Raw genomic sequence first — 72089 nt, 5'->3', positions numbered from 1 at the left:
ATTTAGTACACGACACATTTACATTTAGTACATGGCACATTTACATTTAGTACATGACACATTTACATTTAGTATATGACACATTTGTATTTAGTACATGACACATTTACATTTAGTACACGACACATTTACATTTAGTATATGACACATTTGTATTTAGTACATGACACATTTACATTTAGTACATGATACATTGCATTTAGTACATGACACATTTACATTTAGTACACGACCCATTTACATTTAGTACATGGCACATTTATATTTAGTACATGGCACATTTACATTTAGTACATGACACATTTACATTTAGTGCATGACACATTTACATTTAGTACACGACACATTTACATTTAGTACATGACACATTGCATTCAGTACATGACACATTTACATTTAGTACATGACACATTTACATTTAGTACATGACACATTTATATTTAGTACACGACACATTTACATTTAGTACATGACACATTGCATTTAGTATATGACACATTTACATTTAGTACACGACACATTTATATTTAGTACATGACACATTTACATTTAGTACATGGCACATTTATATTTAGTACATGACACATTTACATTTAGTACATGACACATTTACATTTAGTACGTGACACATTACATTTAGTATATGACACATTTACATTTAGTACACGACACATTTACATTTAGTACACGACACAATTACATTTAGCACATGACACATTTGCATTTAGTACATGACACATTTGCATTTAGTACATGACACATTTACATTTAGTACATGTCACAATTACATTTAGTACATGACACATTTGCATTTAGTACATGACACATTTACATTTAGTACATGACACATTTACATTTAGTACACGACACATTTGCATTTAGTATGTGACATATTTACATTTAGTACATGGCACATTTACATTTAGTACATGACATATTTACATTTAGTACACGACACATTTGCATTTAGTACATGGCACATTTATATTTAGTACATGACACACTTACATTTAGTACACGACACATTTACATTTAGTACATGGCACATTTATATTTAGTACATGGCACATTTACATTTAGTGCATGACACATTTGCATTTAGTACATGACACATTTACATTTAGTACATGACACATTGCATTTAGTACATGACACATTTACATTTAGTACATGACACATTTACATTTAGTAAACGACACATTTATATTTAGTACATGACACATTTACATTTAGTACATGACACATTGCATTTAGTACATGACACATTTACATTTAGTACACGACACATTTATATTTAGTACATGACACATTTACATTTAGTACATGACACATTTACATTTAGTACACGGCACATTTATATTTAGTACATGACACATTTACATTTAGTACACGACACATTTACATTTAGTACGTGACACATTTACATTTAGTATATGACACATTTACATTTAGTACACGACACATTTACATTTAGTACACGACACAATTACATTTAGCACATGACACATTTGCATTTAGTACATGACACATTTGCATTTAGTACATGACACATTTACATTTAGTACACGTCACAATTACATTTAGTACATGACACATTTGCATTTAGTACATGACACATTTACATTTAGTACACGACACATTTACATTAGTACATGGCACATTTATATTTAGTACATGGCACATTTACATTTAGTACATGACACATTTACATTTAGTGCATGACACATTTACATTTAGTACACGACACATTTACATTTAGTACATGGCACATTTACATTTAGTACATGACACATTTACATTTAGTATATGACACATTTGTATTTAGTACATGACACATTTACATTTAGTACACGACACATTTACATTTAGTATATGACACATTTGTATTTAGTACATGACACATTTACATTTAGTACATGATACATTGCATTTAGTACATGACACATTTACATTTAGTACACGACCCATTTACATTTAGTACATGGCACATTTATATTTAGTACATGGCACATTTACATTTAGTACATGACACATTTACATTTAGTGCATGACACATTTACATTTAGTACACGACACATTTACATTTAGTACATGACACATTGCATTCAGTACATGACACATTTACATTTAGTACATGACACATTTACATTTAGTACATGACACATTTATATTTAGTACACGACACATTTACATTTAGTACATGACACATTGCATTTAGTATATGACACATTTACATTTAGTACACGACACATTTATATTTAGTACATGACACATTTACATTTAGTACATGGCACATTTATATTTAGTACATGACACATTTACATTTAGTACATGACACATTTACATTTAGTACGTGACACATTACATTTAGTATATGACACATTTACATTTAGTACACGACACATTTACATTTAGTACACGACACAATTACATTTAGCACATGACACATTTGCATTTAGTACATGACACATTTGCATTTAGTACATGACACATTTACATTTAGTACATGTCACAATTACATTTAGTACATGACACATTTGCATTTAGTACATGACACATTTACATTTAGTACATGACACATTTACATTTAGTACACGACACATTTGCATTTAGTATGTGACATATTTACATTTAGTACATGGCACATTTACATTTAGTACATGACATATTTACATTTAGTACACGACACATTTGCATTTAGTACATGGCACATTTATATTTAGTACATGACACATTTACATTTAGTACATGACACATTTACATTTAGTACACGACACATTTACATTTAGTACACGACACATTTACATTTAGTACACAACACATTTACATTTAGTATATGACACATTTATATTTAGTACACGACACATTTACATTTAGTACATGACACATTTGCATTTAGTAAATGGCACATTTACATTTAGTACATGACACATTTACATTTAGTACATGACACATTTACATTTAGTGCATGACACATTTACATTTAGTACACGACACATTTACATTTAGTACATGACACATTGCATTTAGTACATGACACATTGCATTTAGTACATGACACATTTACATTTAGTACACGGCACATTTATATTTAGTACACAACACATTTACATTTAGTACATGACACATTGCATTTAGTACATGACACATTTACATTTAGTACATGACACATTTACTACATCATTTAATGAGTCGTTTATGCAATTTTATACCATCAGTATCCCACAGATTCCTGAAGAAGCCCCAACTTGAAGGAGTGAAACGTTGCAGTAAGAAGTCAGGAATGTTGATGTGCATCCTTTCACTGTATATGTTTAATGTACACTGATAAAAAATTAATTCATGAAAACATTTTTCAATTTCTCTTCTATATTTATTTTATATTCATTCATTCATTTTTATATTATCCCCGTAGCGTTGTGGACAAAATGATGGCCAGTTTATGACTGCCTAGATCTCTTTGAGAACGAGGGACTAACGAGATTTGTTTTGTCCCACATGTTGACGGGAGAAAATTTAACGCTATTGGAGGGAGGGCAAATATCGCGGCTTTCTCGCTCTCAACGAGACCTCGGCTGTCTCGATCTCAACGAGACTTCGGCGGCCATTTACATCTAAGATCTTACTGAAAGATCCTAGATTTGTAAAGGATATTTTCACATAATATACTTCATTCAATATAGTTCATTCTATCAGTGTTAGTTGTGTTTTGTCCACAACAGCGGATGCGTCCATTAAATCGATCCTTCAAACCACCATGATCCTTAATATATAGTTCATAGAGAGACTGTATTTAAACCACGTGTTTTGTACGAGTATGATAAATTTCAGGCATTCCCGGGATATTCTGCAAGTATACAGACTCCTTTCCTCTTAAATGTCTACTTGTTTCCACGTAAAACGACCAATTCGATGAAGTAGTTCCTATGAACATTGTTGAACCTGAGAACAAAAATATGTCGAAATTTAACAAAAAACTATTGCACTATATGAACCTAATTTCTCTCCCAGAACATGAACTGCCCCCCCCCCCGTGAAGGGTTGCTACCACAGTAAATATATAGATATGCGCTATTGTTTTGACTCCCATTTTCACGGTCGAGTCGTTTTTTTTGTCCTACCCAATTAAAACTGTCTCGGCCATTTTAGCAAAATTTAGGCCATTTTTTTCGGAACGCAAAATTTTAGCGCCGGAAGCGCCCTCAACGTCGATCTTGTTTGGTCAAGTGTTTAACTGGCTGTAGAACATTTTCATCCACCAGATGAGTACCACCCTGGCCCTGGTATCATTCTAAAATGCACTTCTATAAAGCAACACAGATCAGGTCCACAGTCAGAGATACAGAATCTAAACACAGTGTCTAGGCAGAAAAAAAGAGCGACCTCTATGGAGTCAAGCGCTTATACGCTTTGTGAAACAATGAAACCATTATGAAGAAGACCCAATCAGAACACCATTCTCCAAAAGTGAAGTCCATTTTAGGAACCGTGTACTTGAGTCATAATCTTAATGAATGCAATATGGAGAAACACATGTAATTTTGAATGTTGTTTGTATGCTACTGCATGTTAATAAATACATTTGATTCTAGTTCATCATGAGTAATCACGTTGTTCTTACAGAATACAACTGTGAGTTTTCGTCCCATATTATGATGAAATACTTTATTGATATGCACAATGAAAATCATGAATATTATTGTTTTCATTTTCAAGTTAACTTGAACGAATAAGTATATATATAATAATTTTAGTTTACGATGAATCATAATCATTTGGTCCCCAATCCTCGGGGGCGGAGCTACGTCACGGACGTTCTACGTTGCTAAGACGCGCACCACTGTACCACGTATTTCTAAGGGCTTTGTGCGCGCTGCTGTGGAACGCCGGTAGAGCCGGTGAAAACTCGAGAAAACAACACAAACTCAACTTTGAAGTAATCCTGAACAACCAAATTCATTTATGTTACACACGTAGGGCTAATCTTGTTACACCGTTCAGGGGACTCTCATCAACCATCGCAAAGTACCGTTTTCTGCGAGTTTTTGGTCTTTGTTTTCACCGCGAGGGTTGCCAGGCGGTAGAAAATTCCCGGATGTCCGTCCCCGAGGATACTTACGTTCTGCAATTTCTTGTTCAAGTAGTGATAGCACATACAGTTCTTCTTTGTAGTGAGATACGGTGTGATATGAGTCAAGTAGATTATCTAATGTGATGACTTTCGGTAACGATTGTCGTAACGAAGCGAAGATGGCCTAAATAAACAGAAGAAAATATTCAGTATATGATAGCATAAAACGCGCCTCGTCCGTCACGCAGCGCGCCACAGTCGTCATACACCGCGCCACGTCCGTCGCGCAGCTCGCCCCGTTCGTCGCGCAGCGCGTCACAGTCGTCGCGCGGTCCGCCATAGCTATCCGGCAGTGCGCCATAACTGTCACACAGCGCGAGTTCGAATATCATACACACGCGTTGTACATGTCGCATGGGACCCATATTGAACATGACGTAATGCAACGACTGGCGCCAAGCAATAACATAGTTTCAAAATAGATAAATACTAGTACTTGGACATTGACTTTATGGAAGTGTTAACAATTTCGAAACAATGGTATCAATTTACCTGGCTGTAAGGCGGCGCGGCTACATATAAACAACCTATGTCCTGTGCTTCAAGATAGGATTTGAGACTGTCCACGATCTGATCTAGCACACTAGCCAACTCTCTGAGTTTTCGCCGATGTAAAGACTGGCATATGTCCTTAGTTGATTCCAGCCCGCATCTAGTGTAAATTGTGCAATAAATCAATGTGTATATATATTTTTAAACAAAGAACCCCTTCGACAAAACAATGGATCACGGGAAGCTTATATTATATTATAGGTGTCTGATGCAACTTCAAGTAAATAAATAAATAAACAAACAAACAAACAAACAAACAAATAAATAAATTTACTTTTCCCCGGTCCGGTTTCTCCAGTGCAGTGCCGCGTAGCGCCCTCCGCAAAGATTGCCTGTCACTTCGGATGCCATGTGTTGAATATAGGACGCCCTCACAAGGTGACTTGCAATCTGGGTAGACTTCACGGCATCTGATTCCTGGAGTAGGGGCTTGACGGCTGGAAAGTAGACCAAGCAATCGGCGCTCTCGTTCTCGATCACCATTCTTTCCCGTTCTCCCTGTGAGTACGATAACACCGTGTTAATTTTCGGTAGAACCAGACCGGTATCGTTGAAGAAACTCTCCACGAATTTATCGTACAAATACACTGTCTCATTCCGGTAATATTTTTGGACTTCTTTATTATAGTTGTCTATGGATTCCACGGTTCTTTTGATAACCGGTGGAACGATTATCATACTCTCGGAAATCTTGTCCCCGCAGTGTTCCTTATATTGGTCCAAGTCACATAGATTCACGGCCTCGGTGAGCTTCTGAACGTCAAAAGTCTCGTTGAGACTTCGCCCTTTTGTGATACCGTCCTGTACTTTGTGGTCATGGAACGGCGGCACGACAAGACATCGCCCATGGAGGGTGGCGAACACCATTGCTCTACGAAACGCGTTGTAGATCCCATTCGGTCCCGATTGAAACGCTATTAAAGGTAACGCAAAGCGATGATTGCCACTTTTAAATCCCGCCGAATGTTTTGAAGACCGTTTACTATTTTCAAGTATAGGCGAAATGCGAATTGTTGGTTCATTTGTAGTTATTGTGTCTTCATTATTACGTTCCTCGTGCTTCGTGGTGAAATGTTCTATCGCCACCTGTAAATAAGTAAAATCGTTTTTACAAGGCAAAATAAAAAACAATCTGAGTAATATCGTGCAGTAAACCGGTTGTTCCGGTCGCGTGAACAAATGTTTGATGAAATGCACATGCTTTTTAAAGCGGGAGAGTCGTCACATCCGCATGCGTCAGATGGCCATAGCGTGTCATTATTTACAAACAAGCGTCTACCCATGAGCCTTTGCGTTTTTAGCGTGTGTTGTTATCGCCGCTTGGAACTCCCTGGCGTGCGCAGGTGTCGACCCTCCCGCTTTAGGTCATTGGTACGTTCTAGCAATTTAAAGTGAACGCACATTTATATAGTTCATTTATTTCATCAAATGAATACAATTTACAGCACGCGGCCAATATATGAAATTTATACAAATGCACCGCGACGAAGTCAGAAAGCAACAAACTCGTTACAATGCCATCTTGCGGTTGCTTCCAGCTGCGTCATCCTTCAAGTCTATTAGCGCACGGGAAAAACATACACCGGAATGCACCCAGGCCAAGGAAAGAAATTAAATTTCAATTTAGTTCCATGGTATGACTCTGTTTTTTCATTTGACTAACACCATGACATTGCAATTATCAATATTTTAAATTGGTTGACAGTTGTTATAGTTTTCTGACGACTCAACTATACTAATTATATAATTTATGTAAATCCTGTTTGTAAAATTTTAGTTTATTATATTTCAAAACTGTTATTGCTTTTACTTACATAGTGAGCTAAACAAATTCGAGCTGGAACATTGTTCATGTCAAATATTACTTTAAATCTCAACCAAATCAATTACATAGGTAACTTTGAACGTATCTTTCCTGTGAGTAGCGCCCTCTTGAGACGAAGTTCTTCTGTGACGTCAAAATAACGTAAAATGGCTGAAAGAAACGTAGCTCCCAGAGACGACTGTGTTTGGTTCTTTACTCGTTCGTCATTTTGAATGTACTCTGATTTTTTATTGACGTATGACTACAGATCAAAACAATGTAGATCCTGTGAACGGGTTTCTGTACACCCATTTACGTCACAGAACCGCCCGCCACTAGAGGGCGCAAATTACAGGAACGGTGTATTTGTATATACTATAATTGGTTTTCCGCGGACACAGACAATATCATGAAGCGCTATCGTGCTCAACATAAATTGTGCGACACAATTTACCACACATAAACAAAAACAATCACGCTGGTGGCGATATTCACCCACGCGCGCGTCGCCTCAGTCTTGTCGAGTGTATACACATCACAGTAAAAAGGGAATGACGACATAAATACTTACGTCGTTGTAGTCTTGGTTGTCTGTTTTTGAAATCAACATAGACGGCATCCACTCAAACGTGTAGCATTGTAACACCAATACCAATATTACCATGCAGGATATACGAATAAGGCAATTACGCCTGGTCCACCTGAAAACCTTAAAAAAACATCCGCTTATGTGAGAGTGAGATTACGAGATAAATAAGGAAATAGTTTCGCCATTGCGGTGTTTCCTCAAATGTTGCCTATTTTGGGCATATTGCAAAAGTCAACAACGTCATCCAAATTAATACTAGTTAAATACACGTGTAAACTCGAGGAAGGAACGTAGTAATACGTGTTCACACGAAAAGTAGAAATTTATGTTTGTTTCGCGAGTTTTCGGGATCAATATGAGCTTCATCGTTTCGGCGCTTGTTGTGATTACCTATTGTCTTTAATTGTGCTATGCAATATACGTCACGTTGTCCATTCTTACGATACCAATTTATGCACAAATTTTGTAATATTGTCTCGCGCAGTCATCTGGCGTACAAATTCATGACAAGTATATTCGGAAACCATAAAAATACTATGAAGTATTTGTAACCGAAGTCCTCATCCAGTCCCAGAAGCCAATCAGCGATGGCCCTAGATTTTGGGTGATGATTTCGGGTTTCAAATAGCCCCTTGAAAGTGTTCTCGGTTCTCGGTTATGTGTCGTTGTTATCGTCGCTTATGGCTCAATTGGAGCGCCTGTGCAGGTGACGACTCCCCCGCTTTAAACATGTGCACTTGAAGTACCCCAGTCGTTACATGACGTCGATATGGGTCCCATGCAACATAGTACAACGCGTGTAAAATATATTGTTTGTTTACATGCACTACCAACACGCGTGACGTTTGTGGGTCTATAACGAATTAATTACTTCACGTCAAATGGTTATATTCAATACATTTCCAGAAGATATAGGTCAAACTTAATAACTCGAATTCATCAAAAAACAAACATTTGAACATCGCCAACCATTTTGACTGTTGAATATAACAATTTAATGCCAATTTAAACGTTCGCTATAGACTATGATTTGAATCAGACACGAACACACGCTAGAGTGTGACGTGTTATAACTGATTAAGCTATGTGCATTGAAATATATAACGGCCAATATATCGGTATATATTGGGAAGGGCGCCTCCACGTAACAAAACTAGTACATTACCTTATACATAGCGGTGTCACTATACGTATAAACACAGCGATGCCATCGTCCGTCGACGTTCAACTCAATATAATCATAATCATGTACGAATCGCCGTCAGTTTATAGCAGCGTACGGATTCCTTCGAAACTGAAATCGTCAGCGGTCTGCATGCATAAAATATGAAACACATTCATAGCGCATAGGGGCAGCATGACGCCAGGGTCAAAGGTCAAACAGATTAAATCATTATGTATGATATATATATTATATATATTTTAATGTATAAGGACACTTATTTATATTTATAAAAATATAGGTACAATATTTTTATCGTATTTGTTTAGTTTTTGGCCTCACAAAACTATAAGAAACACTACGAGGTCACGCAGACACTGAATTTAATGTCATTTGTTTTTTGAAACCAGTTATTCAAAGAGATATCGTGCTTTTATTTCAATGTTGTTTAATTAAATATGTTAAAAATAACCACGTCTTTTAATGGAGACGGATTTGATATATTTAACTGAAAACACATGTTACCAGTGCCAATATGGGTAAGACAGCTTAACTTTTGGGGATAATTAATCAATGCTGAGTTAATGATTACTGTTCGATTTCAACCGTTTTGGAAACGGGCGGTCAGACGTTCCGTTTGATTACCCTGGGGGAAAGCTGCTGATTTTCGAAAACTTCTTCTTTTATTTGGAAGGGATGAATGTAGTCTATACCACAAAATGCATATTGTAAAATGACTAATTTTCACAGAGTTTAAATTTCACTGATTTACCATTTCAGACATATTCAGTGTGTTTTAAATTCACGGTTTTATTATTTAGATAATGTGTTTTATGCTCAATTTTACAAATTCACTGGGTTTTAATTTAGCGGATTTTCCATTCAGCAAAATTAAATCCCAGTGAATAATTAACCCTTTTACAGTATTTGTTTTATTTGTCAAAACAAACGAAAAATACACCAGCCGTGCTATAAACATTGGGAATAATGTACCTTATTTGCATGTATTTAATAAAAATATGCATTCTCTCAATATTATTAATATGTGTGTTATTTGTATGCAGTATGTCGCATAAGCATAAATATGGCATCGATGTTTACGGCGGCCCCGAAGAGCACCGTCCTTCAAAAACGATCCTCCGAGTCGCGAGAATGAAATATTGTGAATAAAAAATTCTTTTTAAAAAAATTTCTGCGAAAATAAATAATTGTAATATACATCTATTTTATGAAAACAAGGCGTTTTCCGGTTATATACTTGATCAAGTAAACAGTGTAGTGCGAGTGAATCGGGGAGTAAATGAGTGTGCGTTTATGGAAATATTGGAGATTTGGAGACCTGTTGAACTAGGTATTGTTGACAAAGAGGGCGCCATTCAATGTTTAACTGGTTTGCCCAACTCGGGAAATGTGTTCCAATCACAAAGAGGGACAGGCTTTGCACGTTACTTTCATCCATGTTTATTCATACGTATAATTTGGTCTCTTTATTTTGGTGAGTTGGGTAATAGAGAATATTATTTTTGTTTCGACAATTGTGGGAGTGGGAGTAATTCGCGAGCACGTAGAACTTTCTATATTATTTGTATCCGTGATAGCCGTTCATGAATACGCCCAGTTACTTGATTAAGGAATATATATTGTAAAATGTATGTTTTACTGTAACACTACGATAAACAATTTTCCGTTCTCGAGATATATGGTCTCATATAATCAAAGATGGCGACTTTGACTGTTGCGCAGATCAACGAGTACAAACTGAGATGCTACCAAGCTTTAATTATGTATTTTTAGGTGATTGGAAGGTATCGAAAGAGTCGCCAGCGGTATTCAGTGGAAGTCGCGCCCAGGCCAAACCTCATACTTGTGATTTCCATTAGAAGAGCACATTGGATTGTGGGAAAATCGATGTTTATCAACACAAATGGCGCACATGCGTATTTTTCTGCATAAAAGAAGAAAGGAAAGATTACACAATGACGAAAACGTACTTCTCTGTATAAAAGTTCATTCAATTCGTAACCTGATGTGTGTGAAATGTCCACTAGACATGGGTAAAACAAAATTACTTAAGATTTGAGGACAACTTGACATGAGTGTAATCTTGTTTTTTTATGGACCAATATGATTACTAAGATTTGTATTACATAGTATTGCCCTATTGACAGTAATTACACGACTTCATTGCATGGAACTGCCATGATATAATGAATGAATGATAATACAACCCCAGAGACATTGTGGATACATTTGTGTAATAAATTCATTATGCATGATGCGTGTATGTGTGTGAATACAATAATTAGACAATTTTCGGATAACGAGGAATAGCAGTGCACCTCAACTCACAAATATTGACAGATAATCACTTTCTTTTTTCCTGCAATAATGCCGCACCCACAACAAATCTTTTATGTTAACGAACGCTTTCCTTGACGTACATTCGTGATGTATTTCATTTCTAAACACACGACAAATAAACACTGAGCTCGGATTATGGTAGATCTCAAAATTTCACTGCTTTACTTACGTGGTTTTCTTTGGTAGAATGTGACGTACATTAACGAACGATCGCTTACAAATTCTCTTTACCTGTCCGTAATTACATTTTATTGGTTTTGTAATTTAGACTCTAGTTCATGTACAATATTCTAATGGATGTCGACATGCATATATTGCGAAAAAACAAACAAACAAACACATGTTGTAGAGTACGCCACGCCATTATCCGCCCGACCAACCGAACTAGATTTGAAGGGCGGTAGTCGTCGCACCACATATGAGCGAGATATGGGGATCTCAAATACCAGGTAAACAAAGATGGCAACTTTGACCATTGCGCAGATCAACGAGTACTAACTGAGACGCTTCCAAGCTTTAATTAGGTATTTTTAAGTGATTGGAAGATTCTCTAAAACAGACCGGAAACGGAAACGAGACAAAAAAAAAAGATTTTTCAAGTTAGCATGGGATAAATAACGTTGCTAAGTATTATCGTCAGGGAAAGCTATTGTTTAAGCTAGTCTGTGATTGGTTGTTGGCAATGTTTTGGGGATTTTGACCAGTTTGTAACGTAGGCTTGTCTTAGAGATATCAATAGCAGTATTCAGTGCAAGTCGCGCCCAGGTCAAACCTCATACTTGTGATCTCCATTAGAAGAGCGCAATGGATTGTGGGAAAATCAATGTTCATCAACACAAATGTCGCACATGCGCAGCGGGACGACCACCGCGCTTTAAACCATTTATTGTGACTATTCAATTTATTGAATTGGCAATTTTTGCCAATTTTGGAAAACTTAAAAAAAAATATACCGATACTTAGGGATATTGATAACACAAAGAATCGAATCGGCGTTAAGCTTTAGAACATATGGCGTCTATTGGTTTGATATTTGGATGGCATGCCCGGAACTCGTTGGATATACACCGTCTTCCTGCCTTGGAGTTGTCTGCTAGTCTCCACGTACAAAGACCAATTCGATGAAGTCGTTCCGATAAACAAAGCAGCACCTGTAAATATGGGGTCGTCACGGTTACGAGAAATATCAATTGAAGACAACGTGTGCAGAAGATTGACATTTCAAACCCGAACTGCGTTACTTTGCTGTGATTTCTGGTGATTTGTTTTGAATTCCAAAAAAGTTTATCATATGAACAAAGCCTTTGAAAAACTAATGCAAATCAGTTATAAATATAAATTTAGTTTGTACTTGCTCAATTCGAGCGTCTCCATGACGTGACGTCACTTGATACAAACACTAGCGAATATGGAAGAATATTCACTTCTAAGAGAGTTCCACATGATTATCAAATTGCTTGCGAACAGAAAGACAGTGCTGTAGTACATATATGTCGTATGTACAGGGGCAAATTGTAATGAAAATGGAAATTATGATAACGGTTGCAGCGCTTTGTGGTAACTGTCAGAATGTCATTGATGCGTTTTGTAATTGAAGGTTCTAAACGGCAAGCGATGTTATTTGGTAACAGGTATAAGATCTCTCTAGGGAAAATTAACATATACGGGATACTTGTTACGGCTTTCAAACGTATTTGTTTTTGAGTACAAATATGTTAATAAATGATGTTTTATTTTGTTTAGTATTTACATTTACTGTATGTGAATCGTTAATATATTAATTAAGTGACGAAGCAAGCATTTCATTTACTAGTAAGAGATTATTAACATATCTGATGGTACTTTGTGTTCAATTTAGTGTAGCAAGTAAGACTTGGGTATATTTGAGTTATATTATTCATTTATGGTACTAATACTAGTAAGCCACTGTATAAAACAAGTAAACAATCAAACTGTACACCGTGTCCTGTATATGCTTAGATATATAGACAAAATGACGTGAATAATTATATGACGACGGAAAATTTGTATGTAATTACATTTAATACTTAATATTTCATATTTACAGGATCCTCTCGGGAAACATAATGTACAGTAGCTGTACACTCCATTGTGTGTTTTAATTACAAGATTGTCACGTTATGCATCATTGCAAAGAATCTCAACCGTTATTCAATTTATGTCTATACACCGTTGATATACACGAAAAGGGTATCATCATGTATGTGTAGGGGGTTCCCCATGGAAATATGTTTTTATTAAAGAAGCTATATACTGTGTGATACTATCATGAGACATCTTACTTGGAAGGTTTCTTTTTGAAATAGTCGACACCGCCAGCCAATATCCACTTATTTGCCATCACCTCATCACTAAACCTTCACACGAGCTGATCAGAATCGAATTAAGCTACTTAAACGTTCTAAAATCTCCTGTTCTAGGAGTTACAACGAGTAGAGGTGAGATGAAATACCATGCGAGATTTATTTACATATTATTGATTTCTTAGTCCTGAAACTCACCACTTGAACACACGTATATATCAATGCTCATATACTAGTATTCACGGTGGTTTGGTCATATATGAATTTTACATACAAGCCTATCAGAATCAATTATCTTAAATCACTTACGTTCTGCAATTTCCTGTTCTAGCAGTGACAATACGTAGAGGTCGTTCTTGTATTCTTCCACTTGTGGGAAGTTGTCAATAACGTCTTCAATGGAGAACACATGTTGAAATGATTGTCGGAATGATTTTAAAATGTCCTGAGAAATATAAATTGTTATAGTTTATATCATATTAATTATGTTATTGAGGATTTGGTTTCGACAAAGTGAGCGTAGTATCATTATTTACCTGACTATATGATGGCGCTGCCACATATAAATATCGTATATTTTCACTTTTCAAGTAGGAAACCAAAGCGGATAGGATTATACCAGTCTTGTTTGACAACTCTTTCAGTTGTCGTAAATGGATAGATTTGCACATATCTTTTGTTATTGCAATGGAACATCTGGTAAGACAGAACACAACTGAGCGATCAGTCATACACAAACATATATTTTAAATTATATTATACCAGTATATTGATGGTGTTAATCAATTGATTTGATTGGTCCAAACACAAAATTTGCATATGCAATCCATGGTATATTGGCTGATAATGCACGGCTAAACCAAGTGGCCCTGGAACATGAATTGACTACAGGTTTAATACGGAAATACATAAAACCGGTATTATTTGATTTTTAGGGAAATATAGTGGTTGAATTTTGGAAGAATATTGAAAAAAATACTGAATTAAAAACATCTGAAAAGTTATATAACTATAATATTGCTTTTTGTTAATGGTGGGATCCAAGTTGTGAGCGTCGGTCGTTGGGTGATTGTCGTTCGCCACACAAACCTAAACCACCGTCCCTCAACACCGTGAGGAGCCTACACGAACGCCAGAACGCTATGTTCTCAGTGTTGTTACTTTGAGATGGATTGCGAACTTCCAACAAAGAAAACATGGTCTTTATTAAAGTACAAGATATAATTGAGGGATTTAATGACATAAAAATGCAAAAAACTATGAGTCACAGGCAAAAATGTATGCCACCAATAACAACCGGTGTCCGGTAGCGGCAGCTGACAAAATTGCAGTGCACCCGGGTAATTGCCATCTGTTTCAAAAAAAAAAAAACACGGGACAACGCAGGATTCGACGACGATATAAGTAGATTATAATTATGAAAATATATTATCTTTATATTACTTCGTTTTCCTAAATACTGTTATAAAAGTATTCAGGATATGACGTATTGTGACGTAGTACGCAGACAATCACCTCTAATTAAGCAATAACCCCCGCCGAAGGCGGGTATACCACGAGATATTGCACAATTCACGACATATATGCACGAGCCGCAGGCGAGTGCATATATGGAGTGAATTGTGCAATATCAAGTGGTATACCCAACTTCGGCGGGGGTTATTGCTATTATATTATACCAGTATATTGACAATTCGATAAAACTTGTAAAAAAAGAGTTTACTTTCATCTACTAAAAGATCATGATTATGGCCCTTGAACATGAATATTTATAAGAATAGTATGTAGTTGTACGCTGAATGCATACAAAAATTACATGCGCAACACAGTTCAAATTGAATACAAACTAATTTTTATTCCACATGAAAAAAAACATATCCACGTTGAATAGAGCAGCGTAAACACACAAATTAGCATAACAAAGGATGATCTTTCTGACCTTTTACTGACGCACAACGCGATTTGAAATACAGGGTCGTGTACAGTTTGGATCATTTAAACAACGGATTTTCCACGTTTTCATTCCGGTTTTTGTACAATTTGGACTGTAATTTGCCCATTGAATGTACAGTTGTGAAATAAACCGGTTTTGTGACTCATCATACTACTTGTAACTGTGGATATTTGACGTTCAGCGGTACGCGGCGGGACGCGGTGTATCATGTACGGCGACCGGCACAGCGACCTCAGTTCCAACATCTGACCTGGATATCTTTGGTATAACCAACGTTTTGTGACAGTATGACTGACAAGTTTTGTCGTTGTTCTGGGGTAAGTTTGATGGTGTAAGATCGGATTTTCGCATCGTTTTTGTGACACGTACATGATATGCCTTGTCTCAACTCCGGCCGAAAGACTTTGCACGCCGTCGCTCTAATACAGTGGTTGGTGTACACTCGGCACAAATCTGTAGCTTTCGAAATTACCTTCATCATCTCTTGTAATTTATTTACCCATAGTGAAGAATTACAATACCATATATCGTCGTCGAATCCTGCGTTGTCCCGTGTTTTTTTAAACAAATGGCAATTACCCGGGTGCACTGCAATTTTGTCAGCTGCCGCTACCGGACACCGGTTGTTATTGGTGGCATACATTTTTGCCTGTGACTCATAGTTTTTTGCATTTTTATGTCATTAAATCCCTCAATTATATCTTGTACTTAAAGATCATGTTTTCTTTGTTGGAAGTTCGCAATCCATCTCAAAGTAACAACACTGAGAACATAGCGTTCTGGCGTTCGTGTAGGCACCTCACGGTGTATAATATAATAATCTATATACAACTACAAAAATGTCGAGTTGGTAGAACAGTTTTTTAAAATTTATTCGGACCAATTTACTTATCTCTTCACCCATATCGAATCGCAGTTTCTTCGAAAATCCACGTTAATTTGAGATTATGGAAACCACATAATATAGATTTATATTACATTCGATGCTAACCTAACGATTGTCAACACATTAACAGAAAAAAAAAACGCTTTTCCTAACATATATCCAGTATTCCCTCGTGCGAAATTGGTCGAACTGCCAAAATGGTTTCAGTGATGACCTACGATGTGGTAGGTCATTCTTTTTTGGTCATTTGAATTTTCCTATATCAGATCGGTGATTTGAATTATATCTAGTGAGGATTTTCAAGTTAGTTTTCAGGAATTTTCTGCGGTTGACCTTTTTTAATTAGCTTCATTGATTGTTGGGGGTACCATTTGGTGTCTGTACGATCTTTGATAATACGTTGCTGCATCGTATTTCTTAAGAATACCAGAGAAGGAACGACGGAACGTCTCTGTGACGTAAATGATTGATGGAAGGCCAAGACACTCTTGGTAAGATAATTACTATTTTGTAAATGACGAACAACCACATAGCCAATCACAGTTGTTGTTTTCGCTTACATTGCTTTTATACCACTTTGACGTCACAGAAGCAGTTCGTCACTAGAGGGCGCAAGTAATGGGTAACGTGTGTTGTGTTGAGAGAGGCAACAGCTGTTTATAAATCAGATGGAGGCGCGTTTTAATAAGGCATACAGTCTAAATAATCCGGAAACTCCTGTGATATAAGCAGTATAGCGACACGACAATTGAAGCCATGGAATCACGGCATTCGGTCGTCGGCTGCTCACTCCAACACCACCAGCAATTAATACGTGAAAGACAATACACAGAATGCGCATGTGTACACCATCACAAACCTAATCTGGATTCTTCTTTCACGATAATTTGAGCCAATTGTGTCACAATGAAAGCGTAATTGAGATTGTCATGGACACATCGAGGTTCTGACAGTTATTAGTTCGTGTTGATCCAAAGCAGTGCGCATCATCCAGCGCCAAGCATCCACCTCCTTTTACTATAACAGAATCCATAGCGATGTTAAGTGTGTAGCCAACGACCGAATACAAATAGCGTCAATTCTGACAATGCCGGGGATCCAGAACTATTAAGATGTCAAACCTGCTGTCGCTCTATGTAGACAAACACGCGCCAACCACCGGTTTGATAACATATTCTTATTGATACAATATTCTACCGCCTGTACCTTTGATAAGCTTCCAACTGTTGTTTCAGTATATCACCAAATGAAACAAAATGTTCGTTTTAAACTGTCGAACCAAATTGATTTGCGCTGTACTAGTACTTTATTGCAAGTATGATTTGGATGTTTTCTGTACGTTAGGATTGACTAGACGTTATTAAAATAATAAGCTAACATGCGAAATGTTCACTCTCCCACACTGAGCATGAAACAACAAATTCATGTTTGTAAGTACTTTCCTTCCAATTCTGCATAAATTATTTACATCGATAAAAATCGTAGAACTCTGTCTTTTGACTAAACTATAACACTATTCTCATATTTATACCAAAAGTGTATACGAGAAATTTGTAATCATAAATGTAGTTCGGCGATGCAGTGAATATATCAATGTCACGTGATTGTTTATATATATATTATATATTCACACAAACAGATATCATCCACGTATGGTAATAAAGTGGATCGTTTATATAGAATAACCATAGCATTCTACATAAATTATCCACAAGCTTATCATCCACTGTTTTTGCGGATGTGGTTGCTAAGCTCCCAACATTTTATATGTTAAGTTTAATGAATTAATATAATTACAACGCTTAATATATCACTAATATCATTGTTATTCAGTCAAGACATACACCTAATTATAACGGACTACTAAGTTTTGCAATTTGGAATTGTATATTTTAATGGTTATAATTCAATTGTGAATCGAAACAATGTGATCCCAAAATGCAGATATTTGTTTAATGCAAAATAGAAATTTAATTATATTATGTTATTATTGATCAAAAGTTAAACACGTGTTGCTCTTAAATAGGATACACGGTCCTTAGAATACGTATTCGTTGTAGTGAAAGATAATGAAATATAACATTACAAGTAAACAGCATAGTGTGTCATATCATGTACCTTTCTCCGGTTTTATTTCTCCAGTGTAACACAGCGTATGGTTCTGTTAATAGCATATGTATTACTGTCATTGCAATGGTACGTATGTACGGAGCGTGTGTCAGATGGCTCTCCACTTCAAATATCTTGTCAGAGTCACCGATTGACGTCTTAACGGCAGGAAAATACACCACACATTTCATTTGTTCAGATCTATTCATTATTTCATTGCGAGTGTTTTGGGAATACGACAAAGTCATATTTGATCTTGGTAGCGCCAGTCCAGTTACGTCAAAAAAGTCATCGACAAATCGCTCTCGCAAGAATAGCGTTGGACTTATGTAATCCTTCTGTATTTCGCTATTGTAATTATCAATTAATTGTATACCGCTATCGACAGTAGGAGGAAATATAATCATATTCTTCAAGATTTCAGTGCCGCAGTTTCTTTTGAATTCATTCAAATCACACAAATCAACGACTTTTTCAATTCTCGCCACATCAAATGTTTCATTTAAACTTCTTCTTTCTATAACGTTGCTTTGTGGTTTATGTTGGCGGAATGGCGGAACTACAAGACACCGTTGACGAACACTGGCGAATACCATCGCCCTGCGCAATGCATTGTACACACCATTGGGACCAGACTGGTATGCAATTAACGGTAGAACATATCGAGTCACCTCCCGCCTTTCGTTCGATTCGCTGTGTTCCTGAATATCACTTTCATATACCGAATAATTCACTGTACTGTATTCTAATTCCATATTGTTATTTTCGTGGTTGGTATTAGTTCTGTCAGGTTGCAGCTATCAACAAATCAAAAAAGTGACCAGTTTTTATAATTTTTAGTTAATGTTTAATTGTCATCAATTTGCAATATATTTAAAGACATACTGTCTCTAATAATATGTAAAATACGAACATATAATTTATATTCTGTATTCCATTTAATGATTCTACTGACAGCTGACACATATTTGAGTTCATTTCATTGTAATAATGCATTTTAATCACGTTATATAATAACCTAAAATTACAATTTTATACTTACTTGGTAGAGTTCCTGTTGTCTTTTACTATATTTGTATGAAATCAGCTCAGAAAAATTCATAAATGCCCAAAATGTAGCTACCAGACAACTAGAAATGACCATGCAATTCGACCTTTTCCATCTGAAAAAAATCAATATGAAACACACACAGCAACACGCAGGGAAATATACATTAGGGGAATTATCTGAAAATAATTATAAACAAGGATTGCATACCACTAAAACAAAGAGAATAACCTTGTAATATAGCAGATTAGAAACAACAAATACCAATTACTTGTGCAACAAATACAAATAGGCAAGAATACTTCTCCCGAAATGAATATTATAAGTACCCATTACAGTAATTAAATTGTGACATTCTCTCCAAAATTTTTTTTTAGATGTGAACAAATTAGGTTACAATCTCGGGATTAGGAGAATTTTCTCTATTTTTGTCTGATGTGCATGAAAATAAAACGAACATTGGCAACCCATCGTCAAAAGGAACGCACAGTATGTTGTCGACTGTTCTAACATCGCACGGACATTATAAATTGTTCATTTTTGGGTTGTCAAAAATATCTCGGGTGAATGTCTACTGATCGAAATCTACATTTGTCGCCCGCTCTGGTGAATTACAATTACATGACGTACATAATCCTGCAATGTGTCATACGACAATCATTTTCGGCAACTAATCAACAATATCGCTGAAATTCCGAAAATCATTTAATTGAATAGTTCGTAATACAACGTACCTGTGCCACCTGTTCTTCATTGTCCTTGCTAAGCACTCATGTAACCTTCCTTAATTACATGTGTAGTGTGCTGACTGAGCATGCTCACAAAAAACCTTGACGTATATATGCAACGTGGCCTTATATTTTTTCTGACATATATACATATATATTATAATAACGCCTTTCATGTATAATTATGTTCTATTAATATAAAATTCAGTCAGGTGAAGATGTGATGTCAATGGTGAAAAATAGATTAATAATAATGACAACACACATGTTCACAATAACACACTTTTGCAAAATCAAAAAACATAATGATATCCATATACTCTTGACACAAAATCACAAGATTACTTACCGGACAAAAGTGCTAAATTTTCATGAAAGTTAGATATTCCATCACTGTTTACAAAAAACAGTGGCTGCAAATGATTTGGCACCAGGGAAGTATATTTTTCTAGATTCGTTGCCGTGGCAACAATTGAAATCTCTAAAAATCAGTCAGGCGAAGAGGTGATGTCAATGGTGAAAATGATAATAGATTAATAATACTGACAACACACATGTTCACAATAACACACTTTTTCAAAATCAAAATACATAATGATATCCATATACTCTTGACACAAAATCACAAGATTACTTACCGGACAAAAGTGCTAAATTTTCAAGAAAGTTAGATATTTCATCACTGTTTACAAAAAACAGTGGCTGCAAATGATTTGGCACCAGGGAAGTATATTTTTCTAGATTCGTTGCCGTGGCAACAATTGAAATCTCTAAAAATCAGTCAGGCGAAGAGGTGATGTCAATGGTGAAAATTAATAATACTGACAACACACATGTTCACAATCAAAATACACCATGATATCCATATAGTCTAGTGGCCTAAGGACACAAAGTCACAAGATCGTTGCTGACCGGACACAAATTTTCAGGAAAGTTAGATATTCTATTACTGTTTACAGAAAACAGCGGCTGCCGTGGCAACGATTGCAATCTCTAGAAATAATTGTAAATGCCATAATTGTGTTACTTTTTAAGGTAGAAAAATAATATTGATACCAACTTTATCAGTACAGATAGGGTGACACATTTCCAGCGTAAAATATGTTAATCAGTTTTCTATAACCAAAATAAAAATAAATATTATATTTTAGAACAAAATTTGTAATAAAGAACATATTTGTTAGCCTAAAATTAATAAATGTCAACAAATAATCTTTATTTTGGCAATCTTGTGAAATCAAAAATATTATCTTAACACTACTTTTTTTGTAATACATAAATTATTTTTCATGTACACGAAAATCCGTGATTCTCAAATATTGTTTGTTATTGAGAATAACGCAGTTCTTGACAATTATGTGAAATTGGGAAGCTGTAATTCTCAAACATTGTTTGTTATCAAGAACAACGCAGGTCTTGAGAATTATGTGATATTAGATGCTGCTTTACTAAACTATTTTGTGGTGAGTAAATGTTTATATTTTAGTAGATATTTCTATTAAATATATTCGGATTGAGATATATCTTTAGGCGTAAAAAGGTTGACTACACATGTTTGCCTACATGCTATTTGTGAATTAATTATTTTGTTCCTGTGAATTGTTTTTTTTATTCTTGTTGTTGCTAACTTTTTTGGATTCTTGGAGTTATAAATTTCCCATATATACATATACATATATATATATGTCAAATTATATATGGTTTGGTATGTTATACTAATTTATTTACCTCAATATTTGACTTTGTTTAACGAGTATGTATTAAATTCACACCTCTATTCATCTATTCTGGTTAGTGTTTTTGTAATATACAAATCATTAGTTTTGTTGCAGTGTTAACAAACATGTCGGAAATAATTGATTGGAAGTGTTGTGTTATTTGTCACAGTAAGAAAGCACCCGACGTTGTCCAGCCTTTAGCCGTATATACTGCATTTTTGAATAATGTTGACATATTTCGAAAATTAAATGCGTTACCTGTAGACATTGATTTTCATAAATATGGAACTTCACAGATTTTCTTAGCAAAACAAGACGTCATGGCTTAAATCCTGTCATCAGAAATTTAACAATGCTATGTTAAAAAGAACTGAAACGAATCCAAACAGAGAATACAGTGAATGTGATGGAGCATGTTTTTCTAAGCGCAGAGCAACGCCAATAAATATGCAGATTTGTATTTTTTGAGGCAGAGCTCGGATGTGACACTTAAACAAATGGCCACTGAGTTGGGTGATAAATTATCAAGCAGATATCTCATAGCTATAGAGGCGAAGTGTCATTTGACTGCATTTCAAAATATAGGAATAAGTAGCGCGGTTTCCAGCATGTGATGATTCTCACACTTTATCAAGGCTAGAAGTGAAAAAAAACAAAGCTCTAGCTTTTTTGGCTGATAGGTTATATAAAAATGCAGTAGAGATATTGGGCATATATGAACATCTGTACCAATAAAACTCGTATAAAGAACGAGATCCTGGAATATTTTAAGACCAGTGGAATCCAAGTACAGTGAGATGGGAAGAGAATAGTGTTATTATTCTCAGAAGGCATGCATAAAATGTTGCAAGATGCATTTTTGACACGCGATTACAAGTCAGAGATGGCAAATGTTGCAAAGGATTTACGCAAAGAAATGTTTTCAGGTAACTTTCCAATCGATTGCCGGGCAGAATCATTAGCTGATAGTTTTAAGGTTCTAATGTAAATGATTTTGTATGAACCAAACAACTGAATTGTCTGTTTTAACTCAAAGATAAAAACATTGAGCTACGAAAGAAGAAACAATGTACCCCTAAACGGGAGCCCCGCTTCATAAGTACTAGGGTTTGAACATTCACTCACTAACACGAAGTAAGCTTGTTGAAAAACTAAACCACTAGATATTTGCATCTCGTATCACAGATCATACATCCAGAAAACCAAATTGCCCATGCCATGTGCGAAAGCTTCAGTGAAATAAGGAAATCGTAACATATTTACAGATTTTTTGGGATTTTTGTTGTTACCTTGGCAACAAAAATGAAATATGGTGTCTTCTGTTAGTCAGATTTTTTGCAGCCACTATTTTTTTTTTGTATTTTGTATGACAGTATTTAGCTTTTCTGAAATGTTAACACTTTTGTTTACCAATCTGTAACGATTATGTTGCTAAGCTACCAGACATAACACAGGGATCACATGGGTTTATTAAAATGAACACATGACGTACTTATTCAGGATCCGTTCCGTACATACAATTTTACTAATTAACTAAAAGCAAATAGGCTCAGTGGATTAACATCACGATTAAATAACTCTTTCAGCTCGATGACAGATGATACATTAATTTATAATTATTAATTTTATAATTCCAAAGGAGAACAGTGTAAATTTCTCAACATAATTTAAATTTGTTGTAGTTTGAAATCACAGAACATTAAACTATTTATCTATATATGTTTTCATGTAATTTGCCATTCACAAAATTATTTGTTTTTCCTTAATTTTCAGTCACTAGGTCTGCCGAACTATTTTTTTCTGAAAAAATAAATAATTTAAAGAAAAATATTATAATAATTCAATACTCTTGTGGCATACTATCTGCAAAATATATGGCATTTGCGCCACAGTGCACACTGTACAATTGCCATCTCTACAAATTAAACAAATTTAAACTTTAAGTTGCTTTTGCCCACAATTTTTTTAAAAGTGATCATTATGCTCGGCGACATTCGCTGACTAACTATTTTATGCCATATAAAACGTACAAGCTCATGGCAACCTCAACACATATGCAACATAATTTTGTTCATATAAGATACGAAAACGAATAACATTACCTTATGCATTGTGATAAAGCGTGTGATGTTAAATACCGTTCTACACATTTAGAAGTCAGTCAGACAAAGGTGTCATGTCAATCATAGCATATAAACGCACGTTCATAATCAAATCACAGCATGCTACCGATAAATACAAGATTAAACACCCAGTCTATTGAATTGGTGTATTATTTTAGGGTCATTCGGTCATTCGAGGCAAATACGGTTTGTTGAGCATATTGAACTCGTGACATCAATATATTCACGACCTTCTTAAAGAGGAACCGCTCAATCCCATGGATTGCACCAAAGAATCATGGGACACTATTGTTTATGTTGTATACAATGTTAATCTATCTTTTGTTATCCATTGTTATTTTAATCCAGAAAGTAAATTTGTTGTGAGATTAGGCTTAACTGGAAGGTGCCCCTTTAAGTGACCTTGTGTCATAAGACGTATTAAAAGAGTGAAGCATTTTCTTAACCAGTTTAATATATCTAGTATTTCATCTTCTTTTCATCCACCAGGTTCGAAGGCAGTTTGCGTTCAGAACAATTTGTTCTCTTATATACGCAGAATTTATAGTAAACGAGAAATGTGTTTTCTGAATAATATTATAAATTTACTAAGTTATTGGAACCAAGTGACACCAATTATACAAATGTTGTGTTCACTACAAGATGCGGATACGAATAACATTACCTTGTACATTGCGATAAACTGTTAGATACCGTTCTACAAATTTATAATTCTGTCAGGCAAAGGTGTCTTGTTTATCATAGCATAATAAAATACACGTTCACAATTCAAATACAATAAGTAACGATAAATAAAGTTCACCAGGGGCTGTCAATTTTGAAGTTTGGAAAAACTTTAAGTTGGTTTAGCCCACGAAACATTCAAAAGTGAATATTATGATCGGAGACATTCGCTGAATAATTATTTTATGCTATATAAAACGTACAAGCTCATGGCAACATCCACACATATGCAACGTAGGCTAATTTTGTTCATATAAGACACGAAAACGAATAACATTACCTTATGCATTGTAATGAAGCGTGTAATGTAAAATACTGTTCTACAAATTTAGAAGTCAACCAGGCAAAGGTGTCATGTTAATCATAGCATATAAACACACGTTCACAATCAAATCACAGCATGCTACTGGTTAATAATAAAAGATTAGTCACCCGGGTCTATTGAATTGGTGTATTAATTTAGGGTCATTCGGTCATTCGAGGCAAATACAGTTTGTTTAACATATTGAACTCGTGACATCAAAATATGTACGACCTTCTTAAGTGACCTTGTGTCATAAGCATTTTCTTAACCAGTTTAATATATCTTGTATTTCATCTTCTTTTCATTCACCAGGCTCGAAGGCAGTTTGTATATGCACGATTATAGTAAACGATAAATGTGTTTTCTGACTAATATTATAAATTTACCAATTGACACCAATTATACATATGTTGTGTTCACTACAAGGTACGAATACGAATAACATTACCTTATACATTGCGATAAACTGTTAGATGCCGTTCTACAAATTTAGAATTCTGTCAGGCAAAGGTGTCTTGTTTATCATAGCATAATAAAATACACGTTCACAATTCAAATACAATAAATAACGTAAACTAAGGATTAGACATCCAGGTCTATTGAATTGATGTATTAATTTAGGGTATTATATGTTCAAGTGACCCTGTATCATTAGACTTATTATATCATAGAAGCATTTTCTTAATTTAATATATCTAATATTTGATATTCTTTTAATTCGCCAGACTTGAAAGCAATTTCAGAGAAATTTGTTCTCGTATATACCACGAATATAATAAGAGGGAAATGTGCAATGTTAAATCTAACTTGGCACGTTTTAGCCTGACTTTTTAAGTTATCACTGAAGAATTATGTTACCGTGACTCCTGGGTGATTACACACTGTAAACCTCACTGATGACGTGATAAGGAAAACATCAAATCACAGTATCACAGAGTTAATTTTATGTGATAGTGCTATTGTCGATGATATGATTCCAGTATTTGGTAGGCTTTGACGATACCCTGTAATACATTAGTAGTTTACGTCGTATTATACGTACGATAGGGAAGGGCGCTGTTCATCATGACGTCATAATGGGATTTGTGCAAAAACGATGACGTCACAATGGGGACCGTACATAAAGTATCATAAATGATGACGTCACAATGGGGATCTGTGCATAAATTAACATAAATGATCATACATGGCCGTGAAGGAGAATTTAGGTGATGATGACGTCACAAAGGGATTATGTGATTAAATTTGCAAAAATGAAATATGTTTAAATTCGAGGGAGTAATTCCAAATAAATGCGCAATACCAAAGAAGTACTTTGACGACCCGCAATCTTTGCTCTACTCGAAGCCATTTTTTTGATGTTTTTTCCTTGTACAACGTCACCTAGAATACCCTAACTGGCATCGAGCGCTGGTTCTGCCACGTCTTTCAGATAATAGAGGCCCGGCCCATTCCATATCTGTGTTGCACCAAAAAATACAGATCCTCGTCCAATCTGATTCATGTAGTAATTTCTATAAACCCCCACATGTGAAGTGTAAGGTCGATGTCTATTCATTTTTTGTTTTTCTTTACACTAGTGAAGGACGAGCTTTGCGAAAACTCAGCTTCACGATCACCTGTCCGCGTTGAAATGCCACCTTCAATGTTGACTATTCTCAAGTGAGGTACAGAGACGTCACCGACCATTTGGTATTTGACTATATTGCAATACACGTAGAGGGAATACAAATTTCTAACGTCGGCAAGATAGGAACTAGTGCATCTTTCGTTCATAATTGTTGTATTTGAGGAAAATCCTAACAGTTTGGCCAATCCACCCATCAAGATTACACAAGCTCCTTCTTCGACCGCTAAAGTCACCCTTTTTGACATCGAATTATATGTCATCACTATCTCATGTGGCAGACCTTTTTCTTGAATCACATCTAAAATCATTTCGTTCGATGGAGTTGTAGTAGCTTGGATTCAATTTCAGATTGGGTGAGGCATCATAAAAGATCCTATTTTCTTCATGTACGATGTTGTACCACGAATTTGGGTAGTGGATGTCGGCCAATGCTACTTCCCAATTTCCATCTAACAAAAGTGTAATTTGTAAACATGTTGTCTGGGAAAACATCGAGTGAGGCATTATTAGGGAGCGTCAAGAAGAAATCCTGCCCTGACATGATGGTCTTTGAAATGAATCGGGTTATTCTGTGTGTGAACTGTATTTATAAACATTGCAATCCGTTATACCCCCGCCACTTAATTTTTTTTACACGTGGTCTTTACGTTTTCTTTTACGAAGCACTTTCTCCACAACGTACAATGCATCATCGTCCTTTACGTTTTTCTGAAGTTCTTTCACCATTGTGATCTGAAATTTTGTAAACAGGTGATTGCGTGTTGAGGCATCCAACAATCGTGAATACCTCTTCAGTCTAATTTGGCAAGTATCGTGTTTGGTTTTTCTGATACTGACTCTGTCACCAGCATTGAGTTTATAAATCCTTTTCTTCTTCCTCCTCTTTTTCTCTGCCTTTAGATTACCATACATTATGTCTCATTATGTATACATTTTTCTGGTTCGTGTAGGTAACAAGTAAGTGTTTAGTATTTATTCTTCTGTGATGGGTGTTGTTGTAAGAACGTACCATATCGTTTAATACAGGCAGATTAGTCAACATGTTGTTCTTCGTGAAATATCTGAGGATAATCCCCTTGATGGTTGTTGAACCTCTCCACAACGCTGGCTTTATTCTCATTGCCTGTAGTAAAGAACTTAGTGTCTTTGCTCTTGAGGTAGCTTTCAAAGAGTCTGTTGGTGAATTCCGTTTCTCTGTCCATGGGAAATATGTCGAGGAGACGTCCTTCTCGAGTACGAGTATTTTTTAAAATGCCTCAACCAAACTCACCTCTATCTTGTCTTTCAAAGGTACGACAAAAGCATATTTCGGAAAAAAACGTTGATGCACGTCAATAAGGACTGGAATACCACTACTCCCTTCCTTTAAAGGACCGTCTAGAGGGTTTGTGCAGAGTATATGTATCCTGTTTACTACTTCCTCACGTCCGACATGGTTATATTTTTTCATATCTTTTTTTTACAGTAGCGGAAAGGAAATTCAACCCCCTAGAACTTCCTGGAATGTCCAGAACCCCTCGACATCGTAAAACAGTTCATCTAGGAACGTGCTCGTCTTCTTCGTCATTATTTATGGGTGTGGTTATTTCACAAGCACAGGGGCAGTGGATACGTTCGATAAATGAAGTCAAAGCGGGACAGCGTGGATCCATCACGAGCAACTGTACAAAAAGTTCTTTTTTCTGTCGGTGAGTGGGTGAATGTAACACAGGTGGTCGTACATCTGAAAAGACTTGCAGGTTTTGCAGTAAACCTCGTTACATTTGAGACCCATGACGACATTTGAGGAGTTTGTGACACTTTTCGCAACGTTGAACTAACTCACAGAGAGTTCTTTCCCCATTAAACGACTTTTGATATTGTTCGAAACATTCTTCGTTCTTGAAAAATCTGTGACAATTTCCGCACTCCTTACACACTATGTAACCACGCAGTCCCAAGGTCAAGTCTAGTGAAAATATGCAAATAAATGACATTTTATCCCATTCTATGGGTAGAGATCGTTTAGCCATGACGTCTTGAAGCTGTAAAATCATAGGTTTAAATAGGTTTGAACAAATTTGTGTTTTGACACAGGCTTGACATCCATCACTCAACACCTTAGGGAACGAGACATTCATTTTCCCATGGATCCAGGAACAGATGGGATCTGTTTATTTTACATCTGTGTGTGGTTTGCGTGAATATATTGTATCATGACGACCATCCAGAGCATTCCTCTGGATTCATGAACTGTTTATGAACAGAAGAAACTGTTTATTTTACGATAAGCATATGTGTGTGTATGTAGTGATTCTATAAATATATTTGGCTGGAAAAAATTGTAACATGATGTAAACGTACAGGCAGCGGAGAGGGAAATTTTAACACAAGGAGTGGGTATTGTGATTTATTTTATCACTGACGACCGTTCTTGCAACATGCCTTTAAACCAGCTGGAGTCATACCTAAATGATTTCTCCAATGCTCTAGTACAGGGAGATGGGACTCTGTCTCCAGCTTATGAACAGAGTATAGGCACTGGTGCATCATTGCCACAGGTAGGCGCTGATCATTCTAAAAATCTATCTCGACGTGTCAAAAGGTGTGAATCTCGCAAGACCGTGAATTTGCTTGCTAAATCAGCATCTTCTGACGGTAGTTTAACGCATCCAGAAGCTGGCGAATGTCCTCCAAAAGGTGAGAATATTTTCACCCAACTATTGTGTCCTGTCAAAAATATTTACGTTACCCTAAGCTCTTTTCGTGGGAAAAGCTATGTCCATGTTCGAAAGTATTATAATGAATTCCACACCAAGCATGGTGTATCATTAATGATGCGACAATTCAGAGAATTCAATAATATTTTACCACGGATCAATCGTCTCGTTAGGTATGTTCTTTTGATCTTTTTATTTGACTAAACAGTTGGGGGGTTTTGAATCTTATGACATTCAAACGATCTGTTGGGGTTACATTAAGCCAACTGCTAAAAACAATCTCATTCTTGGTTTTTGCGTGAACAATCACTTGTATATAAACACCTCATTACATGAACATAGTACACTTTTTCTGGTATATTTTTGAAGCGAAATAGATATATATAATAGATAACTGTAAGATCGTCGTCGCTGATTAGCTCCTAAAGTATGACGACCGTCTTTCCCTGCTGTTATATAGATTCGCCCAGAGTTGGCACGAATACGAAAGCCAAATGTTTAGTCAAAACCCAAGCAGTTAGCCAATTCGGTAGTGAGTTTGCAAATTGGCGCCTATATTTTTGAGACTTGCTGTAAATACATATCATATCTTCTAAAGGTGATTACCATTATTATGCGTGAAATTTTAGAACAAATTTCGTAAATATCATGTAAATATTTTCCGAGTATTTTACAGGCAGCAAGAAACCATTGGATAAGCTGAATATGAAGAAAAAATTTGTTGATTTCATCTGTACCCAGGTGTGTCGCATCATCCAAGCCAATTGTCTGAGTTGCGAGATCTCTCATGGCTCACAGAGACAGCACATTTGTTTATCTTATGGATTTTGTGATGACGACACCCAGGTAATGAGATTCGTCTATACATAGATCAGGTTTTGCACGAAATTGATGTTCGTAAAAATGCCATGTGTTATACCACATTTCAACACATCCACCCAGATATGGTTTAGTATCGTGTGAATTGACGTTATCAACACACGAAGTGGATTCTCAATCTGACATCATACAGCAGCATATATAGAATGATTTCTCCGGTGTTTCGTGTTTGTATCAATCATACTTCAGTGAAACGTAGGACTCCTAACCCTATTTCTTTTATTTCAATCTAGAAAAATATATACTCTATGTATTTCAACCAATTAAATTTGATTTTTCGCTTATTATTCTTATTGTTATTATGTTACTCGCTTTCAAAATCGAATACTCAATCGCGTTAGAAAAATGTATACTCTATGTATTATTCTTATATTACTCAGTTTTCAATCCATTTTGATTATTTACTAAAAAAAACTATATTCCATGTAACTGATCTTATTAGTTTTACTCTTCTTTTGTGTATTAAATCCCGTTATTTTGCAAAATGTCGTGTATTTGTTAGCGTAAGTAAGTCAATGGGTGTGTGTGTACGTGTATATGAGCGCCATCTACGATACATTCAGAAAAATCCTTCGGAATGTGACGTCAATGCACGTCCGATTTAGAAAAATATTTAATGGTAAATAAGCTAATTCATTCACGACGACCTCGTTAGTCCCTCGAATTAAAACATATTTCATTTATGCAAATTTATTCACATATCCCATTGTGACGTCATCATCACTTAAAATCTTCACGGCCATGTATGCTAATTTATGACGGATCCACATTGTGACGTCATCATTTATGCTAATTTACGCACGATTCCTATTGTGACGTCGTCGTTTTTGCACAAATTCCATTATGACGTTATGGTGAACAGTGCCCTCCCCTATCGTACCTATAATACGAACATTTCTACCAAAACAAATGTCAACAACAAAAGACCGTCACGATACATCTTGATATTATATAATATATAAATTAACAAGGATCAGAACAGAACACATTTTAGGCCCGATTACTTTTTTTATGATGTGCAGCCTGTCTCGTATATTTTGAAGACGTGTACTAATAATAACAAACCTTTTGACTAGTCTTTTCCGGTTACGGCATGGTATATGAGATAAAAGTACCGACAAAAAATGGCCTCTAATGAAGCTACGCGTAATCGCAGCAACAAGTTGATTAGCCAAAGCTGCTAAATTCGTGCGCGCTTTTGTTTCATTTGTCGTACATTTCTTGAACAGCCAAACTAAGGTACGCCTGCTGGCAATTAATCGTCACTAGCCTCGTACCTAGACGAGAATAAAAGAACGATGTGACCCGTTGTATGTGCGAACGTTCCCGAAAAGAGTAATTACCAAAGATAAGAGAAGGATATGAATGTGTTTATGTTTATGTTTATATGATAGCAGCATATCTATTCCAGGTGTTGCCATCATTAAAACCTAAATGGGACAATTGATTGACAATGCATTGTTGTAAGCATGATTAAATCCTCGTCACCCAGACAACCGAGCAGGATAATCCATGGAATCGCCGGGTAGTACATTATTTTAATAATGTATGTACATACGAGCGGACACCTTATTGCTCCTGCGAATGAATGAATGAATAAATAAATAAACAAATAAAATTACTTTACTATTGTCAACTGATAAATCAAGCCATCTATTTATATGTAATTACTAATACAGTAATGTGTGTTGTCACTTGAGAATGTTTTATGGAAACAAAAAGTCCTAACCTCTTTGAACGCTACACATTTATCTTTTTCTATAGTTCATAAGGTAAAAGAGAATAATGTTCATTATTCCGCAATTATATAAGGTAAAAATGGACCAAAACGGTGCACTGATTTTTTTAATGGAAAACTGTAAAAGGGTTAAAACAGTCTAGTCGACCACCCACATGTTGACATGAGTTATTAGTATGCAGTCATTCTATTATGAATATATATGGAGAACGCAATACGTCTTTTTTAATGCAGGCTAATTAATCCGTTCTATTTAACAATTCGCACGTAAAAGCGGCTGGATTCAATTATTAAAACCTCTTGCTTTCGTTTTTTTTTAAATAGGGAAATTATATGGTTTTGGGGTTCTGAATCGGTATCTAAGCTTCCATTGTTTTAGTAAGAAATTTATCGAATCATTCGTTTTTCATTTTTGAATACACGAGGAAATCAACTATCTATATATTTGTCCTATCAGCGTGCAATTTGGCATGTGTCATCTACTCTACTAGTCGAGTTCACTCTGCAAAATCATGTGGCCAATCGTCGTTTTTGTAAAAAAAAAAAAACGAAATTGGGTATTTTCGATTCGAATTTAGTTTTTATGAGATTTTAGTATTCCAAAAAATCCAAAACAGTAATTTTGTCGGCCATTAAACACATTATTCAAATCTCAATTTGTTCTACACAAAACCCATCCGTAGATTTTTGAATGTTTTATTACATTTTTTATATTGTACAATGCATAGTGATAGAGGGAGAGGGCCCAGTATGCACTGTGTATCGAATGGGCAATATGTATTAAAATTTGAGAGATTTGCAAATGAACATCCTGTGTTTTAATTGGCAAATAGTTGAATTGTACAAGAGATATAATATATGCAACATCTGGCCATATAAGGACATATAAGGACACTTGACCTCATTAAAATATCTCAAACACTGTTGCATATAAGAACATACAACCAGAGTTACTATGGTAGCACTGGTCAAAAGATGAATAATATATCAGATGACCATATATAGTCATGTGGATTTATTAATATGCATTACTGTAATATTTCAAGCACTTGAAAAACATGCAACTAGCATCACAGTGATGACATTAGAACAAGGGAGATGAATAACATAACGAATGATTACATATAGCTTGTGGCCTTATTAATATGCATTAACTTCCAAGTCTCATGCAATGTTAAAAAAGAACTATGGCGAGCATTCAATACTTGGAGCACACAATCGACCATAACAATATAAGTTCTCATGAATTTACAATTTTGGAACAAAATAACATTGCATGAACACAATACATCCCAACTTACAAGGCAACTAAGAATATGAATGTTATAGAATGGAATAAAATTATATGAAAGATTGTAAAGATTCTGTATGCAGACTATAATTGTAGCCCCTTGTTGTAAGATATTGTAAATCTGATAAAAACTGTATTTTACTTTTAAACTTGAATTTATGCTATTAGACTGTTAATTTAGGAGGCTGTTGATTTTAACTTAGTTTTCATATTCTTTTAATTTCTTTTTACAAGTATTAGTTTTTTTCTTTTTGTAATTAATAGAATACTCTCTTATCTTGAATTTAAGACCCTGATTTTTAATTTATCCAGCTTTTAATGAATTTGTTTATATATAATTTACACACACTTCGTCACGTGCATTATTTGCATTAAATTGAGTATATTCCTTGGTTTTGGACATATTAGTTGTGTTCACGTTACACGAAGTACGGGCTAAGATTTAAGCTGATTTAGGCTTATCTAGCATATTTGCATTTCGGCTAGACCCAATTGCGTCCACGCACAGGGAGGGCCAGTCCACAGTCCCTATAGAGGGACTGTGGCCAGTCGTTAGCACGGGCTAAGGGGTGCCATTAGTCGGTGACCTTTGGTAAGCCGCTATTTACGAACGAAAAATGGATGACACGCGCGAGGTTCTATTTCTGCTGCTGGCATGTTTCGTTCTAATGTTGAAGCGACGTGCACATAAACAGTATACAAAGGGCGTAACAGAATACAGAGTTTTATTAATGCATGTCGTAGACAGCGAACCAAATATATTTTGTCTACGATTGGAGCTGCTGTACGCTCTACTACATTGACCCGATTAGTGTGGAAGCGAGCGCGGAGTCATGACTGGTGAAATAGTGTCGTTATACGAACATGGGACAATTTTCACACCCAAAGATCGCCGCAGAGGGCGCTTAGCCCTGGGCTAAGCGTTCGCGCATACTTCGTTAGCCCGTGCTAAGGTCTAGACCGCGTCTTAAATTCGGATCAGATTTAACCCGTTCTTAGCATTCCTTAGCCCGTGCTAAGCGTTCACGCACGTTTTCTTAGCACGGGCTAAGGAATTTGACCTCTTAGCCCGTGCTAAGGAGCTGTGCGTGAACGCAACTATTAAGTATTTAGGATTACTTAAGTTTTTTCATCAATCACCACATGGAGTAGAACATAACTTTCATTCTGATCATGTACACATTTTGTGATGGACACATTTAGATTTCTGGCAATCACCATAACCCTCTGCTGGACCAGGGTTCCCCCGATCTCCTTTTTGTGGCTGTGTGGCATTTGCCCGAAAGACTTTTCCATTCGAATACGTTGACATGGGCTGCTGTGTTGTCTGGCTAGATCAGCGAATTACATGATTTAAAATATTGCTAGGCTCGTGGAAAACACGATGTAGGATATGGCTCAATAAGAACAAATTGCGCGTGTGAACACTTAACGTTTACATGAATCTGTTTGTGCACACTTTGTGTGCTCACATTGTGTATATAGATATATATGGATTGCACGACACACTTTTAGACGCCAGTCACTTCTTCATTACGCTCCCGCTATGTGCATCTAAATACTGCTCTGTCACTGATAACGAATCAATAGTAACTTCTGTAATTCCTGGTAGTCATTAACCTGTGAAGAGGACATACTTGTAATGACAGCTAACCATTGCGTGTTAGTAGTGTGCTTACACATGGACTAAATTTGGACGTATCATTCAAAACGTTGTCTGAAGCTTGGATCGCAGTATTATGATTACCTGGTATCATGACGACTTCATTTGACGCTCATCAGATTCCATTGGAAGCACGTATTTGCTTCTTCTCTTGTTTTAGTCAGAAATCGGGTCACTTCAGATTAGGTTGGGTTGCTAACCAATTTGTCCTACTACGCATTTGACGCAATTGCACACCAAGTCGTTCTCCAATCACTAATCCTAAATGTAAAGAATTATGTTTCAATGATACCCATCTGACCTTGAGATACTTTGCTTATTGAAACATAGATCTGTGTCTTGAATTTGACTCCAGGAATCATTTTTCTACATGACTGTTTAGCAAAAAGGATTTTAATTTTAACATAAATTGTCCAAAAATTCATCGATAATTTTAAGATCATTTGTCCTATGTAGAAGGTGTCTTTTTCATCACTTTGATATAAAGCGGATGTTCAGTATTTTGAAAACATGTGATATCACTTCTTGTTTTAACCATATAATATCATTTCATCTCGTGTAGTAATTTCTGTTCTACTGTTCACATTGACCTATGTATGTGTGTAAATGTACTTTTTCTCATGTATACTATTATATGTTGTACTTTGTTAAGATTCTTTAATGACTATTGAGTTTAGAATAATGAATAAGTATGTCGGATCTTCTTTTTTCATTCAAAATGCTCAGATATGAGCTTGTAGTTAAATATGACACTCACTATTAATCAATTTTACCAATTTCGCGTGTCTAATGTAGACCTCAAGTTTCGTACATAAACCATTTGATTATTATTCAGGATGGTATATAGTACCTACCATCACCACATGTATATTTGTTCATGAATTATTCATGTTCTGTAACGTATTGTTTCTATATTTTAATTGAAGTAGTTTGTGTTAATGAACTTGCATTTCCCTGGGCAGTTTTAGTTTAGTAATCCATAGTTGGTATGGTATTCTTCCATTTGTTTGCACAGTATTGACATAAAAGTTACATATATTTCAATTTGCCCACGTTTTTGAAGAAGCTTTACACCAAATAATATACTTTTCGTTAATTTTTGTAGATTACTTCAGCACATCCCATCATTTACATCATGTACAAATGTTTGCACACATTATGTTTGAAAGCACTGTAAATGAACCAACTCAATGACCATGCCACATGGAGTGTCACACTCATTCAACAGCTCTCCCAATTATTGTACCTTTGAATATTGTATACTTCCGACGAATACTTTTTACATTATGATTAAAAAATATTACTACAAATACACTTGTATTCACATTATTTATTTACTGCTCATCACATTTTAATGAATTCGTTTTTATCAAACGTTTTCTTGATTATTTCATTTAAAGATATGTAACACTACGATAAGGACGTTACCTTTTTTTACATTGTGAAATCGTTCGTTCTTATGCAGAAAAAATGCAGTATTTATATACTTATATTTTAATATTGTAAGTTATACAAGTGTATACACTACATTTCATTGGAATTTCATTCAGGTACTTTCAACCATAATTCAAGACAAATTAAATATGACGAATATGGCGAATTATCTTTTTTCTTCTAGTATTCTTGTCTAATCAGTAATTATGAAAATTGTCATTGGTGTGCATTTAGAATACATATTGTCATGTATTATGCTCAATATATTTCAAAAAGTAGTTGTCAAAATCAGTTGTTTTCCGGTTCCCTTCCAAAAACGAAAGAATTTCACAATGTCAAAAACATAAAGTCATTATCACAGTGTTATTCAGTTATATAAATATTAATGATAACAATACAACAATAGTATATATATATATATTATATTGTTATGTGTACCATGTCAATAACCCCTGGACGTATCGAAGCTCATAGCAAAAATAACTCATTGGCTTTTCCAGTTGGTATTTTGTTTGTAGTCTTTCTATTTGTTAAAATCTTTTTTTCTTGCGGAGCTCATTAGTTTTCGTATAAACAGTTGAAGAGAAATCTAATCATATACAAGTATAGTGTATATATAAGCTGTATTTGCTGATTGTTATTATCTTGGAAGTCTAAACAAAGGTAATGTTACCAGTGCACGTTATTCCAGCAGAATAACACATTGTATTCTAAATTGACAACATCATATGACAATTTCAGCTATCAACTCTTCTTACTTTAATCAAATTTTCATGTGTTTAGTACTGAGTAACAGCAGACGTTCAGCGGTGTTTATGAACAATCAAGTGATTGGTCATCCACATGCAGCTTTTCCAGTGGATAGTAGATAGGGATACCGACGACAACATTTGCTTTTGATGGGTAGCTAACGTATTGGAGTTTTAATGGTGATGGTGAGTAATTACTATTATATAACAGAACCTTATTTTTATGATTACATCTAATATGAGATGGTCATGCGATTTTGAATGTCATCGAAACACATTGGTACTTTTGGTAAAACTCACAGACAGTGCAAACAATATCCACTTTATTGCTACCTACTCCCAATCCAATAAAAGTGGATTCAACTAGTATTGTGCAATCAACATTTATTCATTAGGGATTTGTCGCAACACAGCTGTCTGTGATGCACTAATCTAGTCACTTTGAATATTTATTTACAGAAAATAAATACTGCATGTATTAAATTAAGTTGGTTATACCACATGAATGCTAACCTGGTAGTAACTGTACACACAACACCAACACAAGCAGAAAACTGGTGTTCGCGATGCATAAGGTAATATAACTAAAATTGTTTATGAATATTCGCCTAAAATTGGTTGATAAAAATGTTTTGAGCGGCGAAGGAAATACTGCAACAAAACCGTTACGTTTATCCCGTTGAATGTCATGATTATTCTGTGTGATTGAAATCAATGACATCCAAGTATATTTAAATAGTATTTAAATACGTCATCGATTTATATAATGATCTATTAACTGTTATTAAGTTATTCCATATTACCAATATATGCATGCGTGTTTGAGCGCAGGATGTTGCCTAATATACCAATCCCACCAGTTCGTGTCAAATCATTCCTCACAATGATTAGTATTTCAGGTGGTTGCAGTCGAGGCGAACACGAACATTCCGTGGTTTTTCTGTTATCGTGAGTTTATGGGCTATATATTATCTCTCGTTTAGCTGGACGCCAGCTAACATCTTTGCCGAAACTGAGATTTCTGAAGACGAGGAGTTCGAACTCGAAAGCAATGTAAGTACGTTTGAGTATGTGCGAGTGAGTGCGACAAACCCAGTCACCACGTCAGAAAATCAGGTTTGTGAATTATTTCTTAAACGTTAATTAGGCCACACCGACTTAATTGTATGGATGACATCCACGCACGCCACGCATTAGTTTTTGCCTTTTCTCAAAAAAAAAAAAAAAATCGGTTTTCTGTCCGGAACTTGCCCACTCATATTGTCGCAAAGCGCCGGCTTGTCATAAAACTCTTTTTGGACTATCTAAAAACGTACCAATTTTGTCGTAAATGATCTTCTGCACGAATACGTGAGCATAACAGTTCAGAGGAAAAACTGAAGGATTGTTGTAGACTGGTACGCAATTGACGTCGGCCAGGGAGATATGACGTTTACACAGCTATACGAGAGATTGGTTAAAGCTAACCCCTACTGTGTAGAGAGGAGCAAGCAGGGACATTTCTGTATCATTACAATGTTTTGTTAGTTATTGTCATAAAGTAGTGATATGTACATTCCGCCTTGACTTGTACTGAAAATGATGTCCATGTTGTACCTTGCATGCAGTGTTTTTGACTGAAGGTACTTCATCATGACTACATGTACTAGAGCTTGTCTGAAACGGTTATACCTGTGACAGTAATACAGTACGAGATGTATATATCAACATGTGCCTCCTACAAATAAAGACTTCTCGTTGTTTTTTGATACATTGTGTTCAGTGGTCCAATTCGTAATAGCAGCTCCGTAGTAATGTGGTTTTAGCAGGATTTTTTTTCTCGCCCTCTCGCATTAGTTTTGGGGTCTCCAGAGGATGTCATCCATAAAATTAAATCAGTGTGGCCTTATTATGAAGAACTAGTTCTCGTCGCAGTACGCCTGTCCAACGAGACAAGCTGTATATCTGTGTATTCTACATGCAATGCAGTATATGATCAATAATGGTTTTGTGTGTTTAAGTCATAATCAATTATATTGCTACTGGTTATATTTATTGCATGTATAGGTACAATGATTGTAATCACCATGTAAGCTATTCCTAACTTTACACATGTTAATATGTTCAGAGAATGTGTTATTAGTATTTTACTAAAATGTGTGCACTGGAAGTTTCAATAAATATCCTCAGATATAATATTCACATCATTGTTGTCCAAGAGTACCCTAATATTGCTCGCAAGTCATATTTTGTTATCTAAATATAATTGGCGAACTAATTCAAAAAATAAATACTGATATCTAGGTTTCAATTGAAAAATACATTACATAAATGTAAATAAAAGATCAAGATTAATCCAATCACTACTCAAACCATAAACGTTTCACAACATAGCATAGATCTCAGAAATTAAGACAAATGGCTAGCACGCCACAAGTCAGCCGTGGCCTTGCACTACGCTACGATGGATCGACTGTGCGTAGGGGTGCGTTCCCGGGGTTACATTTATGTAAGTTACCCGTGCCACGAGTTTTTTCAAACCATTAAAGGTAGATGTTATTGGCAACTTTCCTGTCAGTGTAATAGTTATTTTAAAATTCGAGACCGATGATTTGACGATAACGAAACGAAACTTACAGGCGCAGTGGACGAACGAACATGGCAGGGAAGTTGTGGGTGTCAGCCAACCTAGAATAAAAAACAGCACATGAGAACATGGATATTTTTATTTGCTTATGCAAACTATGCCCCGAAATTGTGACACTTAGTGGACGCTTAGAATCATACTTCTGTTAAATGTATGGCGAAATATTAGTATATATATATCTTTATTCAGTACTATAGGCCATTTATAGTGAAATAAAGAATCACGGCATTTTTGCCAGCCTGTATAATATTTACAGCAGATTCCATTACAATCCGGCCAGCGTAATGATACGATCATATCACTATTGTCTAGGTCTGCAGACTAATCTTTTCATTTTTTCATGCAAGTCTGCGTTTTATGTAATATGGAACGAATCTTTGTCTACATGAGATTGGCCAGTGACACTTAATCGTATGACACAGCCAGGTTATGTCGAGAACTAATTAATGGAGGTCAATTGGCAAGTAATTTTATATTACTTACAAACAGGTCTGGCAATGTAACATATTCGTTGTCGAGTTAATGTCGACTAGGTACATCTGGATCAACTCTCAATCAATGACAGTGTAGTAAATGTTGAATTTTATCATAAATCTACCAGCAGTAAAAACTGGAATAATCTCAGCATTGATATTCTGTTGAGATGATGCTAAAAAAATTAAAATGACGAATACATGATATTTACTCTGGTGAAACGACTCGTTAAATCAGGATGCAGCTGTTCTTTAAACCCCATCCATCATAATAGTATGTGTATATCAATTATTGTCTATGGTTGTATACAGTGGTTTGATTGGCATATCCATCAATTATAATGACATGGACTTTCGAAATATCTAAATATTATCGTTAGTGATTTTATATTGGGTACATATATTGAAGAACAACAACTGTTTTAGTTAATTTTTCAGGTTGTCAGCATTGGATTTTCTGCTACAAAAAGCGGAAAGCAGATTCGTTTCAGTCACTGGCCTCGTGAATCTGAATTATTCAACATGTCTTTCTAGAAATTGTTTCCACAATCTCATATGATAAAATAAGAAAAAAACAGTTTCAATCCATTAAATATTATTGTATTCAAATCATTTTCATTTACATTGCGAGTGAACAAGTAATTTATGTGCGGTGTGGAATAGCATTGCAGTGAATGCCTGAGGGAACGGCACACCGTGAGTGGTACGCTGTTTCAGTAATTCTACTGGAGGCCGGTAATTTGACTATACAATGAAGCTAAACGCTACCCCGTATTACATTCTACATGTAACATTGTCTGGCTGCTCGATTCTTTTGCACATAAGTAGAACCTGCCAATTAAACATTGTCAAATATTGATTTCTGATGTATCTAAATACCGACTCCATGAATTTTATATGTTATATTTTGTATGTTCGCATGTCGCCCGAGGTCATGTACGGTGATGACAGTGCTTGGGGTCTATCAATGAGCATACAAATAAGTTTTCGTGTGTTCGATCTCTCAACATTCAATGTTTTCTCACGTTTGCATGGATAACTTAAACAACAAACGCACCATTCATTCAGGTTAAAAATTCCTGTACAATTTCTTCTAGAAATTACCTTTGCCCGTATGTTCGCATGTCGATTGGGGTCAGTACTCTATAATGACATGGCAGTGATTTGGGTCAATCAACAAGCACTGTGTAACTGAAGTACAAATGTCTATGACGCGTACTGTAATTGTTCCCTTCTAACAAAACTGCTGAACAAATATTCGATTTTTCTTCAGTACATAATGTAATATTTTACGAAAAGAATCCCATTAATACGTAATACCTATAACTTGCCTATTATCGCGCACATCACTGTTCTTTTAAAATGGAGTAAAGTATGGCTCACATTCGAAATGCCAATCAAACCTTAGTTTACAATAATATACAATGGCTGATATAATCATATCATTATGCTGACTGGGTTTTAATGCACACCTACAACCTGATTAACAATTCAGTGCACCAAAATGCTATCATCCACGGCATTGTTAGATTCACAGAGTCTGACGAAAATCGTTCATATCAATATACAGTTATTTGTTAAAGATAAAGGAGCTTTTTAAAAATTATTTTGCGCAAAACCAAGGCAGAATATCAATGTACCAATATTCATATAATAAAATTATGAAGTTATTCATATTATTGTTACAGAGAGATGAAAGGGCATTTTATATCTCCCTAATCCTTTGGAAATATGAAATTACACAAAGGTACAGCTGCCTGTGCAATAAAAATAGGGCGTTCCATTGTTGCTGATGTTCGATTAGGACGAAAGTCGCGTAAACTGCCAAGCAAGCCCTGCTTGTAGATATAAAACTTAACTGTTGATATGCAAGTATGAATAATAAATAACATAAATATCTTACATAACCTTATTGTTATATACCTTTAGACCCCCAGGGAGGGTACTCCAAGTCAGACACGGTACCCATGCTGAAGTATAGCTTTTAAAAAAAGCCTCTGAACATAAATTGTATCCCTTTCAAATGCATAAACTTTAAATAGATACCCTATATTATACATACTAAAATTATACTGTTTCCAGTGTTAATGTAAATTTATTACTATACGCGTCAAATAACTAAAAAACGCGTTTTTTTCACTTCACCTTGCGAACCATATTTTATTCAGGGTATAGAGATTTTATTCAGAGATTTGACGGGTTTGACTAATATTTTACTATATTCTGTATGAAACACTGTGTATCTTTTAATGTGATTTTGGTTGGTCAATGATTTCCCAAATCCAACGGAGAGTAGCCTGATTTGCTTACTTGTCAGTCTAGCTGACAACCTAGACGTCGATTGTAAACTTACGAGTATTACGACTTTTCCATGCCACCCAGACTCGGTATATACTTGACTGTTATGACTTGGAGTTGTACAAATGAAGAACACATTGACTAGTCTTAAAAATCTCTAACAGCTATAGAAATAACAATAGATACGACAGGATTATATCAAGTAGGAAAATTGCGACCAGAATAGTGGACCTTGCACTGCACATTGAAGGTTGTAACTGGTGTAAATTAGACTTAACACTGGTATAGTTGTGGGGATCATATTTGATGACTATTTGCGGATAAATATGTTTGAAAAGCAATCCCCTAATTGACCCACTGACTGTGAGCCCATCATTCTGAAGTTATACTTGTTACACTAGTGTGAACAATGAAGGTTACGTCTTTCAGGGTAACTCAAAAAGCAGAGAGTACTACAGTGGGTTCGCTCGACACTTATGCTCATCATTCAGTCACAAAGACACCAGTAAATAGTATAACATAGCCAGGTATTTCTTGTAACTACTATCGTCACCACATGCACCGGTCCTCTTCTCCCATATTGTGCTAGAACCCCCCCCATTGTTATAATCGACAGTGTTAATTGTTCAACCAATAGTCTTAATACTTTGCATGTGTTGTCATGACTGCACGTGGACTCCACCATTGAGGGCGTCGCCCCGTAGCATCGTCATGACAACATCAATGCAACTTGGTGACACTTTTGTTCAACCAATAGTCTCTATACATTGCATGCGTTGACATGACTGCACGTGGACTCTACCACTGAGGGCGTCGCCCCGTAGCATCGTCATGACAACATCAATGCAACTTGGTGACACTAGACTATATTATAAAATATTGCAAATATACATTTGCTCAAGGATATTTTCCACATGGATAAAAAGATTTGGATAATGTATTTGCTGAACGTGTAACCTCATTAATTATGAACATATCTTTTTTTTTATTTTCCGCATAGAATTTTTGCTGGAGGGATGACTCAGTGAAGATGAAATTCAATGAATACACTTTTTCTCCATATTCAACTCATTAAAAATCATCGAAAAATAAATTGCATACAAAACACCAAAAAAGCAATTTCAGTGAAAATTTATTCTTGCTAATATAAAGTATTTTACATTAGATAGTATCCATATGAATACACACACTATGATAAACTGTTAGTTGGTCATGTGATATAATTATAAAGTGCATACATAATACCCACAAATGTACATCAATAATCATAGTATTGCTCATGATTTGACATAGATACACAGAGTTGACTTGAAACAAAGTTGAGAGTAAAATATTTTTACAAACACATGTCGATAAAGCTGTTACTCATATATAACATTTGAACATTAAATATATGACACTACAGTAAACACAAAGTCCGTCTGTACACAATCAAAACGTGTATTAATTCATGGTGAATATATTTAAATATACATAACGCATAGATAGTTTTAAATATCGATTTTTATCCTTAATCTATCGTTCATTTGGACGGATATTATTTTGAAATTTAATCTTGTAACTAATTTTTGATTATAGTAGTTAATCCAAAGTTTATATCTCAATTTTCAGCAGATGTTAATATTTCGATGGTAGCTTAATGGATAGGATCTCTTATTGTTAAGCATTTGTATGTCAGTTTATTGAAGATGGTGAAGCATTTTAAGTGTTGACCCAATTATGTGATTAGAGGGTCCGGTTTACAGTGCACTTGATAAGAACGTGATACGAGATTGCTAGACGTAATGCAAGTAGTACATTCTATTAATACTTGAATATTTTGTAGGGGGTCTGAATAAAATAGCCCATCTGGAATCGAGGGTCTACTGTGGCCGGACATTATTTAACCAGTTAACTGTTATTATTCAAACATTAATCATATTTGAATGTTAACTTAGGTTCGGGAGACGTAATTTTAATTTTCGCCATGATCCTAAAAACCTGGTTATAGGATAATGTTTATTCACATTGAATGGCTTATATATCTCCATCGTTTCACTCATTTCTTAATCATATATCATCGGTTTGAGGCTGTAGGCAGTATACTTCAGAGTCTTACAAATTGTTTTATCATATGAAGCACTTTCTAAAACAAAAACACATGTAATGTTTCAAGGTAAAACACTCAACTGTGCACAATTTCATCAGTATAACTAACACAGTTTTAATTCACCAGCATGGTACAACCAGAGGCCTCGACCCAGTGCAGGGAGAAATAAACTAAAACAAGGACAAATTTTCACAAAAGCAGTATTCCGAGAATTGAAATCAGAATTATAATATATGCGTCTTGGTTGTGCACTTTTTGTTTCATGATTTTTCAAAGAACAAACTTTCCAAAACTAAACAAAGAAGAAAATGCCTTAGTATGTTTACTTCTTGTTCTAAGTAAGTTACGAAAGACTGAATCAGTTTTCAAGAGTGCCATATATCAAACCTAAAATGTGTATGCGCGTATATATATATATAATATATCAATCCCTTCAAAAGATTATTTTGAAAAAATAGAATGAGTAGTTGGGCAAGAGTCGCGTTCAGCTATTGGCTTAGCTTGTTGCATTTAAATGAGTATAGGAACCATTCATGCTGAAGTGTCTAATGTGAGGGGTGGAGAAATTCACGATTGCAATGACTGGCTGTAGCTTGCTATTTTGTTGTTTAGAATGCAACCAGATATTTGTTGAATTCTTAGTTGTTCTATTATGGATAAAATGTTTGTGGCGGGTGCAAGATGTGTTGATTGTTTTTTTAAGGTCATATGTTTAAACACCCTGTAACTTGAAATTGTATTACCTAATCAAAATTCGATATGGCGTCAAAATGATTTAAGTGTATTTATTACTGTTGTAGATCATGAGAAGAAAAGTATGCTGAAAAAAGAGGCTTTTGGAATGGTGTATTTTGTGAACATTTTTTTCATTTTCAAGTTATCCAAGTAAATTGTAACAGCGACTCCAGTGACTGTCAAATATGCCATGTCTCCCCTCCCTCTTTCCTGCCTCATTCTCTACTATTGTTACTAGTCCACATCTGTTATAGAGTGTTTTAAATTAATAACATGTAACACTTATAAACGTGTTAGTATGCCTGTGCATAGGCAAAGTAAAACTCTAATGAAACCAACCGAAATTATATAGCAAAGTAATTTTAACGAATTAGGCCACACCGACTTAATTGTATGGATGACATCCACGCGCGCATTAGTTTTCGCCTTTTCTCAAAAAAAAAAAAAAAAAAATCTCCGACGACGAGTCTCTACAGATCGGTTTTCTGTCCGGAACTTGCCCACTCATATTGTCGCAAAGCGCCGGCTTGTCATAAAACTCTTTTTGGACTATCTAAAAACGTGCCAATTTTGTCGTGAATGATCTTCTGCACGAATACGTGAGCATAACAGTTCAGAGGAAAAACTGAAGGATTGTTGTAGACTGGTACGCAATTGACGTCGGCCAGGGAGATATGACGTTTACACAGCTATACGAGAGATTGGTTAAAGCTAACCCCTACTATGTAGAGAGGAGCAAGCAGGGACATTTCTGTATCATTACAATGTTTTGTTAGTTATTGTCATAAAGTAGTGATATGTACATGCCTTGACTTGTACTGAAAATGATGTCCATGTTGTACCTTGCATGCAGTGTTTTTGACTGAAGGTACTTCATCATGACTACATGTACTAGAGCTTGTCTGAAACGGTTATACCTGTGACAGTAATACAGTACGAGATGTATATATCAACATGTGCCTCCTACAAATAAAGACTTCTCGTTGTTTTTTGATACATTGTGTTCAGTGGTCCAATTCGTAATAGCAGCTCCGTAGTCCTGTGGTTTTAGCAGGATTTTTTTTTTCGCCCTCTCGCATTAGTTTTGGGGTCTCCAGAGGATGTCATCCATAAAATTAAATCAGTGTGGCCTTACTCAGAAACATAAATCGTTTTACCTTTTCTTAGATGTTATGTTTATCTCTGAGAGTCGATTCTGCAAACGTCGGACTTAGAAGGTCACCCATTGGTTAATACATACCAAAATTATAAATGTGACAGTAATTGTGGAAGGGATTATACGATATTTAAATGTAAACTAAGTATTAGAAGTGTAATGTAACATAGATCATTATTTATATTGTTAATGGGAACTGTGGAAAAAGAAAAACTATGGCAAATGTTAATTTGTTTCATTCAGTGGAATACATGAAATATTTGTCAATCAACATTTGTCGACCCTTAGAGAGCTTTGTTAAATTATTATATTTCATAATTAAAGATTTAATATATATTCTATATATTTTGTATAAATTATGTATCAATCTGAAAATCTGATGCCATGCATCTTCACATATAAATAAGTCATTCATATTAACAATATGACCATCTTTGTACAGAAGAAAACCATTGTCATATCGATATTCTTATAACCTGGACGGTGTCCAGTCACATCGATGTATTAAGTACGAAAATATATCTGCAGTTCTCCCAGGTTTTGATAGTATACGGATATTCTAATGTCAGGGTAGATTCCTTGTCCTGAACTATACGGCGATGCTTGCTCAATGTTTCGCGATCGTCTGGCTCTAAAGAGCGAACTTTTAACTCATTTGCAAGTTCCACGAGTTCAATCAGCTTGACCTTTTGTGTATTACAACAAGTTATTCCTCGTTCTTGTAGAAACTGGCGTAATTCAGAAACTTTTTTCGAATGCAAATTTTCCATTGTTACGTTTCGCAGTATAGCGGTTAACTATTGTCTGTTCGAGATGTCAAACAAACGTGTATGATATGTGGGGTCATGTGACAAGGGGTATTTAAGTGCAGGACAGAAGGTTGAATTTCTGTCTAGGCCAGTCTCGCTACAGTGCAGTGCAGTTTTCAACTGGTTGTTTTGTAAGTTTATTAATGTTTTTTTATTCCTGTTTTTTCCTAGGCAGTCGGCGTGCCAGTAACGGGGGTTGCTATTTTTTTGTCGATGTTTTTGTCAGTTATTTCAAAGGTTTCTTTGACCGAGTAATGTTAGTGGTATTTGCCGAGCATTAATAGTCGATTATTTTTGCAGTTAATGCAAGTTATTTTTTCTTGCATTTAGTTTATTACAATCTGAACACTACATGCAATGTAATGGCAGCCGTTTTAGTCGGCTTTATTAGTGTTTTTTGTCAAATAAATTCGCCGGACCGACTGCACATACGTGGCCGCACCTGGCATGAACCTTACCTTATGTAAGTGTGTGTTGTACATTGTCGGATGTGACGAGTCTAGTAAAGACCAGCAAAACAACCCCACTGGGAGTACGCCCCCACATGGCGAAACCTTGAAATGCATATGTACATTCCGCATTGACTTGTACTGAAAATGATGTCCATGTTGTACCTTGCATGCAGTGTTTTTGGCTGAAAGTACTTCATCATGACTACATGTACTAGAGCTTGTCTGAAACGGTTATACCTGTGACAGTAATACAGTACGAGATGTATATATCAACATGTGCCTCCTACAAATAAAGACTTCTCGTTGTTTTTTGATACATTGTGTTCAGTGGTCCAATTCGTAATAGCAGCTCCGTAGTCCTGTGGTTTTAGCAGGATTTTTTTTTTCGCCCTCTCGCATTAGTTTTGGGGTCTCCAGAGGATGTCATCCATAAAATTAAATCAGTGTGGCCTTACTCAGAAACATAAATCGTTTTACCTTTTCTTAGATGTTATGTTTATCTCTGAGAGTCGATTCTGCAAACGTCGGACTTAGAAGGTCACCCATTGGTTAATACATACCAAAATTATAAATGTGACAGTAATTGTGGAAGGGATTATACGATATTTAAATGTAAACTAAGTATTAGAAGTGTAATGTAACATAGATCATTATTTATATTGTTAATGGGAACTGTGGAAAAAGAAAAACTATGGCAAATGTTAATTTGTTTCATTCAGTGGAATACATGAAATATTTGTCAATCAACATTTGTCGACCCTTAGAGAGCTTTGTTAAATTATTATATTTCATAATTAAAGATTTAATATATATTCTATATATTTTGTATAAATTATGTATCAATCTGAAAATCTGATGCCATGCATCTTCACATATAAATAAGTCATTCATATTAACAATATGACCATCTTTGTACAGAAGAAAACCATTGTCATATCGATATTCTTTTAACCTGGACGGTGTCCAGTCACATCGATGTATTAAGTACGAAAATATATCTGCAGTTCTCCCAGGTTTTGACAGTATACGGATATTCTAATGTCAGGGTAGATTCCTTGTCCTGAACTATACGGCGATGCTTGCTCAATGTTTCGCGATCGTCCGGCTCTAAAGAGCGAACTTTTAACTCATTTGCAAGTTCCACGAGTTCAATCAGCTTGACCTTTTGTGTATTACAACAAGTTATTCCTCGTTCTTGTAGAAACTGGCGTAATTCAGAAACTTTTTTCGAATGCAAATTTTCCATTGTTACGTTTCGCAGTATAGCGGTTAACTATTGTCTGTTCGAGATGTCAAACAAACGTGTATGATATGTGGGGTCATGTGACAAGGGGTATTTAAGTGCAGGACAGAAGGTTGAATTTCTGTCTAGGCCAGTCTCGCTACAGTGCAGTGCAGTTTTCAACTGGTTGTTTTGTAAGTTTATTAATGTTTTTTTATTCCTGTTTTTTCCTAGGCAGTCGGCGTGCCAGTAACGGGGGTTGCTATTTTTTTGTCGATGATTTTGTCAGTTATTTCAAAGGTTTCTTTGACCGAGTAATGTTAGTGGTATTTGCCGAGCATTAATAGTCGATTATTTTTGCAGTTAATGCAAGTTATTTTTTCTTGCATTTAGTTTATTTCAATCTGAACACTACATGCAATGTAATGGCAGCCGTTTTTAGTCGGCTTTATTAGTGTTTTTTGTCAAATAAATTCGCCGGACCGACTGCACATACGTGGCCGCACCTGGCATGAACCTTACCTTATGTAAGTGTGTGTTGTACATTGTCGGATGTGACGAGTCTAGTAAAGACCAGCAAAACAACCCCACTGGGAGTACGCCCCCACATGGCGAAACCTTGAAATGCATATGTAAATTAGCTGCCATTGAGAACTCGAAAATTGGGAATTGCCGTTTCACTAACACCTAACTACAGAAATAACGATTTAAAAATATTTCGATCAAAATTCTGACTCAGGGATTTATAAAGCATGTGCTCTAAATCCTGTTCATTTTGATAAGCGTTTAACAAACATCAGAACACAATCGTCGAATAATGCATAATAATAATATTTTTGCCACGTTTGGTAAAATGCTATTCGAGTTCTTCTTAAAACCTATCAACTCAACTGCTTGGGTTCATAGGGTGACGTCTATGAGATTTGTAGCAAGAGGAAAACAACTGTAATTGCCATGGCAACAACCAAAAAATTACAATAGTTAATATCTCGTCGTACAGAACATTGTAAACTTTGTTTTGCAGTTCACAAAAACAGTGGAGCCATTTCGACCGTTAGGTCACTTGTTTATGTTTTTTTATTTGCTTTCCCAATATTAACATCTGTCATGTAATGGGTGAACTAAGCTATAACAGTTTCGACTTCATAACAAATCTCCTTGCTATAATGATACAGCGTTTTGATAGATCATTATTTAATTTTTGATATTGTTGTTTTATTGTAGAAAAAAAGCCTTTTTTGTGACCCATTCATGTTTAACATATTAGAATAAAACCCTTTACCACCACAATTTTTAGTTTGACTCAAATTGAACTGGGATATTCAGCAGATAAAAATGCCAATATTCTGATTATATTCTAACCACAAAATTGGTTCTTATTGAGTAGCTACATCCTGGCAGACATATTTATCTAATGCAACATAGTTTAACTGGCGTTGATATAGCTTTGTTTTCAATCTCACCAAGGGGTGAATTGGATAGGGGATTATGACTAAGGTAACATATGAAAGAAACTCCACAATTGCAGGTTCATGTATTCTAAGGTCTTTGGTTGTATCTTTAAATCTGACACCATCCCAGATAAAAACTGTGCAATCGCTGTCGTAGTCACACTGCCATTCCAGATGAGAATACATTATATTTTAGGTATTTCTATTCATGCATCCATCAGCTCTACAAATTCCACACAATACTTTTGCCTAACTTCTTGATAAACACATTTTTGTTCCTGTAGGAAGATTTGCGAAGACAGAAATACCCAAGGTCTGATATCAAAAACATTACATCAATAGAGAAAACGAATGTTTCAGCATTAGATATTGCAAAAAGAAATATGTCAATTTTTATGCGCAAGTACGTTCTACCATTAATAGCGTTTCAATCGGGACCAAATGGGATATACAATGCATTTCGTAGAACTATGGTATTTGCTAGTATTTACGAAAGGTGTCTTGTTATACCCCCATTCCGCCAACACAAACTACAGGACGGTGTCAAAACCAAAAGAAGTTTTAATGAAACATTTGACAATCAGAAAATACTAAAAGTAGTGGATCTATGTGATTTATACGAATTCAGAAAGCAATGCGGTACAACTATTCCTCTAGACTGGATTCTATTTCCTCCAACCAAACATACATCTTCTTTCCCCGACAACTACAATCCTGAAGTAGAAAAACATTACAGGAAGCAATCTGTTTTACTTGGAGATCGATACGTCAGTGAATTTTATAATAACACCGAAATTTCACTACCGCAACCAAACGTCACACTATTCCACACACAAAATACACGCAAAAAAATATTTAATGAATTCGAGAAGAAAAGATGTGTTATATACTTTCCGGCTGTCAAATCAACAATTGCTACATCAGCTCAGCAATCCTATGTGGAGAAACATTTAGTAAGAGCTCCGTATATACGTAGAATAGCAGCACAAATAATTACTGGCTTATTGGCAGAGCAATATGCTGTATTACATTGGAGAAATAAAACTGGAGAAAGGTAAGTACACCACTCAAACACTGTGTTTTCATTGGGCGGCCATTTTAATTTTTTAGTTCTTTAGCATTGCTCATTTGGGTACATTTACTTGAAAGACAGAATAATCTGATAAATAGGATATGTTGTCTAAACAATTCTAAACTTCATGCGGATTGAACACATTTTAATGTTGTCAGGCGTACTGTGATTCCAAAAGACAAAGGCTGATATATCGAATATCTATTTGCTCTTCAATCAGGTGTCTGTCAGCAAATGGTAGTTATTGCTCTATACGACATGCAAAAAATCTAAAGTTGTTAAAGAAAGACTCCAAAACGATTGCATCAAGTCTGCACGCATACCTTGAAAAAGCGGGATTGAAATATCTCTATGTGGCGGCTCTTCCCTACGAACAGGTATTCATTGTCTCGAATTGGTGTTTGTGTCACAAAGTAATTACGCAAGAGAGACAATACAAACAATTAAATTTGCAACCTCTTTTATATTTCAGTTCATTGTGAAGTCACTCCGGGAATCATTGTTTTTTACATACACTGTAGAAGATGCGTATAATGTGTCCCCTCTGTTGGATCACTACAGAGGGGATACGTACGTCCTATCATTAGTAGAACAAGAGATCGCTGAGCGTGAGTAAATTAATGTATTGAATGTACACTGCCTATACATAATTATATTATCCTTGTAGACGTAATCCTGTTATTCAAATTATACAATTTAATTTACCGTTCATAATTCTAGTTAGTTGCACCTCATACGAATAATCTGTAAACGGAACATTAAACATTCTGTATTCTGTTTGCGTGTGTGCTATACCGTGATGGACACAGCTAGTAGGTTAGTTAATTTGTTTCAAGTCTCAGCATATTTTCTTCTTGTAAAATAACAAATATTTTTTCACTGTAGAAGCAACCATGTTTATTGGAACGACGTCATCAAGTTGGACATTCTTCGTGGAAAATAGCAGAAATCTCGAAGGAAAGAAAACAGTTTACATTCAGAAACTTCCCGGAATACCAGACAAATACAAAAGCAGCGCGGGGCATATCATTTAGAATATCAGTTATTGTGTTCGGTAATAATGGTCGTAAAAATTTGCATTAAACAACTTAAACCTATGAATATCCTACGAGTCTGTCTAGCACAAAGTGACGAGCATAACAAATTGTTGTTTATATAAACATTTATCTCTCCAAATTTACTATATATTGCTTCCGAATATTTGAATTTGGCCAATCAATATTACTGCGAGTGGTGTGAACAGTGAAACCCCTCCATGGATTGTGAAATAATCTCTCATGATGCACGACAAAGAGATATGATGACTACAAGTGCGGTAGTCGTCGCGCCATCCATGCGCGAGATATGGGTCTTATATAAACAAAGATGGCAGTATTGACTGTTGCACAGACCAACGAGTCCAAACTGAGGCGTTACCAAGCTTTAATTTGGTAATTTCGTTGGTGATTGGAAGGTATCGAAGGATTCGCCAGCGGTAATTAATGCAAGTCGCACCCAGGTCAAATCTCGTACGTACACGCTTTATCATCACAAATGTCACACATGCGTGACGCGGCGACCACATTAATTCACGATCACGTTATTCTCAGCCTTTATTCTGTTTTAATCATTGGAGAGTAAACATGACTGAAGGGAACACAGATGTGTGCTTACACGTCCTATACTGTTCTTGCATTTCTTTCTCTACGCCGCTTTGCTCATAGATTGTACACATGTTGGACATTTGACTCAAACTCAAAATTCGGGGTCTTACCATAAGCAAATATACTCCGATGATTGTCATAACATATAGTTGACAGTCGATCCAACGTATGCCATTGATTTATATGTATTTGTAGTATGCAAAATGTGCGAATGTTTGAACACAAGGATAAGTAGACAGCTTCAGTGTTCATTATAGAAAAATACGCTCATTCATAATTTCATGTATCCGACAATACACAGATATTTACTCGTCGATTTACTATATTGTAAAGCATAGTCCAAGATTGTCAATGTGATGATGATTACTGCACCGGAAGCTTAAAATAAGTTACTAACACCACATACATGGGCGTGTTGTAAACACACGTACATTATCAAAACAGTCAAAGAATCATTACAATTGAAGTTACGTAATTTTCATACACAGAGGAGATTGTGGGAAATACATCATATATATTTTCTCACAACGCACTGTAGTATATTAAATGATGTTGTCGGATACATAAATAGAAGTTTTAGTAAGATAAGCGTGTTTGTATAAACAGAACAATGAAGAACGATGATTAGGATTATGACAGCATTTTTCGTACAGTGCGTCACGAAATAAAGAGGAGGGGTGACTACTGGACATTTTGGTTACTTTGTGAATTTTTTTTTGGTGAAATTACGTTCACTGTTTTGTTTTTTCAAGATATATCTTAATGTATCCATATATCATACATAGAACTCGGATTATGTCATAAAGAATTGAAGTTTCATCTATGATCACAATAACAATAACAAAACCATAGTCTAAATTAAACCACTTATATGTAATATGGGCCAGCCAGTTCTTTAACGTTCTAAAATTCTCTAAAATTATCACGTTCACACCCGTGAAACGTGGGATAATGAGCGCGCTAATATGTGAAATGTGGCTTTCTAGGCTACTGCATAAAAAGGCCATTTGGTGGCGCTATTACACAAAAATCAGCTCTGACGAAAATGCGTGACTTTTTTTAACAAACACAACTCAAATATTTTACAAACCGGAGACCCATTCAGAAAATGAAAAGGTGAATATTATGAGGGTATTTGTAAACTCTGGTCTTCAATTTTCTGTGGGACTTAACAATGGCACCAAATTACCAATCTTTATCCTCAGAAATATGGTAATGCAAATGCACACACACATACACATACACGCACGCACCTCCCACACAATCCCCCCTACACACTTAACTGACTGCAGGAATGTAATTATTTGTTAGACTTGAACACATAGTGGACTTGAACACTTTATGAACAACAAGACTCATTAAATTGAATGCGTAATACACTTAAACATTTGAACGTTTGCAGAACTAAATTTTGAAATATTTTGTCATTTTGGTACAATGGTGATGTTCACAGGTGGCCAGGTGTACTTTGGTAGTTAAAATGTGTGGTTATCTCGTGATTAAAACTCAACTAATAATGTGTTCACCATAATATTGCATGGGGCATGACATCCGGTTGTCAAGTGGTAAGGAAACAGATGGTTTTAAGATCGGAATAGAAATTTGTGAACATTTTGACTTGATACGAATGGTCTGTGTACATAACTGAAAATAAGACATGATAAAACATTTACCGATCGTTAACAATCTGATCCTCCTGGGTTTACTGACTTGATAACACCACTTGATAACCAATGGAGTCAAGTATAAATAACAATTTATGCTAGCAGCGAAAGTGCACCTTGTATGCGTGTGGTCGAAGCTACGACCAAAAATCAATGACATGGCAACAGCAGGACAGTAATATTTTTTTCAAATTCGCCAGTCAAGTTTGACCAATATTGGCTCAGTCCTTCAAATAAATCACAGGAAAGTTAAAAAGCCATTTCTTTCGAAACGTTGCCCCAACACAGAATCAAAGAAGTTATCAAAATAATAATAATAATAATGATTTCATCACTTGACTAAAACTGAAGGTGTGACCTGCCTTTTTGAACGAAATCGGCCCACCCCAAAAAATCACAGAAGAATTAATACGTGAAGACGACACTTAAACACAGACACACAATTGTAATAAAATAAGGGCAATCCTCGCGGAGCGAATCGCCAGTCTTATTTTCACCCTGGTCCTGATAGTGAAATTATCACAATAATAATGAATTTGCATATTTGCTTTTTATGTCATAGCAACGTACCATATGGACAGAAAACATTTTCTTTTAGAAAATAGTGATATAGTTTTTTAATTGTAGCATAAATATATGTCCTCTATGTGGGTATGCTATTTAAAATACTTAAATGTAGTTATAGAACAACAAGTAATATTGGAATAGTAGTATTGCAATATGACGGACGTGAATTTCAAACTCCTGGAACGCAGCAGAATTGTTTCAACTGTCAAACCAGCTTGCTCAGGATAATCATAGAGACAACAACAACAACAAGATGATTTTAGCTACGAATCGGATACGTTAATAACACATCAGCGTAAACATATATATGAACTCGCGATACGCAGTTTATGCAATGCAATAAAATGAATCATTCGATTCGAACTGAAAAGTAAAGAAATAGGAAATAAGCCAAACGTCGCGGAATCTTTGAACCAGAGATGGGGAGATATTTAGGAAGGAAATTTTTGGCTCAGCAACGCAACGTTATTTTAGTTTCGGGGTTTTCACGAAAGTTGTTAAATGCAATGGGGTGATATAAGTCGTTTCAGTCAAGTTAGTCAGGCGCCACAGCCTGAACATCGTACTGACACTAATCTCCGCCCACCAGAGTTCATGCACCATGCTGTCTCTTAATATCTGACAACGAAGTTTATCCTGACACAAGAATACGGTTCAGACCAATAGCAGTAAATACTGTCAACAAGCTGAAATTCCCGGCAGCAAAACAAATCACATTTCCAGCGAAACAACCGTTCACGTCCACAATGTCGTGGCGTACTGACAACCAACACGCAGTTGTCTGGACACCGCAACGTAAAAAGCATCAATTACTATGCCATTTTGTATCTATGGATCAGCAGCGACAGCTATCGGATATATTGTTTGATTTAATACACTTGTTCATAGCCAAACTCTTCAAAATATTCCAACGCACGCCAACCTAACACAGAGCTGTCACTATAACCAAGAACCTACAAACGTCGATGTTCGGCGTACCATGTCACACTCAGTGGAGGCATTGCCTCATTCGCACGTTTTCGCTTCAGCCGGTCTTCCATACCGTTCCCTTTGAACGAAAAAGCTGTATTTGACCATGGTTATGTTGAATCATTTGATTGGGTGCGCCAAGGAGCTGGATCAGAGTTGCCGTAATCTTTGTTGTCGAAGATGCTGTTTATTGGGGCTCATCTGAGTAATTGTACGATCATATAATCCACGACTCAAGCAACTCCAGTCAATCCCAGTATATTTCCCATGTCATATTTAGAGCAAAGTTGCACTTCTGTGGTTTCTCTTGATATGTATGTAATATGTGCGAACATTCAAAGTCAAATAATATAATTAGTATAATTTTTTACACCCATGTTTCATTATAAATCCTTCAAACCACCGAATTTATAGGCAATTCATTTTTGTTATGGCGTAGTCCCAAACAAGATCGGACGTAAATGAGTTACGTTTCTGTTGTTTTGAATGAGTGTGACATCCCCGTGGAAATATCAGGGGGAAATCTCTCTCTCTGGGGTTCTCCACACTGTCAGGGGGGAAACTCGTCTCGTCTCTCTATCTTGTCCCCTTGAGGTACGGGATCGGGGAAGTCACTTTAACTTTACAGTCAAATAAGACACACACAACGAAATACGTTTCAACTCTCGTCTTAGTCGATCTTTTGGAGCACTCTATAAGACACAGCGCCCTGGGGAAAAGTCCCCAAGACTCTCACAAGGCTGAACCAAGACTCGCCCAAGACTGGACTGCCTCAAGGCTCGCCGCTGGACTGGACTCTCGACTCGACTCGACTGCGTCTGTCGTGGAGTATTCCCCAAGACCAACTCAAACTCTCTTTATTCATTTTCAAAACTCTAACCAATTACAAAACAGTAAAAGACTCTAGGGCGTAACCTTCAATCATAAAGCCAATCACACTAAGTACTGAATACGTCATATCTTTTGATTAATCGTTCACTACATTAATAACTACGGATATAAACTGTCAGAATGGCGACGATTATCTGGTAATTAGTTCCAAATCACTGAGCCAAGTTCCCTCCAAAATTTCAAATAGGCCTACACGATGACAGACATAACACAGCAATTCGCTAATAATCAGTTAATTAAGTCGGTTAACAGATACGCAAAAACAAATTCATGACAGAAACATTGGTGTTACTAATAAATAATCATTCAAGTAATTCATGTATTTTGCGTTCTATAAAAACAAAGAAACTTTATACTTAGATACAGCTGTTTTGAAATAGCCATTGCCTTAGTTGCGCAAACAATGCTTGATATCGCATATTTACTAAAATTGATCACCCAGACACAAGCGCTAGAGGACGTAAATAACGTAAATAATAATATCCTAGACGATATTATTCATAAGCCAATAGCTACAGATGTTCCAGGAGGGGTGTTTTATAAAGTCGATTTTAGAGTTAAAAAAACTGGAGAAATAATTTAATTCAGATTTCGAATCAAAAGCTGTACAGCGCCAATCCTTTCACTAAAGAAAGGATTATCTACCACAATAGTTGTTTCTATTATTGTCGAACGTTTACATAACACTGGCAGGGGATACCTACATGACCGTGTTTATGTCAGAGAAAGCCTGAGGAGGACGACTTTGATGGGGATTTTAACTGAAGGCGTACACTTATCATAAGGTCATATACTAACTTATGTACCAGTACCTTATGGCACCTGGACCGGAATCATAAAATGTACTTTCACCTATTTATATGTATATGAAGATAAATATCTGAAAGCTGGCACTTCATATGTACATTTCTCTGTTTACAACATTTCCTAGACGGGATTGACAGATCGTTCACTAAACTTATATAAATATCACACGATTCGCTGTGCAGTATTGCAAAATAAATATATGCTTTGCCTCCAGTTCAGAGTTAAAACATAGTCCTATACGTTATATAATATACATTATACTGATATGCTATATGCAAATAATTAGTTTTGAAATCGTGGATATGCCTTAATTAAGACATTGCTTTAAGAAAGATACATAAGCAGTACCCTGGTTCTGTCTTAAATGGATTGCTTTTGCAAATATTCTGTCTAGTGTCCAGAGAGGGAACTGCCAACTTGCCATTACGAGGAAATCGTGAAAACTCAATGGACTAGTTAAGTTATTACAAACAAGTACACTAAATATGTATCAACAATTATCTATGTACTAACAATTACAATATCGCATACATCAGATGCAATATTTGGGCAGGGAATATCCATGATCCCGCGAGTCTGGAACACAAAAACCAATAGCAAATGGTAGTAGATGGAATACCGACGACAACATTTGCTTTTGACGGGTGAGTAACGTATTAGAGTTTGAACGGTGACGGTGAGAATTTACTATTATATAACTGCAGTTTACCCTTTAAATAAATGTGGACCGCCATGCGATTTTACGTGCCAGCAACACACACTGGTAATTTTAGTAAAACATACAGACACACAATATCCATATTATTACTACCCCTTCCAATGAAAGTGGATTCAACTAGTATTGTGCAATCAGAATTTATTCATTAGGGATTTGTGACTGGTGTCGCAACACAGCTGTCTGTGGATGCATGGAATCAGAGTCTGGTCGTATTGACTATTTATTTTCAGGAAATAGGAAATCTACTAACATCACCAAATTTTCTGGAAAGAGGTTTAGCTTGGTATACATATACATATTAAATTAAGTAGGTTATATCACATGCAAGGTGGAATTTGAGTATTTTAAAGATATATCGCCTGGTGATGCCAACCTTGTAGAAACTGTACCCTGAACAAGAACCGAAGAACACAAGACTGGTGTTCGCGATGCATGAGGTAATGTAGTTAAAATTGTTTATGATTATTCACCCAAAATGTGTTGATAAAATGTTTTGGGCGGCGACTGAAATATTGTGACAGATCCTTAAACGCCGCGTTACGTACATCCCGTGAAAGTCATGATTATTTTATGTGATTTAAATCATAGATATCGAGGAATATTTAAATACTATTTAAATATGTTATCGATGTATATAATGATATATTAACTGTTATTAAGTTATTCCATATTGCCAATATATATGTATGTGTGTGTTTGATCACATGATGTTATCTAATGTACCAATCCTAGTAGATCGTGTCAAATCATTCCTCACAATGATTAGTATTTCAGGTGGTTGCAAGCGAGGCGAACAAGAACATTCCGGTTTTTTTCTGTTATTCTGAGTTTATGGGCTGTATATTATCTCTCGTTTAGCTGGATGCCAGCTAACACCTTTGCCGAAACTGAGATTCTGGGAAATGAGGAATTAGAACTGGAAAGCAATGTGAGTACATCTGAGTGTGTGCTAGTGCGACAAAACCATGTCACCATGGAGAGTGCACGCCCGGATTATTTTTTTATACCTGCCACGCCAGAAAATCAGATTCGTGTATTATATATTAAAAATCGATTACTCGGGAATACAACTAGTTTTACCTTTTTTTAGATGTTATGTTCATCTTTGAGAATAGATTCTGTCAAACGTCGGATTTAGAAGGTCATTCATTTGTTAATAGACACCAATATCATAAATGTGACAGAAATTATGCAGAAAACATTATGGGGTATTTAATTTAATTTAGATATATTGATACATTCTACTTCCAAATATAAATGTTTTCACCAACAGCATAACATGAATGCAGAAGTTGAAATAATGCTTTTTTTAATATATTCTTTCTCTTGTTGTATAAATTATGTAGCAATTTGAATACCTGATGCCATGCATCTTCACATATAAACAAGTCATTTATATTAATTGACTGCATGATTATTTCGTACTATCCCCGATGGGGTTAAAGTGATTAAATATCCAGGATGAAGCCATCCTGTTACTATCATACTGCTAACAATGACGCATCTTTTAAAAAGACTTAAAGATGAAATCCGCCTAATTTTAAATCGTCCAGGCGCGACAAGCTGTGATGATGTGTGTATCCTCACATCCTTTCCACTGCCATACATCGTAAACTGCGGCGAAAATGCGTTATTGAAGAGCAGGATTAGCATGGGTGTGACCATGGGTGGAGCACAATAAATATGTTAAAACAATATTATTGAACATTTGAACAGTACAGGATATTTAAAAATATTTTGACCAATATTCCGCGCGAGGAAATAATTAAGCATGTTTCTGTCCACTTCATTGGATACAAGTTTAACCAGAACACATTTGTCGGTTGACACACTTTTTAAAATCTTGCTTTGATAATTATCATGTAGGTACCTTGGGGACCCATGTACAATTTTGACGATTTCCTGAATATATCTTCACTTCTCTATTTTTAGCAATTTTTTCTGTGAAAATGTTAATTAAAAAAAACAACAACAACAACAACTACTACTACCTCCATTACTTTGATGCTTATTATATAGGTAGTAAAAATGCCATTTCTTCTTGACTTCTTGAAAACTACCAGGTTTCATGGGTTCGCCTATGCACAAACTATCACAGTAAATATCTTGTACATAAACTTATCAACTTCGTTTTGTGGGAGACACTACAAAAACAGTGGGGCTATTTCGATCGCTTGTTTATGTTTTGCTTTCGCAATATTATCATCAGTCATGTAATGGGTGAACTAAGTTATAACAGTTTTGACTTGTTATAATGATACAACGTTTTTTAGGTAGTGTTTTTTATTGTATAGAAAACTGTCCCTTTTTTATCCTGTCCTGTTTTTATATTAAAATAAAAACGTTTACCATCGCATTTTTTTATTTGATAAATAAAATGAACTGGGATATTCAGCAGATAGAATGTAAACATTCTGATTATATTCTAAAGACACAATTGGTTTGTGCAGCTACATCCTGGTTGACATATCTATCTAATGCAACATAGTGTTCATATCTCCAAGGTTTGAATTGGATATGCGATTATGACTAAGGTAACATATGAAAGAAATTCCACAATTGCAGGTTCCTGTTTTCTGAGGTCTTTGGTTGCATCTTAATATATCAACAACTTTCACACCATCCCAAATAAAAACTGTGCAATCGCTTCTGTAGTCAAACACATTGCTACGATTCATCACATCTGAGAAATGTCAGAGCTCGTACTATCAGGTTGTATGTAGCCGACTTTACATTAAACGCAAAATAGAACACCTCACATTTTAGGTACTTCTATCAACTCATTCCACACTATAATTTTGCCTAACACATTTTATGTTTTTGTAGGAGGCTTTGCTAAGACAGAACTACCTGAGGTCTGATATTGAAAACAACACGACAATAGAGAAAACCACTGTTTCAGCATTACTCCTTGGGAAAAGAAATAACACGCCAATTTTCATGCGCCAGTACGTTCTACCATTAATAGCGTTTCAATCGGGACCTAATGGGATATACAATGCATTTCGTAGATCTATGGTATTTGCTAGTATTTATGAAAGGTCTCTTGTAATACCCCCATTCCGCCAACACAAACTACAGGATGGTGTAAAAACCGAAAGGAGTTTCAATGAAACATTTGACAATCAGAAAATATTAAGAGTAGTAGATTTATGTGATTTAAACGAATTCAAAATACAATGCGGCACAACTATTCCTCTAGATTGGATTATATTCCCTCCTACTAAACATACACCTTCCTTCCCTGACAACTACAATAATGAAGTACAAAAACATTACAGGAAGCAATCCATTTTCCTAGGTGACCGATTTGTCACTGAATTTTATAATAACACCGGAATTTCACTACCGCAACCAAACATCACACTATCCCAAACACAAAATACACGTGAAAAAATACTTAATGAATTCGAGAAGAAAAGATGTGTTGCATATTTTCCGGCTGTGAAATCAACAATTGCTACATCAGCTCAGCAATCCTATGTGGAGAAACATTTACTAAGAGCTCCGTATATACGTAGAATAGCAGCACAAATAATGACTGGCTTATTGGCAGAGCAATATGCTGTATTACATTGGAGGAATAAAACAGGAGAAAAGTAAGTAAACCACTCAAGCACTGTGTTTTCATTGGGCGGCCATTTAATTTTTTTTAGTTCTAGTCTTTTTAGCATTACTCATTTGGGTATATTCACAGAGTAATCTGTTAAAGAGGATATGTTGTCTAAACAATGATCGAAGACATTTTGATGTTGTCAGACGTGATTCCAAAAGACCAAGCCTGATTTATCAAATAATCTAATTGCTCTTTAATCAGGTGTAATTCAGCAAATGGTAGTCATTGCTCAATACGAAGTGCACGAAATCTAAAGTTTTTGAAGAAAGACTCTGATTCGATTGCATCAAGTCTGCACGCATACCTTGAAAAAGCGGGATTGAAATATCTCTATGTGGCGGCTCTTCCCTACGAACAGGTATTCATTGTCTCGATTTGTTACAAAAAATAATTACGCGAGACACGCAATATAAACAACTAAATTGTTATCTCTTTTATATTTCAGTTCATTGTGAAGTCACTTCGAGAATCATTATTGTTTACATACACTGTAGAAGATGCGTATAATGTGTCCCCTCTGTTGGATCACTACAGAGGGGATACGTACGTCCTATCATTAGTAGAACAAGAGATCGCTGAGCGTAAGTAAATTGATGTATTGAATATACACTTGTCTATACATAATTATATTTTAATTGTAATTTTGTTATTCGAATTATACAATTTAATTTACCGTTCATAATTCTAGTTAGTTACTCTAGAATTATCTGTACGTTAAACTAAATATGTATTCAGTTTGCGTGTGTGCTAAACCGTGATGTATACAGCTACTAGTTAATTTGTTTTAAGTCTCAGTATTATTTTTTCTTGTAAAATAACAAATATTTTTTTCACTGTAGAAGCAACAATGTTTATTGGAACGACGTCATCAAGTTGGTCATTCTTCGTGGAAAGTAGCAGAAATCTCGAAGGAAAGAAAACAGTTTACATTCAGAAACTTCCCGGAATGCCAAACAAGTACAAAAGCAGTGCGCGGCATATCATTTAGAATATTATTTCGTAAGCGGTTATTGTCTTCTGTAATATTTGTAGTAAAATTGACATTAAGCAACTTGCACAAAACTCTACATTACCTACGAGTGTAGCACACATTGATGAGCATAATAAATTGTTAACGACGAGTTGCTCGTATAACAATTTATTGTTCCGAATTTAATATGTATTTCTGAATTCTAAATCTGACCTAATCAATATTATTGTGTATGGTGAGAACAGTTAAATCCTCCTTGAATGGCGAAATTGTCTCTCGTGATGCACGAGGCGGATTTATGATAATTTCTGTAATCCGTTGCGCGGATACACGATCACGTTATTTTCAGCCTTTCTTTTTTGAATTGTATATGGTGTTATACCATTCTTAGTAAGATAGTGCATTACTGAATAAATGTTGTATTTGTTGGCATTGAGTGAAATAAACGTATAACCAGCATATTGTTCTGTAAATACCCATTTTTCCAAAGTCTTTCATACAGACAAGACAATCTAACTTTTGTTTTATCTTCATCAAAACATACCGTGTTGGTTGTTTATGTCCCATTGTCCTGGACTCATTCGAGTATTACTGTACCATCTGAACCATCTTTTCTGTTAAGTTGTTCAAGTAAACACTCGTCAATATTTCTTTACTGCTTAAATTGTCACGAGTGCTGCCTTGATACCCCGGCCTCCGAAAAACTGCAAAAATCTATTTTTCCCTGGTGTTATTTTTTTTTCTTATTATTCTTTTCTCATCATTGGCATGGCTGAAGGGCACACACATGTGTACATACAAGTTCTATACTGTGATTGCATTTGTCTTTGCATCGCCTTGCTCATAGATCACCCACATATTGAACATTAAACTCAAAACTCGGTGGTCGGGGTCTAAGCGTATATACTCAAATGGACAAAACAGTTTATATTGTTCAGTATAGAGGGCGTCCATTAACGAATGTATGAGACCTCTGCACTATTCTGTTCAAAGCTGTGATCTATTGATATGTACATATCTATTGAACAGTCACACATAGAAAATCCTTTAGAGCGAGCCCGCTTTGTGCATGCTTTATGGGCTTTGCCATCACAATGAGTTGACAATTTTTATTTGGGCATGACAGTTTTTTCATTAGTCCTTATTCACCCAGCCATATGTGTTTACATTGACTTGACCAAAGTGGGGTTAATAATGCACGCTCTTACGACACTGACATAAACATATGCAACAAAACCTTACACGGGACTTTGATTGCATGAATGAAAGAATCAGAAGATCGTTCGAAAATCTATAATCATTTTAACTTTTTGACAGCTTCAGTGTCCCTTGTAGAAAAATACTTTTCATTTATCATTCCATTACAATTAGCACACGGACATTTTTTTCGTACAATGCGTAATGAGATGAAAGTTCGCCATCAATGTATCATTCTATCTGTAATATGTTCTGATTCTGATTCGGATTATATTGAAATATAAAAACGAGAGAAATGCTACGTTTGGTATAGCCGTGGTTCCTTGTCCGGATAGGGCTTCGTCTGGCTGTATACACGGTAACTTCGGCGTACAAGCCGACCCGAACGCTGTCCCATCTGCTCACATAGCGGTAAAGGGATGGGTGTATATATTTCTGTATACAGGCATTTGAACCTGACGGGAAGAGCAAAACAAATTTTTCGATTTCGACCATACAAAATACCTTGATGGGGCGATTACATGCTATAGGTCACTCGACAGAAACTTTGATCTGGTATGTCCTCTTTTTAAAATAAAATTTGTATTGTTTTTGATAAACATATATTCCGATACCATGCAATTTCTGCCAGACTTCGTCCACTCAAAAGCAGTGAATTGATACTGAACTCCTAATATGTAACGAAAAATCTCTACGACCTTCAGAGAATGCAAATGTATGAAAAATACCCTCGTAAAACAGAGGAATCACAATAAACAAAAGTTCAGTTAAACAAAAAACTGACCAACAAGGGCGCTGTGCAATAATGTCAAGACCTGTCTAACTGCTCTGGTCTGGTCTGCAATCAGTATGCTGGTAAGCTTTTTCATTAGTATGTTTCCAAGGAATATGAAACACAAAATAATTACTGTTATAACATATACCATTTTCAAACGGTAAAACTAATACTTTCTTCAGAATCGTAAATATGGTAGTTCCACACTCAATTATTGATAGATTGATCAAAAGGTAATGGCCCAACAATGTTGGAAAGTCGTTCACGATTATTCATAAAAATCTAACTAAATAGCATGTTTAACCTTCAATGGTTAACCAAAGTACACTTTTCTATACGCAGTGACTATTCAATAAATGTGGTCTGAACTATACAAAACACAGATAACGAATATTCTAATTAAATCAGTAGTATTAAATCAGAAGTAGTATCACATACACCTTTTACTCGATTATAATATTTTGCCGAAAAGAACACAGTTTGGCTATGACTAACTATGACCCGGATCTATCCAGAACTTATATTACAATCCACAAATATTCTGAATCACACTTAATTGTAATCGTAAGTGTGACTTCGACACTTCCACTGCGTTCACTCAACAAATGCGTATTAATCAGTGACGTGCAGTGAGACTGTTTTTGGGGTCTACGATTTTCAAATTGTTGTGTATATCATCTATGAAATATACATAGGGACATTCACACATAAAACAAACAACAACTTTAGCGCTCACGTGACTTTGACCGCCAACATCTTCAGAAGAATCTCTCCAAAGTTTCCTTTTCAAATTTCTCATTATCACTTGGTTCGCCGGCCTTCTTTGATTGTGTAATAAACAGAAATTGACCGATTACTAGTAACCTATCTGTCTAATCGGCGTGACATTTGGCATATGTCATCTACTCTACTGGCACTATGTATCCTGTGAAGTGTGTTATCACATTTTTGTCGTATTGGTAAATATACACTGTATATTCTTTGCCACTCAAAGTGTTGTTTTTAATTGAATGTGTTTATTTAAGCACAATTTGTAGCTGACAATGTGGTCACGGGGTGTCATGTGAATTCATAATATGCAAATGTGCAATATTTAGCAATGTTACAGATATAGACATGCAACCAATGCATAGTACTACCAAAACTGTAGCATTTCATGTTCAGTTTCAAATACGTAAATCAAACCAGTCCTATAATGATGTCATCGGATAAGATATATCAGATGACCATATATACAAATAAAAACAGAAAACAAACTTAGCACGAGAACACTATGTATCGAAAGGCAAGTATAAACAGACAGCTCGAAAGAGACGTGTTATTTTCCAATACATTGTAATGTAATTATATTTTAGAGCATATATGTAATTGATGCATCTGAATAGCTGTGAGTATTGGTACAACTTGGCAATGTGCAATAACAATATACAATATAACCTGAATATATGCTCTTAATTGTTCTATCTGATAGTGCAATAATATCAGTATATATCCCTTCTATATAAACATGCTGCCAAAATGGATCACCATCAGTCGTATAAACAATAATACCCATCGTGTTAATTGCCATTATAGTTGGGTCTATATTGAACAATACTTTCAATAATTCACATTACTATAATATCACATTACTATACATTCTCGTTTTGGTTTGTTTTTTACAAAAAAAAAAGCAAACGCATTTCAGCCAATTAAAGCATTCACTTCACTACATAAGTTGTTTTTGTATACTATAGTTGTTACATTATTCATTTACTGTGTTACACTTGTTCAGGACATAATTGTTTACATATTGCAGATTAAACGTATTAATGTGAATTTAATCGATTTTACGTGGACTGTAAATTATCATGATTTGTAACTGGGAAGTTTGAATTACACGCAAAAATGTAATCTCTTAACGTATGTTTATGTCACGTGACGTATACTTTCAGTGCGCCACCACTTGTTGATGATACACATATTTATCATCACTAACATCATATATTCTACTTTCTGTTCCATTACATCCTTTATAACGTCAGTGCATTATGGTTGCGATACAGTTTGATTACTGTTAAAGATTAATATACATTACTTTCCGATTGCTTACACAAGTAACGAGTTAGCGGAATACGATATAATATCGCCTATTTTTTAATGTGACCATAAAATGTATACGCATTATAAAACTACGGTCATTATACATGCGCACTGGGTTCGTTTAGGTGTGAAAGGTCAGAATAAGCCGTTCACAACCGGAAATTCAACAGATAAACGTATGACTTCTTAGACAACAACATCATTTAAAATAGATGCCATTTCAGTCCCGTACGTGCGCAGTTCGTCTATCGCTTCTGAACATACTCCGAATATTGCCGAATGCTTGAGATTAGCAAAATTCATTGTAAGGAGGTGATAAGAGCTAGCCGAAGCAAATGTTTGTGAACAAACATTGACAAACGATCATAGGGTAAAGCTACAATTATAGAGTCGTGGCTCCTTTTATACTCTAGTATGATATGACGGATTTGTAAACCACTATGAGCTCAGTCAATCTCGGATTACAGAGCTATGTAGTTATCTGTTCAAATTCTGTTTTGTTATATTTAATATGTATCTTTTATAACGCTCACACTATTTGGGCTAGGATTGTTGCTTATTTATTCTGTGTTTGTTTCTGAGTATAATGTATTATTTATGTCGTGTGTTATTTGTACTTTATATTGTGGGAGCAGCAATCTGGCGCTGTTTGATATTTTTCTCAGTCATTGAGCTTATGATACAAGGCCAATAAGGCCAGACTTTTTTATTCCTTGTTTCTCGAGTTTTTATAAGGCAATTTTTTTGAGGAGGGTGGAAAAAAATAAAATTATTTTTTTGTCATTAGATTTGTGTGATTCTCAAAGAATTGTGAGTGAGATCATTGATTGTATAACTTTGTTTCTAGTCTGCGCGATACTTTGGTACTTTTATCATGATACTCCAACGAAAATGCAACTTGGATTTGTTATGCGGCGGACGGTAATAGTTTTTTAGCAATTTTTTGCGCTTAAAAGTCGGCGGGCGCGAGAAATTACGCTGAAATAAAATTTTGTTTTTATTTCATTTTCGGCTCCTGTTCATTCGGCGGGATCGCGAAACAAGGGATAATAAAAGTCTGGCCTAATTGGTACAAACAATCTGAATTATTTTTTGAGAACATAACAATGTAAACCAGAAAACGAATTATAATTAGATGTAAATAAATAATTTTAGAATTAGAGGGACATCAATTGTACTTTCACTTTGTTCATGATTATAACAGCATTCGGTAATATTCAATTTTGAGGTGTATCTAAAAACATGACAGTGCTATTATGTTATGGCGCATGCGCAGGTGAGGACACCCGGTTTTAATGTAGCGAACACTAATAAATGGCCGCCATTCAAGTCACCCTGAATCTGATCATCTAATAAAGATATGATTAGTCACAGCATTTCAGAGATAAATATATAATACACAAGGCAACATAATTCATTATTTCATTATTCCCGAATAAATATTTGTGTTGCAAACTGGCATTCAATTTTTGTCTGCCAATTCAAGCTGAATCTAACCATCATTCTATTAGTGACTTTGAATCACTTATTTTTATCATGGTTATTATAAATGAGTACACATTTCAAACAAGCACGCTGTCCATCTCACACAAATACACCAATCAATTTGCATATATTGTGTGCCGTCATGGTTCGAGTTACCTATTGTATTTGTTTTTTCATGAATTGTATTGTTTGTGAGATGCCATACACAATGAACCACGAAGCAATATGTACATTATAATATTTTTTATTTTTTGACTATAATCATAACCACACCCATATTTTTAAACCCTGTTTATAGTAATGCTATTCAAGCATTGTTGTGAGTCAACATAATTTTGGCCGTCAAACACTCCAGTCCTCATCACATCTACAATAAAAATAAACAAAATATATTGTTAATATAAATCACAGCTCCAATGCATTATACAAATAAAGAAAAAACAACTCTGTAAATTTAACTGAAGAACAAATTTGGATTCCAAAACACAAATGATTGACAACTAATTCATAAGCAGCAACAACAATAAACTTAAGAAAAACTGGTACGACGGGTGAAAAAACAATGTAGTGGTATATGACGAATGTATTTATATCAAGTATAAGCACAGATACCAGCCGATACCCCTTCCCCGCTCATAGAGACTGCGTACAGTTGATTATAGTTCCTGTCCTCCCTGTGGTATAAGTTAGTGTGTCACACATTATTTGCAGACCCGCAATAACAAATACATACTCAAACGTCATATCTGCTACCTTTTGTCAGAGCTATCGTCGACTATTGTGAATAAATAATGTGTATCTGATATATATTATAGTTTAGATGGGATTCCCAATTTTGATATTCGCCCAGAATAATACCAACATTAGAAATCGTTAATAGTAAATTTGTCCGTCATCAACAGAATATGAGGTACGTTGATTGTATATCCAATAATGATGTACATAATAATAAAACTCACTTCATATCATGGTTTTTCCAGCTTTCCCCAAACTCAACAACATCATGCACAACGATACCATCCGGTTTCTGGAAGTCATTGAGACTATTTCCATCGGCGTTACCAAGTAGACCACATAGTTTACCTCGGTAACTCGAACCTGAGAGCTTTGCAGTAAAGATACGTTTTTTCAGGGTCCACTCGAGCATGAATTCTGTGCCTGACAGCATGAATTTCAACTTCACCATATATCCGTCTTCCTTGACAGATATTGTTGGTGACTTCAACAGCATCTTTTTACTATTTCCCTGTAAACGTATAAATGATATGCTGATCTATAGTGTACTATAATAATATAAAAACAAAGGAATTTTACGAAAATTTGCGAATATGAAACAAAAGCAACAAGTTCATGCAATTGCAGATCACAGCAACGATTTATTCAAATGCGTCAACTGATGCGATAATTGGTTTTGAGTGTGTGTTCATGGACATTTGACCATACATAATGAACTAATTGTGGATATATTTAAATAATAACAATGAAAACAAAACATGTTTGCATTTGAACTTAGTATGCTCTACAAAAAAAATCCTCACGGACCCTTGTCATCTCCAGATAGACTTTGAATTGTTTGCAATTTCAATGAAATATCCCTTACATCAGAATGCTGAAATTGAGTGTAGAACGTGTCTCCTATATAGACTAAAATGACATTTAAAGATTGCCACAATGAAAAGGACATATATGTTTAATTCAATAATTACACTACTAGCTTCAGTGCTCCAAAACCTAACCTAATTCATCATTGTTTGTAGTGAACACGATAATCAGTAGAATGTGATTGTATACAATAGTGGTGGATGTGGGAATGCAACTTTAATATTTTGATTTTATTGACGAAAATGAACGTAGGTTAAGATGTATTCAAATGCCAAACTGAAGACAAGATTCAACAAATTATGTTCGCTTTTGTACCGAATGTAAATTGAGTCTAAAAAGCTGTATGAGAGGCGGGTAAAACAACAAGTGTGCACGAGATAACACTAAAACAAAAGTGCTGTCAGTCTGCAGGTTTGAATGAAATCTATCTACATCTAAATATACTATTACCACCATCTTGAGTACATATAAAACGATACCTGCTAACTATTAATCTGTTGCTTACTTTAGTAACATTAAGACCGTCGATGAAGACGTATTCGTTACCAACAGTAACATTGATAGCTGTTGTTCTGCTCTTAATTACTTCGATCGTACTATCATCACGGGGTTCAAATTTTGCACTGATTTCAAATTCTGGATGCAGGTTTGAACAATCCTTGATCATAGTATACCAGCATACACCTTCAAATCTGTAAGGATGGCCATCGAACGTGATCATATGTGGATCTCCTCTCCACACGGCCCTCACAGCTAAAAACAATAGAAGTGTCTTAGAAAATGTGGTATGTCATTCAAACATGTGATATAATCTCGCAAACTAAACAAGCTCTGTGTAATTGAAGATTGAGTTTATAAATACTAATTAAAAAATTATAAAGTGTTACACTTGCCAAGTTTGTAAACACTATTAGTCAATGTACCACCGCAAATGTCATTCACGTCTCCAGCACATGGTACGTTGCAGTCAGTATCACTGGCCTCTCCGTATTTGTTGTATTGTAAACCACAAAAGCAATGAGTACCATTCTGTAGCCCCGAATAAATGCTACCAACTGTAGTTCTACAGAAATCAACGCAATATTCCACTGACATCAACTCGTGAGTAGTGTGGTGTGCAT

At 35.5% G+C, this 72089-nt stretch overlaps 4 protein-coding genes across 4 annotated transcripts; 2 read left to right on the top strand and 2 right to left on the bottom strand.

The window, feature by feature from the left end:
• Nucleotides 1-3658: 3658 nt before the first annotated feature.
• Nucleotides 3659-9386, bottom strand: LOC100375129 (uncharacterized). Its single transcript, XM_006816553.3, has 6 exons — nucleotides 9242-9386; nucleotides 8059-8196; nucleotides 5958-6769; nucleotides 5624-5783; nucleotides 5120-5255; nucleotides 3659-3942 (listed from the first exon to the last, which is right to left on the bottom strand). Exons 1-6 carry the CDS (start codon nucleotides 9248-9250, stop codon nucleotides 3794-3796), a joined length of 1404 nt encoding a protein of 467 aa, XP_006816616.3. The 5' UTR covers nucleotides 9251-9386; the 3' UTR covers nucleotides 3659-3793.
• A 20180-nt stretch (nucleotides 9387-29566) lies between these two features.
• On the top strand, nucleotides 29567-53083 carry LOC144352013 (uncharacterized). The gene is made up of 8 exons (XM_085495067.1): nucleotides 29567-29825; nucleotides 30522-30691; nucleotides 38059-38174; nucleotides 38583-38652; nucleotides 51195-51964; nucleotides 52203-52359; nucleotides 52455-52590; nucleotides 52868-53083. The coding sequence occupies exons 1-8, from the start codon at nucleotides 29567-29569 to the stop codon at nucleotides 53014-53016; spliced, it is 1827 nt and encodes a 608-aa protein (XP_085351193.1). The 3' UTR covers nucleotides 53017-53083.
• A 6334-nt stretch (nucleotides 53084-59417) lies between these two features.
• Nucleotides 59418-64300, top strand: LOC102807932 (uncharacterized). Its single transcript, XM_006816552.3, has 6 exons — nucleotides 59418-59678; nucleotides 60008-60169; nucleotides 62068-62840; nucleotides 63059-63215; nucleotides 63303-63438; nucleotides 63697-64300. Exons 1-6 carry the CDS (start codon nucleotides 59670-59672, stop codon nucleotides 63843-63845), a joined length of 1386 nt encoding a protein of 461 aa, XP_006816615.3. The 5' UTR covers nucleotides 59418-59669; the 3' UTR covers nucleotides 63846-64300.
• Nucleotides 64301-69594: 5294 nt separating this feature from the next.
• LOC102807835 (BMP-binding endothelial regulator protein-like) lies at nucleotides 69595-70606 on the bottom strand. Its single transcript, XM_006816551.2, has 2 exons — nucleotides 70326-70606; nucleotides 69595-69733 (listed from the first exon to the last, which is right to left on the bottom strand). Exons 1-2 carry the CDS (start codon nucleotides 70595-70597, stop codon nucleotides 69709-69711), a joined length of 297 nt encoding a protein of 98 aa, XP_006816614.2. The 5' UTR covers nucleotides 70598-70606; the 3' UTR covers nucleotides 69595-69708.
• Nucleotides 70607-72089: the final 1483 nt, after the last annotated feature.

Source organism: Saccoglossus kowalevskii, chromosome 21 (genome assembly GCF_978046115.1).
Source record: "Saccoglossus kowalevskii chromosome 21, keSacKowa6.1, whole genome shotgun sequence".
In the NCBI taxonomy this organism is placed as follows: domain Eukaryota; kingdom Metazoa; phylum Hemichordata; class Enteropneusta; family Harrimaniidae; genus Saccoglossus; species Saccoglossus kowalevskii.
The sequence above is the reverse complement of the archived record's forward strand: the minus strand, read 5'-3'. Positions and strand labels throughout refer to the sequence as shown.

What these genes read in the sequence shown, in the direction of transcription:
- LOC100375129 (XM_006816553.3), bottom strand. An exon ending in CCGCGCCGCCTTACAGCCAG is followed by an intron (nt 5,256 to 5,623) that starts GTAAATTGATAC and finishes CTGTTTATTTAG; the next exon opens with GCCATCTTCGCTTCGTTACG. An exon ending in TGAACAAGAAATTGCAGAAC is followed by an intron (nt 3,943 to 5,119) that starts GTAAGTATCCTC and finishes TTTTGTTCTCAG; the next exon opens with GTTCAACAATGTTCATAGGA.
- LOC144352013 (XM_085495067.1), top strand. Translation starts at nt 29,567, where the DNA reads ATGCCTTTAAACCAGCTGGAGTCATACCTAAATGATTTCTCCAATGCT. An exon ending in TGGCGAATGTCCTCCAAAAG is followed by an intron (nt 29,826 to 30,521) that starts GTGAGAATATTT and finishes AGTATTTTACAG; the next exon opens with GCAGCAAGAAACCATTGGAT. An exon ending in AGTTCGAACTCGAAAGCAAT is followed by an intron (nt 38,653 to 51,194) that starts GTAAGTACGTTT and finishes TTGTTCCTGTAG; the next exon opens with GAAGATTTGCGAAGACAGAA.
- LOC102807932 (XM_006816552.3), top strand. An exon ending in AGGAATAAAACAGGAGAAAA is followed by an intron (nt 62,841 to 63,058) that starts GTAAGTAAACCA and finishes CTCTTTAATCAG; the next exon opens with GTGTAATTCAGCAAATGGTA. An exon ending in AGAACAAGAGATCGCTGAGC is followed by an intron (nt 63,439 to 63,696) that starts GTAAGTAAATTG and finishes TTTTCACTGTAG; the next exon opens with AAGCAACAATGTTTATTGGA.
- LOC102807835 (XM_006816551.2), bottom strand. Translation starts at nt 70,597, where the DNA reads ATGCTGTTGAAGTCACCAACAATATCTGTCAAGGAAGACGGATATATG. An exon ending in TGGAAAAACCATGATATGAA is followed by an intron (nt 69,734 to 70,325) that starts GTGAGTTTTATT and finishes TTTTTATTGTAG; the next exon opens with ATGTGATGAGGACTGGAGTG.